This window comes from Canis lupus, chromosome 16, assembly GCF_003254725.2.
Source record: "Canis lupus dingo isolate Sandy chromosome 16, ASM325472v2, whole genome shotgun sequence".
NCBI classification, from domain to species: Eukaryota; Metazoa; Chordata; class Mammalia; order Carnivora; family Canidae; genus Canis; species Canis lupus.
In genome coordinates, this window is record NC_064258.1 from 15,860,260 (window position 1) to 15,929,897 (window position 69,638).

Genomic DNA, 69,638 nt, shown 5'->3' on the forward strand with positions numbered 1-69,638 from the left:
AGGCAATTACCTAACACAGGTGGTCACCCCAATTAGCAGGTGAATTTAGGACGAATTGTGTGTAACAAATAGTATTGTCAAGTCCTCTTACTTGGAGACTAATTGTAAATAATGCTGCAAATACAGTAGTTCATCTTTTAGTTTTGTTGATTGTTTCCTTAGCTGCGCAGAAGCTTTGTATTTTGGTGTGGTCCCAACGGTTTCCTGAGGCATGAGAAACAAATGCAGAGTAATTGTTTTACATTCACTACCTTAGCCTTAAATGTGAATCAGTTGACAAATACAAGAACCACAGCCTCCCCCCAGCCCCACTCCCAATAAATGGACACAGAAGCTTCAGGCCCCTAAAGCCTCTTAGGGCTGGTTTGTCAGAGGACAGAGAAGGGGCAGCCAGCCAGGAGGTCTGGAGAGTCCTTCAGATCTCGTCCTTAGAGCTGTTCTTTCAGCCCCTCCGTCTACCAGTTCAGCCTTGTGTCCCTGGTAAGCAGGAGCATTCTAGAAGCAGAGCCTGGAACAAGGGTCTGAGGAGTCCGGCGGAGCAGGTGCTCCTGCCATAGACGCGGAGGGGAGTGCCTGGTGCCCCACTAGGGTTTTCCTGGGTCACTGGGGGCGTCCGGGGGTCCGTCACTGCCCTCAGAGCCTCTACCTCCAAATTCTGCTCGTTTTAAAGAGTCAAAAGAAGGACATGGGAGAGGGCATGGCAACCCCGGTAGGCTCCGGCAGGAACCGTCCCCTTAGGGGAGCCACACGCTGCTCTCCGGCCGCTGCGGGCAGGTTTGGCCACGGACCCCGAGGGACCAGGGACCGTCCGCCTCGGCGCGGAGCGGGGGGTCGTGCTCCCTAAACCAGTTTGCCTTCCGGTGGCGCCGAGGCCCAGCCCTGGAACCTACCGCCTCCCGCGCGGCTCCTCCCCAGCTGCACCCCACCTCTGCTTCCTGCTGCGCCCTCGCCCCCCGCCCCCGCTGCGCCCAGAGCTCGCGTGTCCCTGCCGCCCGCTCCCCGAGCCGCCCCAGGAGCCGCCCGCGGTCCCTCCCCGGAGAGCCGCGCCCCCTCCAGCGGCCCCGAGAGCTCCCGCGTCCCCGCTGCCCGGAGAGCCTGACCCCCCGCCCCCAGAGCTGCCTGTGCCGCGAGAGCCGCCCGCCTCCAGGCCCCAAGCCGCCCGGAGAGCCGCGGTCGAGCACCGAGCCCGCAGCGCCGCGCCTGGTAAGGGGAACCCGGTGCCGGTCCCAGCGTCTTTGGGGGTCTGAGGGCCCACGATTTGGTTCCAGCCGGTGACTCTGGTGTGATCTCGCCCAGGTTACCGTCCTTGTGGGTTCGCGCCTCGGTGGACCGGGTTGGTGATGGTCAGAGCCCCGGGCACAGCCGCCCTGGGGTGGCCGCGGAAACAGGCTGGGACCCCCTGACCCTGCGCTCGCAACCCAGCGCATTCCACGGCGCGACGGTCTTCTCCGTCGGGTTGCCTCCTTCTTAGCTCCTACGATCTCCGAGGCCCCGCAGGGTTTCATAAAGCTGGACTGATAATGTCCTCCCATTCGACAGATGAGAAAACAAACTCCAGAGGTGCCCTGGCTGGGAGGGGACACACTTCTCATTCTCAACTCTCCTAACTTCTCTCAGCCCTCCCACCACTCCCAAGCCCTGACTTGTGCCAAATCCCAGAAAGGTCTGGTAGAGAAGGATGGATTCTCAGGGTTGTAAAGGGCAAATACGGATCATTATCCCCCTCCCCACCCCACCTCCAGGAGCCCAGCATTTCAAAGGACATTGTGGACATTGTCTCATGACTTTGATCTGAAAGCCATTCTATTCTCCCCATTTCCTGTGACATGATGTAAGACTCTATCCTGTGACAAACAGACTATGCTCAGGGCACATGGAAACAATCCTTTTGTCCACTAATTCTTAGTGAGACACAGATCACAACATCACAATGACTAAAGTACCCAACAAGTGACTTATACCAGGAAATACAGGGACTGGGCAGATGAGTGAAGGGATACTTATGAATAAGGTAGATAAATACTTTTATCTATCCTAGAACAGCATTAGAGAGCCTGCTTTTTCATAGTTTGATAAAATAAAGTATCATCATGATAAAATCTGGCTCATATAATTTTAAAATCAAAGTGCACTTTATGTTCCTTTGCTTGAAACTCCTACCTAAGCGAGATCCTCCCACAATCCCTGTCTGATATTGTCATAATCTCTGCTTGCATGCTGCCTGCCACTCTCTCGTGATAGCTGGCCCCATTTTGGAGAAGATTAGTAGAATTTTACTTTTGGAGAAGAAATCTGCCTCCATTCCCTGTTTCCACTTTTGCCTACTCTGAGACTGACGCCACATTCCTTTGGGTGTATGTACAGTCCTTCCCCCGTTCTTTTCTGACACTTTATTCTATCCTGTTAATATTTTGTCTATGACTCATTTTAGCATTTCTGTCAATATCCTTCCAGACTCGCCTCTGGACACTTAAAAAAATATTTTATTTATTTATTTTATTTTAGAAAGAGAGAGTAGGGGGATGGGCAGAAAGAGAGAATCTCAAGCAGACTCCGGGCAGAGCATGAAGCCAAGCAGTGGGCTCAATCTCAGGACCCTGAGATCATGACTTGAGATCATGATCAAGAGTCTGATGCTTAACCGACTGAGCCACCCCTGGACACTTTCTTATTTGTCGATATCTGCCTAAAAATCTATCCCTCAGGGAGACGTATGTCTCTACCTGCAGCCTGACCTCTCAGAAGATGGTTCAGGAGAACGACCCGGCTGCATCTCAACCTGAGTTTGATTGGCTTTTGTGTCAGCCCCATTGGTCACACTTAAATCAAAACACCAGATTGTTTTAAATGGAAATACTTCAATTTGGAGTGACTCCTGCACTTTTATTTTTGAATAATCTTTTTAAAAAGACACATGCTATCATAATTTTGCAATACAATTCTCTGTGTTGATTTTAAGGCAAGCTTTCAGTCGGTCAACATCAGTTTATGTCCTGACCGTGGGATGGTAATGTTGTATGTGGTGTCCCAAGAGGCTTGTGAACTTGTTTGGAATCTTCTCTCCTCCCCCCTGTGGAATCAAGAGAATATGCAGGTAAAGGAGCCTTTTTTTTAATCCTTTTTTTTTTTTAAGATTTTATTTATTTACTCATGAGAGACACAGAGAGAGAAGAGAGGCAGAGACACAGGCAGAGGGAAAAGTAGACTCCATGCAGGGAGCCCAACGTGGGACTCAATCCCGGGACTCCAGGATCATGTCCTGGGCTGAAGGCAGGCGCCTAACTGCTGTGCCACCCAGGGATTCCCCCCCCCCTTTTTTTTTACTCTTAGCTCCACAGCAATCTGATGACCTTGGGCAAGTCATTTGATGTTTAATTTCCTAGTATTCTAAAAGAAATTTCAACACCTATCTTGATCACATCACAAGGAATTTAGAAGAACAATTAGAATCACAGATATGAAGGAATTCAGGTTAGGGATGGCTACACAAGGATGCTTCCAATGATGAAGCCCATTGTCAACATCCTCACCACTGTTATCATCGGCTTTTTGAATAGATTGATTCCAGAATATTTTCTGAAGTTCCCAAACCTCAGAAAATGTCATCTAAAATACAAAAGATGCCAGAGAATTTGAGCAGTTTTAGCAAAAGTTGAAGTATAATTTACCAGAGACTAGGATAGCCCATGGTAGTCTGGTGAGGAAAACGCTCTTCTCTGGGCTTAAGGAAAGGAAGAAGAGGAGGAAAAGGAAGGAGAAGGAAAAGAAGAACGGAAATGAATGAAGTAAGTTGTCTCAATATACTCTGATAACGTGGAAGTAGAGAGTTTCTCCCAAAGAGGACCCCAAAAGATCCACCGTGTGAATAGAAGAATGTGCAAAATTTATTTCTATATGACGGGAGCAACCTGAATAGCAAATAAACTATGAAAATAATTTTTGATTCAGTGGAAATTAGCAAAATGCAAGTTTAAGCTAATTAAGATGTCCTTACTTATTATACCCATAAGAGTGACAAAAAAAAAGTAAGTCTAATTAGGTTTAGGAATTCTCATATGTGGCTGGTGCCAGTGTGGGAGTTCACCCAACCATCCTGGGGTCCTAGTTGGTAGTACCTAGTCATCTGGCAACTGTCTGTCCCAGGTAACTTGTTGCACATGTGACGAAGAGACATATACGGGATCATTCTACAGCATTGTTTGTAGTAGCAAGCATGTAGTTTGAAACAGCTTAAACGTTTGTGAGTGAAGGGGTGCCTAGGTGGCTCAGTTGGTCAGACTCTTGATTTTGGCTCAGGTCATGATCTCAGGGTCATGAGATTAAGCCCACGTCCGACTCCATACTCTTTGCAGAGTCTGCTTGAGATTCTCTCTCTCCCTCTCTCTCTGCCTTTCCCACCTGCTCATACTCAAATAAATAAATAAATAAATAAATAAATAAATAAATAAATCTTTTAAAAATTATTGATAAAATACTACATAAATAGCATCATTTATATAAAAAGTTTCAAATACAAAAACAATACAATATCTATAGAGACACTGTATGTAGAAGTATAAATACACAAATGAGAATGAGCCATAAAATCCTCAGAATATTGGTTGCCTTAGAAGGACAGAGGGAGGGGGACTAAGATTGGAAGCCGAAAAATGTGAATGGAGCCATATGTGTAATGTTTCCACTTCTCGATCAAACAGAACAGCTGCAGCCAAGATGCTGAAATATTTACATTTTTCATGGCAAACGATGTCATTTGTTTTATAACTCTGTGTATTCCTCCACTTAAGAAGTTTGTTTCATAACTGCATCACTTTTCAGACTGAAAAGGGACACATAATAGAGCCTCAGAGTTCCTCTTAATGATAGTTGCATGTCTCGTGCACACTTAACTTTTTTTTTTTTTAAAGATTTTATTTATTTATTCATGATAGTCACACAGAGAGAGACAGAGAGGCAGAGACACAGGCAGAGGGAGAAGCAGGCTCCATGCACCGGGAGCCCGATGTGGGATTCGATCCTGGGTCTCCAGGATCACGCCCCGGGCCAAAGGCAGGCGCCAAACCGCTGCGCCACCCAGGGATCCCACACTTAACTTTTAACATCAAGGAAGAGGACCCAGTACTCTGCCTCATTTGAATGAAACTTTTATGCTAATGGTTGTGTCAATTTCCAGTTAAATCTGCTGAGATACAAAAAATGGTGATTTGGAGGAGACCAGAACCTCAGAGCCCACCAGGAAAGAAGTTGTATTAAAATCTGAGCAGGTGGGGCATGGGCTAAGTGGTTGAGTGGCTGCCTTCGGCTCAAGTCATGATCCCAGGATCCTGGGATTGAGTCCCGCATTGGGATCCCCACAGAGAGCCTGCTTCTCCCTCTGCCTGTGTCTCTGCCCCCCTCTCTCTGTCTCTCATGAATAAATAAATAAAATCTTTTTTTTAATTTTAAAATAAAATAAAATCTGAGCAGGCTATGAGGTTATCTTCAATTTGTCTTGAATGTCGATTCTTTCCCTTCAACTATGGCACCATCTTTTCTCTACCCACGACTTGGAGGGTGGGCAGGGCTGGGGGTGGAAGGGGTAAGGAAGATGTCAGTGCTCACCTCCCTACCACTCTTTCCTCTCCTGTCAGTCCCTGAAGGAGTCCTGTCCCCTTTCCGCCCTACCACTGGAAGGAACCTTGTACTTTCCTCTTTGCCCCTGGAATATCCATCTACCACAGCTTCTGGGACTGGAAATTCTCAGGACTTCTGACAAATCAATGTCATTTACAGAAAGGCAGTTTTTCCCCCTGTATTCTAGCAAGTTCATCTACTTTGATTCCAAACAATAATAGTAATGTCCCACTCCTGCTTCCATAGAAGAATGCACTCTTCATTTTATGCCTTTAAAAGTTGGAGAGAGATAACTGATTTGTTTTAAAATATTTCCTAATTTCCTGTAAGTTGAAAAAAATTTTTTTTCAACAGTGCATTGCGTTAACATAACCTAGCTTTGCCTGATTTGCCTAAAGTTAGTCATAGATGTTTGAAAGTATAATATGAGTTAGAAAATTAGCAATGGAAATGGCTTATCCTAGGATAATTATTCTTAGACGTCTGAATTGAAAGTGTTTCAGGCCTTAGCAACTCCCATATGGACACTTGCTTTTATTCCTTTTCTGTTTTCTATTCCAGAAGAGCATGGAAGGGCTTCAGAGGAGCAGATACGGAACGATGGCTGAAGGTAAGAAAGCCTGGATGTTCTCAGGAGCTCCAGGCACCTGGGAGAGTTGTTGCTCTCCCTCCACCCACCTCCATCTCAAACACAGGGACAGAAACCCCGCTATTCTAAAGTAAATAAGAGGGCAGTCCCGGTGGCTCAGCAGTTTAGCACCACCTTTGACCCAGGGCCTGATCCTGGAAACCCGGGATCGAGTCTCATGTCGGACTCCCTGCATGGAGCCTGCTTCTCCCTCTGCCTGTGTCTCTGCCTCTCTCTCTCTTTCTCTGTGTGTGTCTCTCATTAATACATAAAATTTTAAAAATAATAATAAAAAAAATAAAGTGAGGAAGAGGGACTCCTGAGTGGCTCAGTGGCTGAGCATCTGCCTTTGGCTCAGGGCGTGATCCCAGGGTCCTGGGATCAAGTTCTACATCAGGCCCCTTGCAGGGAGCCTACTTCTCCTTCTGCCTGTGTCTCTCATGAATAAATAAATAATCTTTAAAATAAAAATAAATAAATACATAAATAAAATGAAGAAGGAGGCAATTATCACTTGTTCCTTACCTTCCCTATTATCATCACACCCCGCACACTGTCATGCCACCTGACCTGTGGGAAACGTGGAAGTGAAACTCCACGTCAGTTTGGAGGATTTGGAACATGATTGTGAAAAACAATCTCTCTTTCCTGGTCTGCTCTGAACTGGAAAGAGGCTAAGTTCCCGTAGAGATTGAGTAATGGTGCTTGCTGCAAATACTTAAGGAGAGGAAGAACCAACACAAAGTAGAAGGAATAAAGCAAGAGATTTTAGGAGACCGAAATGAATTTAATTCATTTGGACTCATAAGAAGTCTAAAAGTCCTGGGGTTCTCACCCGCCTTCATCCCTTGAAGATTTTTTTTTTAAGGTTTGATTTATTTATTCATGAGAGACACAGAGAGAGGCAGAGGGAGAAGCAGGCTCCATATAGGAGCCCGATAGTCACCCTCCCCAACACCACTTCTGTGATCATTTCCGGTAACTCAATCAGACAGATCTCTCCAACACACGTGCTTCTACTGCTCTTCCTCTCTTCTTCAGCCTCCCGTCCAGGGGCATCTCCCAGACTTTGTCCTTGACATAAACAAGTCTTTTGTCATCTCAGTTGCAAATGCCCAACTGCCCACCAAGAGAGTAGAGACCTAGGGCCATTCAGCTGGTCGTTGGCGGAAGGGTACTGTAGCTGGCATCTGAGACGCCCTTTACCCCTGAGGTTTAGATGCAAATGTTGGGTACTGCTGTGCGGGCATGCCTGGGGATATGTGGGTGGAGAAGAGGTGATAATATTTTCTCATTTGTAGCTTCTCATCCTCTGCCTCCTTCTAATCTTATATTTATTTAGCATGAAAATGGCCAAAGCACCATCTGTGAAAAAGCACGGGGACACATTCTTTTTCTGGAAAAAAAAAAAAAAAAAAAGCCACGTTTTCCCTGCTTTAGATGAAGTGCTTAGAGCATCCTTGGGGCAGTGCCTCACTTGGCCGTGGGTCTAAGCATGAGCTTCTAATGTCAGCTTTTTGGGATCCATGAACATCTTCAAGTGGTATACAAACTTTTGTGATTCTTCAGATATGATTGTTTTGGGGGAGGGAGGTTCACCAGCTTTCGTGAGATACTATGAAGGCCCATAACCTAAAAATACTAAGAATCACTAACTTAGGGGTGCCTGGGTGACTCTGTCGTTGATGTGTCTGCCTTCGTCTCAGGTCATGATCCTGGGGTCTTGGGATCAAGCCCCATATTGGGCTCCCTACTTATGAGGAGCCTGATTCTCCCTCTCCCTCTGCCTGCCGCTCACCCTGCTTATACTCACTCTCTCTTTCTGTCAAATAAATAAATAAAATCTTTAGAAAAATAATCACTAACTTAATAGACACAACAAATTGGTTTTTTATAGGCAGAGACGAAGATAACTGGTTTGCAACACCACCCTCCCTGAGGATCATCCTGGTGGGCAAGACAGGCAGCGGGAGAAGTGCCACAGGGAACAGCATCCTCTGCCAGCCCATGTTCGAGTCCAGGCTGGGGAACCAGCCTGTGACCAAAACGTGCCAGGGGGAGACAGGGACCTGGAACGGAAGGAGCATCCTGGTGGTCGACACGCCCTCCCTCTTCGAGGCAGAGGCTCAGACCCAAGAGCTGTACAAGGCCATCGGGGACTGCTACCTGCTGTCCGCCCCGGGGCCCCACGTGCTGCTGCTGGTGACCCCGCTGGGGCGCTTCACCGCCCAGGACGCGGTGGCCGTCAGGAGGGTGAAGGAGGTCTTCGGGGCGGGGGCCATGAGGCACGCGGTGGTCCTGTTCACCCACAAGGAGGACTTGGCGGGCGAGTCCCTGGACGATTACCTGGCGGACACGGACAACCACAGCCTGAGGAGCCTGGTGCAGGAGTGCGGGAGGAGGTACTGCGCCTTCAACAACAGGGCCACCGGGGAGGAGCAGAGGGAGCAGCTGGCCAGGCTGATGGCCGTGGTGGAGAGGCTGGAGAGGGAGACGGGCGGCGCCTTCTACAGCAACGACCTCTTCTTCCAAGCCCAGCTGCTGCAGCGAGGCGGGGGCGGCACCTGCGGGGCGGAGCTGGGGGGCTACCTGGCCAATGTGCGGGTGCAGGTGGAAAAGCAGAAGCGAGACCTGCGAGGTCCCGGGAGTACCTGGGCCTGCCCGGCGCTCCTTAAAATCACAAAGTGGATGCTTTCTCATATCGGGATTTCTGTGGTCCTTATTATATGCCTTTTGATTTTCCTTGCCACTTTAATTAACCTGTGTATTACTCATGGGCACTGAGCCTTTTCAGGTGATTGCTGCAGTCAGCTGGTTTGTGTGTTCAGAGTCACCATCTCTGGGCCAGAGCCTTTGATTTTTTTACCTAATGTCACGTTCCATTTCTCTCCATCACATCTGGACACGCTGTCCATTTTCTTCAAGCCTTTTAGGTAAATAAAACCCAAAGGAAAAAAAATATTTTTCTTTTTTGTTTTGTTAAGAATTGTGATGGTACAAGAGAAACTGTCACGAAGTGGTTGGGACGTGCAGGGAGGCAGGTGGCGGGGGGCGAAGCCATGGGGATGTGCCACCTCTGGGCCCTGCTTTAAGCCGTTGTGCTGTTGAGGGGAGACACGTGTGTTATATTAAAAGCTGGTGACAGAATGCCTTATTTTATTCAGAAACATGCTCTGATTTCATCAGAGTTAGTCATAAAAGCTGGCACCCACCCCCACCCCCTGGGAGAAAGAATGATGAGGAGGGGTAAGGGCCAGTTCCTGAGACCAGAGAGGCCCTGGAACAGGTACAGGAGGGGGTCATAACAGCACGATAGGGGCTGAGCCTCAGGAAAAGCAGTCACTAGGAAATTATCAGTGGCTGAGAAAACAAAGGAACTGTAATTTCTTAGAGTAGGGGTGGTAGGGCTGGATAGTGAATAAAATTTTAGGCTTAAAAATGGTCTATAGTTGGGTGCCTGGGTGGCTCAGTGGGTTAAGCATCTGCCTTTGGCTCAGGTCATGAGCCTGGGGTTCTGGGATCAAGCCCCACGTCGGGCTCCCTGCTCCTCAGGAGGTCTGCTTCTCCCTCTCCCACACCCCCTGACTTGTGCTCTCACTCCCTCTCTCTCTCTCTCAAATGAATAAATAAAATATCTTTTTAAGAAATGGTCTATAGTCTACTCAATTCTGTCCTGGTAATGCAAAAGCCTCCACAGGCTCCAGGAGGCTGCATTCCCATAAAGCTTGACAAACTGTGACCTTTGAATTTGCTGTAACTTTCACATGTGGCCATGAAAACATTATTCTTCCTCTGATGTCCTCAACCATTTTAAACTGTGAAGGTCTTTCGCACCTCACAGGCTGCATAAAACACCTCGCAGTTCAGACTGGGTCCATCTCACAGTGTGTTTCCTGTTGCTGGTCGAGCTACATCGCATGCAACATCTTAACCTCAAACCCAGTACAGTCCAGTTCAATCAGATGTGCTCTCTGTGGGAATTTGAGGAAAGTGTCGTACCCAACATTTCAATGGTAGTAAAGAGAAGAGGGCAGACCTTGGGGTGGACTCTAAGCCGAGGTCATGAATTCAGTGGAAACAGACAAATCAGATGACGGGGATCTTTGGTAGCCACCCCCTGCCCTCCTTCTCTGCTCCTTTGTATTCTGGGAGGGAGACCTGCAGTCATCCCAGGCAGCCTGTGGCTGGATGGGTAAATAGCTAATTCTGAGGTGAGTCTTAGGGACTCAATGTGACACCCAGGTGTAATCTCCAAACCTCTATGGGTGACAAAGGTACCACATTGACCTCTACAGCTGCATTGAGTAATTGACTCCAGATATGTCAAGAGACGTTATATTCAAGTCCTCAAACCCGGGACATGCCAAGGAACCAAGTTTTCAGACCAAGGACCACCCCCTGAAGGCAGCATTCTCAATTTGTGCCACCTTACCGGATCTCTCCTTGCTTGAGTCAATCCAGTGCAGCTCCATTTACTACGGGAGTGCTGAGAGCTGGGTTCTATGCCGGGCACCAGGAATATGAGATGAATGGTACACGGCTCCTGCTCTACATAAGGGATCACATGATAGAGGGATGAAGGGCACACAGACATGGATGTAAGAGTAATTTGTTCAGAGGTAAGATGTTGGCCAAAAGGAGAGCACACAGGCTCCCTAGACAGGGTAGTGTTTGTGTCTGTCTAGGAACACGCTGGCTGGCCTCTCTGGGCATTCCCTGCTTGGGGAGGCCACTATCCAGGAGGGGAAGGGAATCAGCACTTGAGAGGTGCAGGGAGAGACAGGGCTGGGCGGGGATCTCAGTAGGTCCCTTAGGGTTCCACTGCTGTCTTCTAGAAAAAGGGAGTCATTGGGACGCCTGGGTGGCTCAGTGGTTGAATGTCTACCTTAGGCTCAGGTCGTGATCCCGGGATCCTGGGATGGAGTCCCGTGTCAGGCTCCCCACAGTGAGCCTGCATCTCCTTCTGCCTATGTCTCTGCCTCTCTCTGTGTGTCTCTCATGAATAAATAAATAAAATCTTAAAAAAAAAAGAAAGAAAAGAAAAAAAGGGAGCCACTGGAGGTTTTTAAGGAGATTCGCATATTTTAGGAAGATTCCGCGGCAGCAATGTGGTGGTTGGATTATATAAATGTAAGCCTGGGGGCAGGGATAACATTTAGAAAAGAAGATTTCCATCTGAGCCATCAGGGGTTGAGCTGCAGCAGAGGGAATGGGATGGAGAGGAGAGGACACCCATGGGCCACCCTGACAAAGGGTGGAATTTACACCAGGTGGTTCTGGACAGCAATGCAGACCCTTCCCAATTTCCGATTTCTGAAGGCAGGGCATTCCTAGGAAACCTTTTGAAAGCCAACACGGCGGCGTAAAGCAAAGAAACAATTACCGTTAATTTATATGGAACATTTTTGAACATTCCCAGACACCCCCACCACCCCACCACTCCCGCCAAATGATCTTTCTTTGGCTTTTCCAATACCCTCAGACACATTTTGCTAATGGATGCATGAAATCAGTTGAGAATGAAGCCCAGAGCTGTGGCGGCGGACACCAAGATGCTGTGTGGGGCTCCCGGAGAAGCACCGGCCAAGCCACTCTGGCTGCCCTAGATGCACGCTGCCCCTCCCATCGGCTCATTGCAAAACCAGCTGAATGTTATTTTCACTTTTTGCCACTTGTCGTAAAAATGAAAATCCTCTTCGAGTTTTCTTTCACTAAGGGAAAACAGGCACTAATGTAAATGGTTGTATAAAAGCGAAGTGGAAATGACATGACACGCACTTTCAAAAGCAGGGGATTCCTGGATCAGGGAGGGAACCAGGTTTCAGCCTTGGGGCCCTGGGCCTTCAGAGGGTGAGTGGGTTGAGCAAAAGAAGGTGATCCAACAAGGTTGGGTCTGAATGTGCCAAACTTGAGGCCATCGGAGGCACAAGTCCAGATCCAGGAGACAGTGGGTGACCTTGCCTCCCACCAGGAAGTCACCTGGATGAAGCAAAAACTTGGCCCAAGAAAGCATGGGGGAGCAGGGCTGCAAGAGGAGGGCCTCCCCCCCCCAGGTGTGTGGCTAGTCCATACCCAGCAAGGGGCCTGTTTCCCCACCACCAGCAGCAGTGATGTGCAATAATCCGCATCCCTTCTTTGTTGCTCTCCTAGCCCAAAGAGATTTTATAGCAGAGATGGAGAAAGGGTTTTGTTAAACCTTTACTCATTCGTATTCGAATGTTTGCCAAAGTAATTCCTTGACCACAAATGTTGGAGAGGATGCGGAAAAAAGGGAACCCTCTTACACTGTTGGTGGGAATGTGAACTGGTGCAGCCACTCTGGAAAACTGTGTGGAGGTTCCTCAAAGAGTTAAAAATAGACCTGCCCTATGACCCAGCAATTGCACTGTTGGGGATTTACCCCAAAGATTCAGATGCAATGAAACCCCGGGACACCTGCACCCCGATGTTTCTAGCAGCAATGTCCACAATAGCCACACTGTGGAAGGAGCCTCGATGTCCATCGAAAGATGAATGGATAAAGAAGATGTGGTTTATGTATACAATGGAATATTCCTCAGCCATTAGGAATGACAAATACCCACCATTTGCTTCAACGTGGATGGACCTGGAGGGTATGATGCTGAGTGAAGTAAGTCAATTGGAGAAGGATAAACAGTGTATGTTCTCATTCATTTGGGGAATATAAATAATAGTGAAAGGGAATATAAGGGAAGGGAGAAGAAATGTGTGGGAAATATCAGAAAGGGAGACAGAACATGAAGACTCCTAACTCTGGGAAACGAACTAGGCGTGATGGAAGGGGAGGAGGGCAGGGGGTGGGGGTGACTGGGTGACGGGCACTGAGGGGGGCACTTGACGGAATGAGCACTGGGTGTTATTCTGTATGTTGGTAAATTGAACACCAATAAAAAATAAATTTATTATTTAAAAAAAAAAACAAAGTAATTCCTTGGAAAGTGTTCAAGAGTGAGCTCTGTCTCTCCCCCAGACTGTGAAGGAAGTACAGAGGAGACCTACCCAGAGGTGCTCACATTCCCCTACCCTCTCTGATTTTTTTCAAAATAATCCAACGAGATGGAGTTTTCACTTTACTCATGATTCACTGAGTGTCTACAACGGAGCAGGCACTTTAGTAGTAGAGGTGGGCCCTTCCTAATTCTAGGAACAAGTTCATTTTTCTTCAGTGCACCTTCCTGGAAAGAAGCATGAGAACAAGAAGGCTCTGATAGGATGAAAGATGTTTAAAAAGGAATATGGAGAATTCTTCATTACTTCACATGTTTTCAGATGCAGGTAGAAGCAATTAGGAAATGTGTTGGCAGACACTTCTGAAATCCAGAGATAGAGTGGGCTTCCGGACTGGCTAATTCAGGGCTCAGGTTCATTTCATTTCTCTATCTGCTTTGAAGCATTGGCTTCAAGCTCAGGCTGGCTGCGAGATGGCTGCTGGGGTTCCAAGCATCACGCCCCCACCCAACAAGGCCAGAGGGAGAAGACTGTCTCTCTCTGTGGGTCTCTCCTGAGAAAGGAGAGACCTTTTGTCTCCACCTCTACAGACTTTTACTTACTTCTCCTTGGCCTGAATTGGGTCTCAGGCCCATTCTTGAACTAGTCACTGCCCCAGAGAATGGGGTCATATATAGACCAGCAAGGCATTCCCAGAGCTGAACTGTTGTCCTCTTCTTCTGAGGCACTTGGCTCCGTTCAGGAGAGGTGGGGACCTGAACCAAACCCTAAGTCCGTAAGGAAGAAGGAGAATGGGAGCTGTAGAGACAACAAGCCGTGTCATCTGTGGAAGATGAGAATTTCAGAACTGGGGACACACAGGACAACGAACCATGAGGAGATACTTCAGGAAGTGCTGTGACATACAGATGACAGAATGTTTTTTAAAACTCTCTGCCCAGGGACACCTGGGTGTTTCAGTGGTTGAGCGTCTGCCTTTGGCTCAGGTCATGATCCCAGGGTCCTGGGATCAAGTCCTGCACCAGGTTCCCTGCAGGGAGCCTGCTTCTCCCTCTACCTATGTCTCTGCCAAATAAATAAATAAATAAATAAATATCTTTAAACTCTATGCCCAATATGGGGCTTGAACTCACGACCCCAAAATCAAAAGTCACATGCTCTACAGACTGAGCCAGCCAGACATCCCAGATGACACAAAATTAAAGATGATACAGGATGATCAGCAGAAGTAAGCTGCACAGGATGAGACAAACTCAAAATTCATAAGGAGAAATGAGCCAGCTTTTGATGTGAGGAGCGCGGGCAGGCCCAGGTACTCCCGGGACCTCGCAGGTCTCGCTTCTGCTTTTCCACCTGCACCCGCACACTGGCCAGGTAGCCCCCCAGCTCCGCCCCACGGGTGCCGCCCCCGCCTCGCTGCAGCAGCTGGGCTTGGAAGAAGAGGTCATTGCTGTAGAAGGCGCCGCCCGTCTCCCTCTCCAGCCTCTCCACCACGGCCATCAGCCTGGCCAGCTGCTCCCTCTGCTCCTCCCCGGTGGCCCTGTTGTTGAAGGCGCAGTACCTCCTCCCGCACTCCTGCACCAGGCTCCTCAGGCTGTGGTTGTCCGTGTCCGCCAGGTAATCGTCCAGGGACTCGCCCGCCAAGTCCTCCTTGTGGGTGAACAGGACCACCGCGTGCCTCATGGCCCCCGCCCCGAAGACCTCCTTCACCCTCCTGACGGCCACCGCGTCCTGGGCGGTGAAGCGCCCCAGCGGGGTCACCAGCAGCAGCACGTGGGGCCCCGGGGCGGACAGCAGGTAGCAGTCCCCGATGGCCTTGTACAGCTCTTGGGTCTGAGCGTGTCGACCACCAGGGTGCTCCTTCCGTTCCAGGTCCCTGTCTCCCCCTGGCACGTTTTGGTCACAGGCTGGTTCCCCAGCCTGGACTCGAACATGGGCTGGCAGAGGATGCTGTTCCCTGTGTCATACATGCATACATGAACACGGTTTTGCACAAACATGGGAAAGAAGTTTGGTAGTATCACCAAAGGGTTTTTCTACTCTGAGCTCATTCTGTTCAAAATTTTAGGTTCTGAAAAAGGTAGTATCAGTAATATTTTCAGCTTGCACTTTTGGGGACCTTGGGGTGGATAATTGTTAACCTTAATTATTTAAGAATAAAGATGAGGCTTAGGAAGTTCAAATGTCCAGATTGGCATGGCAATTACTGGTAAACCTGGGATGAAAGGGACAGAGAGACAGAGATAGAGAGAGGCAGAGAGAGAGAGAGAGAGAGAGCAAGCCTTGTGGCTTAGTGGATCCTGGAAAATCTTGTAAGTTTTGCAGAATCTTCCTTCCTCTCCTATACGGCCTCTCTCATTGGCTTCTGGTCTCTTCACACACACACACACACACACACACACACACACACAGATAAAATTTTTTTAAAACTAGCCACAAATTCTACGGAAGGAGGAGGTGTTAGACTATGTACCTGGGAACACGAAAAGAACAGATTGTTTCCTCAAAAAGCCATCCTTGGGGTGATCCATCAGAGATGACAGAAGAGAAGGGATTTTTGTCTTGTTCTGCTTTTTGTAATCACTGTTTCTTTTCTCCCCACCACATCTTTGCAATAGTTTTGTGCAAAACAAATTCTCTACCCAAGATAGTTGGGAGAATGGAGATCCAGAGAAGCCAATGAACATCTGGGGCATCCCAAACCAAGCTATCCATGGCCTTTCACTGGACCCAAATCTGGTGGTTCTGGAAGAAATAAAGATTTCAAAACTGGACATGCATCTCCTCATCCCCACCATGAACCTCTCTGGCATAAGGATAGTTTCTTTTGCATAATTCCTGATGGCAGTGAAGGCTGAGTTCAAGGCAAGTGTCTCACTGAGATGGTCTCTGGCTCTGCTCTCCCTCTTATTTCTCTGCCAAATGCCCTGCCCTTGGATTGCCCATGCTCTGACCTGAGGGTAGAAACAAGGTTTAGTAGGTGTCTTCCCCAAGTGGACTTGCACTTCCACCGAACCTGGGGAGCATCCATCCCCACCCACAATGTGAATTAGGCAAACTAACAGGCAATGCAGGGGGTGGGGGTGCTCTGGGCCCCTCTCGCTGCCCTGGTTAACGTTTCGCCTCTGCCTGCACTGCACTGGCCCTTGCACTGGCCCTTGCTGCAGAGCCCCTGACTCCTCCCGGGGAGTTGAAATGCCTCTCTGGAGACATCCTTAGGGTGAGTGGGGTAGAGTCCCATGGATGGCTTGCATGTTTGTATTCAGATTGATTATTGAAGAACAGCTCTAGCAGGAAAGTGAGATACAGGTAACTCTCGGTTCCTTGCTTAGTTTATAGAGGAGAGCAATTATAATGCAGATAACACAATTAACATTTTGCAATGAAACCCATGATTGACTTACAAAATATCCTCCTATATTAATACTATAATTTTCACTTTTCAAATAATAATGCCTATTACACTGAATGAGGTAGATGTCTGCCCTCTTGCTGTGGAGGATAGAAAGGCATGCGTCTAATATGTAGAAGACGTTTTCCCTCACGAGCTAGAAACACGTTTTCCTTCACCAGCTAGAAACACCTCTTATATCTCGTTTTTGCCAGGAAAAAAAAAAAGAGGAGGGGAGCTAAAGATCTGCTCTTCCAAAACAAAAATAATTGTTTTTAATAGAGATTTATCAGCTCAAAACTATCATAAATTTTATTTTATTTTTACTCCTAAAGTCTAGTCATTTAACTGTCTCAGTTTATATTTTTAAAATAGTTGATACACAAGGAAGGAACATTGCTTAAAGGTTTCAAACCCACACAAGCCTTATGAGTTTTTCGTGGTTGAGATGAACATGTAGTTTTATGTACTGTAAGCTACCCAGGCTAACACTCTTGTGTCCCCACCATAGAGAAAAAACTGAATCTTGACCAGCTACTTTCTGTGCATTAGAGAAAACACAAATTAATCATTGGAAACAAGAACCTTGATTCTGTCTTTAGGCATTTCTTCAGTTGCTCTTGTTGACCAAGATGGGATGACTTTCTATTTGGGACAGTTTCCTCTTTCTCTAAACTATCTCTTCATTGAATGGTTGACTTTTTTTCCTATTAAATTATATGTATTTTTCTTGTGCAAGAAAGGCTTTTATTTATGATTCAAGAAATTAAAATATCACTCACTCTCTGTTACACCTGCTAAAAATTCTTTTCTGCCCTTTTCTTTTTTCACTCAGAGTTTGTAATCATTTGGTCTCCTTTTTTCTCTCAGCATTAACTCACGGAAATCCAGTGATAGCATTTCAAAACACAGGTGCTTCCAACCGTTGGTGAAAGAAATATGAGCAATAAAGATGGGAGAAAATCATTCCTTTTCTCCTACAACTGCAGGTAAAAAGAGCAATTGTTGGTCCTACAAAGGAGTCAGTGAGTTAGTGTTTGAAAATTGGAGCTCTGTCCTGTTTCATCTCTGAATGTCTGTAGAATTATATTTGTCTTTCTTAATAATGTGTTTCTCTATTAGTGAGATGTACATTGAAATCTAGTAATTCCTAGCAGATTTAAATATGTACAAGACTTCTTAGACAAATCCAGAGGTCACTGATACTTCCCTCTTATACTACAGGCATGCAAGTAATAAGATAAAACAAAATATCGTATCAAAGAGTTTGGGAATCTTGTCTGGTTTGAATCACAGTATGCTAAGTCAAATAGAACTGTCAAATGTCAGATAGGTTGCAAATACCACCCCCCTGCTGTTTGTCTTAAGTTACTTATGGTACATTTTTAGCTAAGCCTGGAAATTTCAACAAATGTTTTCTTTATGGCTTCTGTCATTCTTAGAAAGCCCCCTATTTTCCCTTTAGTTAAAAATATATTACTTGGGGCACCTGGGTGGCTCAGTGGTTGGGAATCTGCCTTCGATTCAGGTTGTGATCCCGGGGTCCTGGGATTGAGTCCCACATGGGCCTCCCTGCAGGAAGCCTGCTTCTCCCTCTGCCTAGATCTCTGTCAGTCTCTCTGTGTCTCTCATGAATAAATAAATAAAATTATTTATATATATATATGTACATATTACTTATGTCCACAAGAAAATCTGCACACAAATATTTATAGCAGCTTTATTCATAATCGGCAAAATGTGGAAACAGCCAAGATACCTTTAAGAAGTGAATGGATAAATAAACAGTGGTACATCAGATAATGGAATGTTATTATTATTTTTTAAAAGATTTTATTTATTTATTCATGAGAGACAGAGAGAGAGAGAGAGAGAGAGACACAAGCAGAGGGAGAAGCAGGCTCCATGTAGGGAGCCCGACGTGGGACTTGCTCCCTGGTCTGCAGGATCACGCCCTGGGCCGAAGGTGGCGCTAAACCGCTGAGCCACCCGGGCCGCCCAGATAATGGAATATTATTTTTAAGATTTTTAAAAATTTATTTATTCATAGAGACAGAGAGAGGAGAGAGGGAGAGAGAGAGAGAGAGAGAGAGAGAGAAACAGAGGCAGAGACACAAGCAGAAGGAGAAGCAGGCTCCATGCAGGGAGCCCGATGTGGGACTCGATTCAGGGTCTCCAGGATCACACCCCGGGCTGCAGGCGGCGCTAAACCGCTGCGCCACCGGGGCTGCCCAGCCCAGATGATGGAATATTATTGAGTATTAAAAAGAAACGAGCTATCAAGCCATAAAAAGACATGGAGGAAACTTAAATGCACATCACTAAGTGAAATAAGCCCATCTGAAATGACTACATACTGTATTATTCCAGCGCTATGACATTTTGGAAAAAGCAAAACTATCGATCAGTGGGTTGCCAGGGTTTGGGGGGAATGGGGTAACAGGTGGAACCAAGTGGATTTTCAAGGTAGTGAAACTACTCTGTGTGATATAACGGTGGATACATGTCATTATATCTTTGTCCAAACTTATAAAATGTACAAGAGGGAAGAGGGAATAACCCTCATGTAAACTATGGACTTTCATTATTAATAATGTATCAATACTGGTTCATCAATCATGATAAATGTCCACACTAATGGTAAACAAGTGAATATGAGGACACAAACATTCAGATCACAGCAAGCATTAAATGCTTCTGTCAGAAAAGAAGAAAGTTTTCAGAAAAGTAATTTCGCATGCACCTCAAGAAACTAGAGAAATAACAACAAAGCAAACCCAAAGCCACCCAAAAGTCCAAAAAGTGATAAGGATGAGAGCACAAGTCATAAAATTAAAAAAAGAAGGAACAATAGAGAAAAATAAACAAACCCAAAAGATCATTCTTTGAAAAGACTATTAAATTAACAAAGCTCTAAAAAATATTTACCAAGTAAAAGAAGGAACAATATATAAACTACCAATATCCCCAGGAAAACTGGGGAGACCAGTACTGATCTCACAGAAAGAAATGCTTATGAACGACCCCCTCTGTCCATAGATTTGACATATTAAGTGAAATAGACTTTGAACAGTCTCTCACTTCTTTGAAAGACACAGATCATAACCTAAATAGTCCTATATCTCTTAAGGAAATTAAATCCATACTTTAAAACATTCAAGAAAAAAAAAAAGAAAAGAAACTCCAGGCTCAGATTATTTTACCATCTACTTCTATCAGATATTTAAGGAAAAAAATATCAACTCTACACAACCCCTTCTGGAAGTAGAAAAGAGAGGAACACTCTCCAACTCATTTGGGAGGCCAGCATTATCTTAATACCACAATCAGAGAAAGACATTACAAGAAAATTCTCATTTATCTCTCATAAACATAGATGCAAAAATCCTCAACAAAACGTCATGAGATGGAATCCAGCAATATGTAAAAAGGATGAAAATGTGTTTCATTGCAGAAATGCCAGGCTGAAGCCGCATTCAAAAATCAATTAATGCAATTCACCGTGTGTATAAGCTAATGAAGAAAGACCATGTAATCGTTTCATTAGATGCAGAAAATGACAAAATTCAAGAACGATAGTAAAACTCTCTGAGGCTAAGAATAGAAAAGAATTTCTACAATCTGGAAAAGGGCATCTGCCAAATTATTATATTATATTATATTATATTATATTATATATTATTATATTAATAATATACAGTGGTGCAACACTGAATGATTTCACCCTAAGATGGGAAACTTAGCAATTTTGAAACTATAGTTTATTATGGTCCAACCAATCAGTAAATATATTGTAGCTAATGAGAACCAGGTTTCTCACTCTCAAAGAAAGAAATTACAAATGAACAAAGGAAGAATATATATACAAGATGAGCCTGGAGTATCTCATAGTGCCAAAAAGTAAGGAAGTACACTATTTTCAGAAGAGGTTTGTATAGTTGACATTATTTCTTCCTTAAATATCTTTTTTAGAGAGAGAGAGAGTGCATGCAAGGGAAGGGGAGGGGCAGAAGGAGGGAGAGAGAATCTCAAGCAGACTGCATGCTAAGCACAGAGCCCCTCACGGGGCTCAATCTCACGACCCTGAAATCATGACCTGAGCCATAATCAATAGTCAGACGCTTCACCGACTGAGTCACCCAGGTATCCCTGGAGTTTCCTTTTTGTTTTTTTGTTTTTGTGTTTGTTTTTGTTTTTGGAGTGTTTTAAAGTATGGATTTAATTTCCTTGAGAGATATAGGATTATATGGGAGCATATCAAAAGGACCGAAGCAGCAACCTGAAAAAGTTCCCACTGGCCAAAGCCTTCTTTTTTTTTTTTTTTTTTTTAACCCCCACCCCCGGGCCTGTGCGCGACGGCTTGCACACACCCACCCACCCACCCAAAGCCTTCTTTTTATAGAAATATTCCCGCTAATAGACACAGGAATGATAAAAGTATTATCATTTTGCAACCCCTAATAAATGAATGGACCTAGGCAAGGATCATCAATGATTACTAGATATCACTAAAAAAGACACAGCTGGATATCATATGCCTCCAAAAGGAAGTATACACTAGTTGCAAGTTACAATGTGTGGACCTTACGTAGATCTATATTCAAATAAAATGTTTTTAAAAAAGTGCATGACAATTGAGGAGTATTGAACACTAGGTATTTCATATTAAGTATTCATCTCCTAGATGTGATATTAATAAAAAGAGTCCTATTGCTTTAGAATTATGTGCTGAAATGTTCACAGATGGAATGATAATATCTAGGATTAGCTTTTGAATAATCAGGAGAGAAAGGGATGGGCTTAGATGAAACAAAATTGCCACATATGATGACACTTGACACCTAATGATGAATACATCGTTTAGTACTATTTTTTCAGCTTCCTTTCTGTATAGAATTTTCCACTCAAAATATATTGACAAAAGTTTGTCAAAGTTCACAATATTTCCATTTTCTAAAGCACTTTAGATATATTGTGTTAAAAAGGATAGCTTCCAGCCTCTCAGGGAAAGAGTAAGAGATATAATACAGTCATTTGATAGGTCTTGGTAAAGCCTTTTTGATATACTTCCCAGAGATTGCAAAATCTAATGTCTCCAATGACTGGCTAATAAATCTTTTGCAAGTTAAGCAGTTTAGACTATTTTGACTTCAACAAAAACGAAGGCAGATGTATCCATTAACAGACAATTAAAAATTAATGATAGATCACTATTGTGGTTATGAGACATTTATCTTGGAAGGAGAACTAAGAACTGAGTGGCATTGTCATGACAAAATTGTTTCCATTCCTATTTATTTATTTATGTGAATGGGGCTTCTCAGTGTCTGCACCAATTAAAACAAAATATAGGAATAGAATTAATCTGAACATTATCTCATTCTAGCAAAGAATAATAGTGACACATGTATATATGAAATAAACAGGAAAAAGTCTCATTCATCTCATTAAGAGATGTATTTCCAAAATAAAAAAATACTGTTTTTTCTCTAAATGTGATATTCTGTGTTGCTTTGATCAATTGCGTACTAATAACATTTGGTAATAACCAAATGCAGAAAAGATTATTCAAACTTAAAGCTTTATGGTCACATTGTTTTTCTTTTCACAGATATTTTTATAGCAGAGATGTATGCAGCTAGGGCGATAAGAATTTCCTGGAATAGAAATCCATTATAATAAAATACAATTCTGCAGGGGAAGTAAATGGACAGTGAAGGAGAAAAAGGAACAGACTATTAGGAAAGAGCTTGTTCATGCATTTTTTAAATAACCTCTGGTTGGTATCAATTTCTGTTTTTTTTAATTTTTTTATTTATTTATGATAGTCACAGAGAGAGAGAGAGAGAGAGAGGCAGAGACACAGGCAGAGGGAGAAGCAGGCTCCATGCACTGGGAGCCCGCCGTGGGATTCGATCCCGGGTCTCGAGGATCGCGCCCTGGGCCAAAGGCAAGCGTCAAACCGCTGCACCACCCAGGGATCCCTCAATTTCTGTTTTTTTTTTTAAATTTTTATTTATTTATTTATGATAGTCACAGAGAGAGAGAGGCAGAGACACAGGCAGAGGGAGAAGCAGGCTCCATGCACCGGGAGCCCGATGTGGGATTTGATCCCGGGTCTCCAGGATCGCGCCCTGGGCCAAAGGCAGGCGCTAAACCTTTGCGCCACCCAGGGATCCCTCAATTTCTGTTTTTATATTATTTTTTAATATCTACAATGTGCTAAAAATTGCATTCTTTGCAAGTATTCATGATGAAAAAATTTTATAAGTTCAATTTAAAATGCTCGAGAGAGCACTTAGATTTTTTAAAGTTCTTTTAGTGAATACAAAAGCAAAAAGGTTGGAAGATCATTGCCCTAGATAACCTCTTACATAAACACTTGATGATATTTTTATATGAAAGCTCATCAAGGTTAAAACCTATAACCAAGGCAAATATCCATCAACAGGAGATTGGGTAAACAAATTGCAGAATACTCAAACAATGGAAAAATACACAGCAGTAAAAATGGACAAAGTACAGGTACCAGCATCAACATGGACAGATCTCATATACACTATGAACAAAAGAAGCAATTCCCAGGAGAACATGGAATCTGATTCAATTTTTGTCAACGTTAATAATGGACAAAACAAAAATATATATTATTTAGGGCAACAGACATAACTTTTACAGTAAAACTATAAAGAAAAGCAAGGAATGATGGTCATAAAGAACAGGCGAGTGATTACACCACGATGAGAGGGAGGAAGAGCAATGTGGTCAAGAAGGAAGTGATGGGGATAGAGTGGAGAGGCTCAAAGTCAATACTCTACTTCTTTTTTTTTAATATTATTATTTTTTTTAAGATTTCACCTATTCATTCATGAAAGACACAGAGGAGAGAGAGAGGCAGAGACACAGGCAGAGGGAGAAGCAGGCTCCATGCAGGGAGCCCAACGTGGGACTTGATCCGGGACTCCAGGATCATGCCCTGGGCCAAAGGCAGGCGCCGAGCCACTGAGCCCCTCAGGGATTCCCCAATCTCTACTTCTTAAACTGGATATTTACTTGTTTGATCTTCTTTACATTGGCCATACACTCATTTATATGATATACTTAATTATAAAAAATTTAACCACATTGAAAAGCATGAAACAAGATCTGAATAGAAAAATATGCTGTATTCTTGCATGAAAATACTATACTATAAAAGTATACATTCTTCCAAAATTGATAGACATTTAATCCCAATTGAAACCCCAACTTCCCATGTGCAGAATTAGATAACACTTTCTCCTTTTTAAAAGACTTACTTATTTGAGAGAGAACATGTGCCCCCACTCACACAGAGGGAGAGGAAGAAGGAGAAAGAATCCTGAAGCAGTCTCCTCACTGAGCAGGGAGCTCCACAAGGGGCTGGGTCCCAGGACCCTGAGATCATGATGTGAGCCAAAATCAAGAGTTGACCACTTAACCAACTAAGCCACGCAGGTGCCCCAGTTAACAGTTTCTTAAGGTTCTCATGGGATGAAAAATGCCCGAGCATAATCAAATCAGTCTTATACTGACTTAAGAACAGACAAATCAATAGAATAATACATAGTACATAACGAATCCCAGGTAAAATGGAATTTAACATATGACAAAGGTCAGGAAAAGAACAGTTTATTTAGTCAATGTTGCCGACCTGAATAATTTTCTAACTAGAAGACAATAAAGCTGAGCTCCTACCTCACACGATATACGAATCTAAGAAGAAGCAAATTCTTTTCTATAAAAAATAGAACAAAAATATTAAAATAAAATATAGGAAACTATACAATCTAAGAGTTGAGTATACTTTCTTAGCCAAAACATGAAGACAGAAGTTATCAAAGAAAAGATGGTTTTAAATGCTTTATAATGACAAAGATGCCATGAAGTTAAAAGAGGAAAAAAAAAAACCAACAGATTTGAAAAAAAGATGAAAATTTAAAATCTGTTCTAAAAAGAGCTCACAACAATCCAGAAGTGTGCAGCATATGTGTAGACTGTTCAAAGGTGTGTAATAAGCAGCCAATATACATATGAAAAGATATTCAACTTCACAAACAGCAAAGGAGGTAAAAATTAAAATAACTTGCAAAAATTGGAAAGAGTTATAATATCCACCACAGACAAGAAAACTAGTGATGAGGTTAGGGAGACATACTAAGGATGTGTCGTTCATGTACTGCCAGTGAAATGTACATTATTGCAGCCTTTTTGGAAAGCTCTCTGATGACATTTATTGCCTTTTAAAATATTTATACCCTTCAATGAGCAATCCTCTCCAAAGACTTCTTCTCATAGCAATAAAAGCTCCTGTCAGTGCAGTCCAGCAGCTCAGTACCATTTCCAGGCACAAAAATACAAAAAGTGAAGTCAATGCTCTGCATTGACTCAGCAGGGAGACCAGGGTGGGGGTTGCGGGGTGGGGGGAATACTGTGCAGCCATTAAAAAGGATGCTAAATATGCTATTTGGATGTTCTTAATTTCCCTTCTGCTTCTCTTAGGGCCTGTTTTTCTCTCAGCTCATTGAGCCTCTACTTCCCCCCCATGTACCTCCTTGGCCTTCTGCTCATCCTTGCAAATGAAGGAGGAGCAACCCACTCAGACAGCTGTGCCCAAGCACAGACTCTCCAGGTGCTCCTCCCCACGTGGGCAGTGGGGTCAGGGACTTCCAATCCCTAAAGGAGCCAAGGAGGAGGACCACTTGAAATCTCAGCTCTCCCAAGAGAGACTGCCCAGTCATCCTAGGGAAGGGCTCTTCACGATTTACAACTTTCTGTGCTCCTCTGCCTTGGCCTGACTGCTCTCTGGGCTCCTCTCTGTGTGCGCAGTGTCATCCCATGGATCACAGGATGTCGTGCTGTTGTCTCCCTTCTAAGAAGTAAAATGACACAAGCAGGAGGGTTAGCAATAAAGTCAGATGGCTCAGAGAGGACAAAAAGGATCTACGGGAAGTCTTCCTTCAATTTTTAATAATTTTTTAATGGTTTAATTCAAACTCCTTTTTTGGTTAGGGAATATGCAGAACATAGGAGTGAATATACAATAAAAAAATCTCCCTCCTCCCTCATCTCCTACATGCTCAATTCCACATACATACCACCCCCACCCCTAGGCAGTCAATGTTGCTAGTTTTTGGTGTTTCCTTCCAAAACCACCCTGTGCATATATAAATAAATATCCATACATTTACATATGTATTTGTGTGTATATTTGCCTACATTGCAAAGAATATATACAATCAGTTATGCTACGCATATGTTGTTTTAAAAAGATTTATTTTATTTATTTTTGAGAGAGAGAAGGAGAGAGAGTGGGGGGGAGGGTAGAAAGAGAGGAAGAGAATACTCACTGCTGATTGTAGAACCCCATGTGGGACTTGATGTCACCACCCTGAGATCCTGACCTGAGCTGAAATCAGGGGTCGAGAGCTTGAAGATTGAGCCACCCAGGTGCCCCTACACAGATGTTTTGTAACCCAAATTTGCTTATAAGGGAGCAGTAATTAGGGAAGTGGTGTCAGTATAATGTGAGTCATGTTGGTGCATATGTGATTTTTCTCCCCAGGGTTAGATAATATTCTATCCCACCAAGTCACAACAATCGAGCAAGTACCTGGGTTCACTCCTGGCTCAGGATGCTTTGATAACATGCCAGGATCTGGGATCTAGAGATTCCTGGGCACCAACTCAAATGCCAGTTCAATATCTCGGTCTCTCCATCTATTAATTAGAACTGTTTCAACTGCAAATGGCTTAAGCAAAGGATGACTTACTTGGTCACATACTAAAAATGGTCAAGAGTCACTCTGGCTTCAGACTCAAGCGATATCCCCTAGAGTGGGTTTTTCCCACTTCAGCTCTGATTCCACAGCTTGTCTTTATTCTCGAGTTCCTGGGGTGCTCTTTGGCAGGTCCAAGAGGACCTCTCGCGATGGCAGTAGGGCTGCTACAGCTCTGACTCTACAGTCTTCCAGGTTCAAGTTCAGCGTAAAGAGCAAGAGCCTTTTCAGGTACCCTGAAGACTTATCCTGATGTGACCAACTTAGGTGTGCCCACTCCTAAAACAATCACCAAGGTCTGGGGGAAACGTACTGCTGCTTGATCTAAGTTTGGGTCACATACTTTATCCCTGGAACTGAGGATAAAGCCCCACCATGAACACATAGCCAGACAGTGAGAAAAAGAGATTTCCCAAATGGAAATCCAGGGCTGTTCCTAGAAAAGGGGGAATGAATACCAAGGCCACTTCATTATGAGATTCCATAGTAACATTAGCCCATTGGTTCTCAAAAAGTAATTCCCTCACTTTAATATTTTTCAACCAAGAAAACATAGATAACTTGAGAGAGCTTCCAGATGGTTCCAACGTATCTCCTAGTGGGAATATTCTTCTGATCCCACATTGAATCACAATGCATATAGTGTAACTGGCCCAAACACAGTCTGTGAACAGCTGGAAAAAATAAGTCATGCCATTTATTGATTCGTCCAAAAAATATTTAGAAACTGTCCTCCCAATTCTCTCAGATATCTCTCTTGCATATACAAACAGGAGGGTTTGTTTACCATTACAATTCACTGCTGACTTCCAAATTTACATTTACAAACCATAGGGTCCACCCACGGGAGACTGGCTGAACTAAATGCACTATATGCATAGGATGGAATATCACCCAAGCTTAAACAGGAAGGAACTCTGACACACGCCACAACATAGATGAACCTTGAGATAAGCCAGTCACAAAAGAATAAATATTGTATGGTTCCACTTTTATAAGATAACTAGACCATAACATTCACACAGACAAAAAGGAAAATGGTGGTTACCAGGGGCGAAAGAAGGGGAAAGGGGAAGTTAGCATTTAATGGGGACAGAGTTTCAGCTGGGGAAGATAAAATGTTCTAGAGATAGGCAGAAGTGATGGTTGCACAACAATGTGAATGTACTTAATGTGACCAAACTGTACATTTAAACATGGTAAAAATGGCAATAAATAAATAAATAAATAAATAATGCCTGGGGGCTCAGTGGTGAGTGTCTGCCTTCAACTCAGGTCATGATCCTGGGATTCTGGGATCGAGTCCCACATCAGGCTCCTCACAGGGAGCCTGCTTCTCCCTCTGCCTATGTTTCTGTGTCACTCAGTGAATGAATAAATGAAATCTTTAAAAGAATAAAATAATAAAATTGTAAAAAAAAATGTTAAGTAAAAATAAATAAATATCATTAGTGAACGCAGATAGCAGAAAACGGCAAAGACTTCAAACTTTGGTGTTGTTTCCTACAGAAAATAAAACAGATAATGCGATAAGCTTCCAGAAATAAAATAGATCCTCAGTGACGTGACTGACTGACGAACAACAGTGGATCAAAAGAGAATAGAAGAAAATAGAATTTCGGGAGGTGTTAAACAAGAATCTAAAATTTCACAGAACGGTTAAAAACAGATTATAATAACTTAGGCAGTAATGAGTAAACTCAGCAAGTAATTATGAAGAAGTTATCTGGAACCCAACAGGTAGAAACAGAGAGATGGAAAATGAGAAACAGAAAAGGAACAAGGAGATCAGGAGGCTGGAGTGAGAGGGTTGAATGCATGTCTGACAAGAATTCAGAAGGAATTATGGGCGGGGGTGGGGTGGGGTGGTGGTGGTGGCAGGAAAGGGACTGATTACAGACGTAACTCGGAGTTTCTCAGGTCTTAAAAATAAAAATGTGGGGGGGTGGCTGGGTGGGACAGTCAGTTGAGCCCTGACTCTTGATTTTGGGTGGGGGTCCTGACCTCAGGGTCATGAGATCAAGCCCCACCTCAGGCTCCACACTCTGCATGGAGTCTGCTTCAGGCTCAGACTCTCTCTCCCTCTCCCTCTGCCTTTCCCTGCCAGTGTGGTCTCTCTTTCTTTCTATTTATTTAGTAAGTAAATCTTTAAAAACAAAAGTGTGAGTTCTGGGTCTCAGAATGCCTTAAAATAATTCCTCAGGAAGAATTTTTCAAGGGAAAAGAGATCCACACACACCCACACATTCTGAAGTAAATCTTCAGAACACCAAAGAAAGGGAAAAGATCTTAAAAGCCACCAGAATTTGGTTACATTTAGCTCAAGGTAGGATTGTATATCCAGTGAGACTATTTATCTTGAACTGGATATAATAAAGACTATTCTGATCAATACAAAGTGGGAAGGTTTACCTCCCAAGAGACCTCCAACTTTTAAAGACACTCAGAAAGGATATATCTTAAAGAAGAAAACAGTATCAGAAAGGAGCCCTGAATATCAAGAAGAAAAAGCACAGTTTTTGTTCTTAATAAAAACATGAGCAAATCTAAACAAGCATCGAGTTCACACGCAAAAATAAGATAATCTAATTTATGAGCTTAAACTAAGTCGAGATAGAACTTGAAACTCCAGGGTAGCCCAGGTGGCGCAGTGGTTTAGCGCTGCCTGCAGTCTAGGGAGTGATCCTGGAGACCCTGGATTGAGTCTCAGGTCAGGCTCTCTGCATGGTGCCTGCTTCTCCCTCTACCTGTGTCTCTGCCTCTCTCTCTGTGTCTCTATGAATAACTAATAAGAGATCTTAAAAAAAAAAAAAAACAGAACTTGAAATTCCAGACAATATCATCCAGCAAGGAGCATTCTAAAGGTATTTTATTTTTCAGATAGAGGGTAGGATATGGATTAGCTTTGGAATTGTTTGGTTAAGTGTTGGCTAAGTGTACAAGTGGTTTTGGTGTTTGTTTAAGATTCAAGGGAATACACTAAAAAAAATTAGAAATCCTCATGATGGGGGGTGGGGGAGCGGCCTCAAGGAGCAAAGGGCGAGAAATGAACTCAGCCAGTAAATGCTGCAGAAGTTCATAGCAGCACCTAACAGTGAAAACCAACAGCTGTGATGTCTCCTTCCTACTTCAGAAGGAATTTTTAAAATAAAAGTTGACAGTTTTTCCTAAGCCTTCATTGCTCATTTTTTTTGTATGTGTGAACAGTACTTTGGATTGGAGGCTCCAGGGTCTTCTCTGGTTTGAGACACTGGGGATTTTACCCCATTCCCTGAAACATATCTGAAGATTCTGGGCTCTTTGCAGGGGCAAGAAAGAGTAAAGGAACGTTCCCATTTCGCATCTCTCACAGAGGGCAGGGGAATTGCCTGGTGCTTCCCAGATTGAGCAAGGACAGACACTACTCACGTCACTACATTCACTGAGCCAAGGAAGACCCAACCCAGGTCCCCTCTACTGCATCAAGGAGGCCGCCCTGCCTTTCTTCCCCCCCTTCCCTGTCCCAGCCTCTCCCAGTCCAGCAGCCCGGTGTACACTGGAGCGGAGAGCCAAGCTCTGAGCAGTGCAGTTTGAAAAATGAACAGGACTGGGTCTTGAACAACAAATGTGAGGCCATTTCCAGGTCATGGAATCTGGAATCTGCTCCTGATGTTAAAGGACCCCATATCCAAAGGGGAAATGGGGAGTTAAGAAAACAGAGTTCAAAGCAGGGATTAGATTGGTACCTCGGGGGCTCAGGGGGCTAAGCCTCTAGGCTCTTGATCTCAGCTCAGGTCTTGATCTTGAGTTCAAGCTCTGCATTGGGCGCCACAGCAAAATAAGTATGTAGAACAGTGATTAGAAAATAAAACCAATTTCCTGTTTACACTCCAGTTTTTAATCCCTCAGGAAATACACATCCGTCTGGGCTTACTTGCCTGACCCCATGTCAGGGTCATGGGGTTGTCTCCATATGTATATATACAGTTTCTCCTCCAAGGTGGAGCCTGCGGATAAACCAGTAACTACTGGTTTCTCTGAGTAAACAAAAGCAAGGGGAGAAGGGTCCGACATCTGATTTCCTACAGAAAAGGAAAAGATTCAGAACCGTGCAGGGCTAGAGGGAGGGCAGGAGGACCAAGAGTAGAGGAAATTGGGGAGGAGGCAGGGTCAGAGAAAGGGAGCCTCCCGTTCCTACCCTCAGAGACTAAGCAACTTGGTAGGGGAGGAGAGGTTGCCAGACTCCGACATTAAGAGATCATAAAGATCATTTCATGCAACAACATCCAACCCCCCCATAAACCCTCCAAACCCACCAAGTTGACACTGATTTATTAGTATGAAAAATGAAAAACATTTCTATCTGATCTGGCTATAAATGGACCGGTTTTGAAGCACTGACACATAGAAATTAATAGCATCTAACAAGCTCGTCTGAAGAATGAAAACAAAATGATTAAAATCCAGGGGACTTGTTCCATATCTGAATACTCCCAGCAAGCCCCCTGGTATGATCATCCATCCCCATGCTTCCCAACATGTGCTCAGCAGAGGAAGCACCACCTGTGCATCTTGTGAAAACACAAGTTTTGATTCAAGTTTTGTGTCAGGGGTGGGCAGAGTTTGTATCTCTGCCAAGCCCCTGAGTGGCCCGAGTTGCCCATGCCACAGGCCAGCACATCTGGGGCAGATTCACACTTGAGGCAGCAAGGATATAGGCTCCTGTCAATCACCCAATAGAACTTACCATGCCCCCCACTGTGGTGCCCTAAACCAGGGGATGGCAAACTTTTTTCTGTAAAAGGCCTGGTAGTAAATATTTTCAGCCTTGTGTGCCATTCAGTCTCTGTTGAGATTATTCAACTCTGCCCTTGAAGCATCGACAATGTGTAAAAAATTGGGTTTGGTTGTGTTTCAATAAAAATGTATTTACAAAAATGGGGACAGACTGGATTTGACCCTCAGGGTGAAACTTGCCAAACCCTGTCCAATACTCTGAACATATTTTTGTGTCATCTCTGTGACCTTTTCTTATACAGGCTTATTTACAAATCTCTATCTAAGGACTAGGTGGTGAGGGGCCCTAGGGAGACAGACACAGGCCCTCCATTGTGAATCCCCACACACAGGGCCAGGACCCACTCATTTTAGCAACTCTGCACCCGCTCAGCACAGCCCAGTGATGTTAGGTGAAGGTGGGGGCTCTGAGCCAGTCTACCTGGATTTGAAGAACTGTTCTTCCCCTATGGTCTGCTAAGGAGGGATAAATCCTACCTCACAAAGATTTTCATAAAACCACATGGAGATACAAGGCTACTGACTCTGTTTGAATTAGAAAAAAAAAGCCAGAATAATAATCACTTGTTTTTCATTCTATAGACCATAACTTGCTTTCTTACCCTTCAGAAATGCTTACATCTATATTTTATTATTTTATTTTATTTTTTATTTATATTTTATTCTATATATATAGTTTATTCTATATATTTATAGATGTATAAAGAAAATGAAAAAAGTTTTTAAAATTCCTATCATTTATTTATTTATTTTTTTATTTACTTATGATAGGCACACAGTGAGAGAGAGAGAGAGAGAGAGAGAGGCAGAGACACAGGCAGAGGGAGAAGCAGGCTCCATGCACCGGGAGCCTGACGTGGGATTCGATCCCGGGTCTCCAGGATCGCGCCCTGGGCCAAAGGCAGGCGCTAAACCGCTGCGCCACCCAGGGATCCCAAATTCCTATCATTTAAAAAGAAATTGAAGAATAATAGGCGTGTGTGTGTGTGTGTGTGTATGTAGAGAAAGAACTAACTCTAATTACTGTAGAAAGGAAAGAAAGAAAGCAAGCAAGAAAGGAAGGAAGGGGGGGAAGCTTTGTTCCATGCCTCACATAGTTCTATAAATCCCCCAGAAAGTTATCATCAAAATTGTAGATGCTTAAAGACGAATCTCAGCAGGTAAAAAGATTCTAAGTATATGAGAGTTAGTTTCACTTTACATTGAACAGAAGGAAATCATAAAAAGGAAGTTGGCCATTTGGGATGTAGAGTGGAACATAATTAAATTTAGTCTTATTGGGACCTTGTTTGCATGTCACAAACTGGCCCTCATTTGAACCCATCCAGAGAAAGGCATCTTCATAGCACATGATGTGCAGAAGCAAAGAGAGACCACATCTTCTCTGGGCAAAATTATTTTTCCTGTTGTTTCTATTTAATCAGCACTGGAGAAAAGGCTACAGCACCTGTTCCTTGAATTGAGGCCACTGGAGTGGGAATAGCAGAAAAAGAGGAGGCCGGGACACTGGCCAAAGGACAGGCAAGTGTGAGGAGCAGGGGCAGGGAGGGGCCCTAGGGAGTGGATGCTGTATCCTCCAGAGGCCCTGGGCTACTCTGGCTGGGGGCATGCGGAGGACCAGGCAGGGTCTTCAGGAGCTCACAGGATGATGGCAGCTGTTGTCTTCTCCTTGGATGGGGAAGGAGGCACTGAATTCTCCCCCAGTAGCTTTTTCTCTGACCCTTCCTCATCCTGAAAAAAAAAAAAAAAAAAAAAAAAACAGGGAAAATCAATAATTTCTGGAGAAAAGATGGGGCCTAGTTAGCTTCCTGGGACTTGAAATCAGGTACAGGAAAAAAGGTAAGGAAGGAAAAGGTACTGAGGAGGGGTTGCTACCCAGAGACATGGGACAGGAAAGAGTAGAGAAGGACCTGAAAAGGCAGAGGGCAGAAGCTAACCTGAACACGATGCCGGCACACACTCTCCAGCCAAGAAGGAACCGAGCTGAGTACCAGAAAGAAGCTGAGCAAAGCTCCTGGTCCCAGCATTCCTCCCTGTTCCCAGAGCTTCACCAAACAGACCCAGCCTTTCCCCTGTGCCTCCCCAACAGCTCACCAGAGGCCGGGAGCTCTGGCCACGCGAACTTCTAAGAGCCATGCTCAGGGAAGTCAAGGATACGATGACCTGCAGGACACAGATAGCCAGTAGCAGAGCACGGATTCCCAGTAACAAATTCTGGAGATAAAGGAAGGAAAAAGACACAGTCAGGAGCCTACTTCTCTGATTCTTCTCTTATCACCACCTTATCACCCCAGCCACGTATCGAACTGTCCAACTACTTCCCACCGAAGCAGAGTGCATTTTCCAACGATGGGGTAGCCCTAGCTTCCACCCCATTTGCGTGTCTGCAGCGTGATCTTAAAACACCCCGTGAAGAGGTGGGTCGATTTCTTCATCCCTAGAATCTGGAACAGCCTGTAACTGTTTTGGACAACAAAATATAGTGGAGGCGACACTGTGCCAGTTACAGGGGTAGCCTTTCACTGGCCTGGCAGCTTCCATTTCCTACCTCCTGAAATATTCACAGTGGAATACTTCCCGTTGGAACCTAGATGTCATGCCATGAGAAGCCCAAGCCACATCGACGAGCCATCGTAGGCTCTCTGGTTGATAGCCTTAGCTGAGCTCCCAGCCATGTGAGCGCCATCTTGGAGATCCAACCCATTCGAGCTCTCAGATGACTTCACCCCTGACTGACATGTGACTGCAACTGCATGAGAAAACCCAGCTGAAGACTGCCTATCTGAGCCCACCCAGCCCACCGAACATGAGAAGTGATGATAAATTAGTCTTTAGCCACAATATGTTGGGTGTTGTGTTATGCAACAATAGGTAACTAGGACAATGGTACACCAGAAAAGATAGAAGGACACTCCATGATATTCTCTCTTGAATGTCTGCTCTTCGCTCCTCCAACCCTTTGACCCAGGGAATTCCTATGCCATGAACATCTGAGAAATGTGAGAAATGTCTCCAGCTTAAGCTAAAAACCTCCTGAACCACAGACCCAGGAGGACGGTCACACTCAAAGAGTCTACATCTCTGCCCTCCAGTGCCCCAGGTCCTTGAGAACAGACAGATGTGACAGGTTTCTGGAAGACTGGACTTTGTTCTCACCATCAGCATTTGCATGTAGATTCTACACCTATTCTCATTCCACTGTGACCAGCCACTCCTTCGCCACGTCTCTGTGTACCCAGTGGTCGTGTTCGTGACGTTAGATTCTGGGTAAACACACGCAGAGTCGATGTAAACGAAGCCATCAGTTTGCCAGGTTAAGCTATTCACACAGAGGACAAAAGCAGCCACGGCCATGGCAATACCAGCCAGCGTGAGCAGACCTGATGTGCAGCCCTAGAAGGAGAAATGCGGGACGCAAACCCTCCTTATTGAGAGCAGAGTTATGAGGTCCCGGCCCCAAACCTGTCTCCTCTTCCTCATTTCCCAGCCCAGGAAACCCTCCCCACCCCTCCCAGGATACAAGGAACCAAAGCAAAGAAGACAGAAAAATCGAGCAGAAAAACAGACATAGGAGGGGACAGAGGACACACAAGACTTACTGAGAGTTTGCCCCCATGCTTCTCATGGACAATGACCCCAGCTCCTGCTACAACAGCCTGCAGAGAGAAGACGCCAGAAAACTCAGCCTCCAGTTTACTCTCCTGAAGTGACCTCCCCACCACACCCCCTTCCCAAGACAGCTGATTCAAAGCAGGATCCAAGGGACTGGTAAAGAAACCAGTCATATGGACAGGACTCCATCACAGCTGCCCCACCTGCCCAACCTGGCCAAGAGCAACAAGATTGGCTTGCCCCTTAAGGCATGGCAAAGGGCATTCAGATCCGGGTCTTTGGCTTCTTCCCCAAATCCCTGACCCAGATCCAAAGGAACTTTCTCCTTGCCCATAACCACTTGCCTGCCACGGAGCTTAGAGCCCCTTCCTTACTTACCACAGACCCTGCCCAGAAGGCACAGCCCGAGGCACGCAGCTCCATCCAGGGCCCCAAGTAGAGCAACACTCCAAGAGCACAGCTCACAGCCCCCAACAATATCTGGGTCATCTGCAAGACAGGGTAAAAAGCCAACTCCCTTCCTGCAAGCCCATGAGTGCCAGGAGAGGCCACTCAGCTCCTACCTAGCTGACTTTCCTCTCCTTTTCCTGTCTTGACCTCTCTGCAGATTCTGGAAGGTTCTGCCCCCTTCAAATCCAGGAAGCAGCATGTCCTGGCTCTCCCCCATCCCTCTGACATGTCAGGCTTTTCGTCATTACTTTTTCCTCAATACCACACTGTTCTCCCACCTGATGATCCCACTTTTTTCCGCCTCATTCCCCCTTAGGAATCCCATCATCCTGTCCAGAATAGGCCAAAAGGATCCCCTTCAAGAAAGGCGTGTGTTAGCTGACAGCCCTCAGTGGTCAGCAGCTTCAGGGTCCCTCACCTCTCAAGCTACAGGCACACTCTTTGGAGATGGCCACCCAGCCATTGGTGAAGCAAGGTGGTGGGTACAAGGGCCACTTCCACTGAATGTGGCTCACCAACAAAGAGGCAGTACTTGCTCCCAAGCTCCCCACTGGACTGCAGAGACCTCGTTGGGCCTGCATTACGATCTGGCAGCTCCCTTTACCCAATCTTGCTCCTTCCTTTTTCATTTCATAGGTGTTACACTCCAATAAACCTTTTGCACATTTAACTGACTCAGCGTCTGGCCTCTGGAGAACCCCACCATCACTGCCTCTTGGCCATCACCACCTGCACAGCCCTCCAGCATTTCAGATTTGTCACACCCGGGCTCCACACCTCACCCCCCAGAGTCTGCCTCTCCTGCCTTCCAGGGCCTCAGGCTCCTGGTCACCAACACGCCAACTTCAGCATGTTCTTGGATTCCTCTCTTCCCTTGTACCCCAAGTCCACTCACTCCCAAGTCTTGGAGATGCCATCCACAGATGACGGAGATGCCTCTCTTTCCTTGTCATTTTTGCTGGGCCCGCCCAGGTAGACACAGACCCTTCGCCCTTCTTCCCTGGACACTTCCTGGTTGGGAGGCAGCCTAGAGCCCGGGTTCCTGCCCGGAAGCCACTCGCAGCCTCCCCATTACTAAAGCTGATTCAGGACAACTTCTCATCCTGTCAGTCAAGGCTCTCCACAGTTGGGCCCCAGGCTGCATTTCCAGTCTGATCTGCCATGAGTCCTACTCCCTTTACTCTGACAAAACTTGCCCAGTGCTTTCTGACTTCTTCACCCTTGCTTTTGCTGTTCCTTTGACCGGGACATCCTTTTTTCCATCCTTCACCTCTATCTGTCTATACGTAGTCTTCCTCCATGCAAGGTTTGGCTCAGATGCCAACTCCTGAAGGTTGATCCCCGATGATGTCACCCACTCTACCTTTCATTCTAGACATGCGTGTAATGGTCTGGTCCCTTCTGATAGATGCTGAGCACCTTTAGGGTATGGCCTAGGGACTCTCTCTCTAGTTTTCCCCAAAGTGCCTACCAGGATGCCTCACATCTGTAAGCCCTCAGTCCATACGGGCTCCATTAAACTCAGCTAACAGCCACCTGTCCCCCACCTCCGGCTGGGACCACACCCACTATATCAAAGAAGCCCATCATTCTTTTCCACCTAAATGTATGGGGAACCTGCCAAAACTTTGTTTCCCAAAAAAAGATGGCATACAAACAGGAAGTTCTCATGAAGAGTCAACCCACTTTTTCCCCATCCTGTTCAAGGAGAGCTACCATCCTCAGCAGCACCTGGTCCGCTTACCCCCAGTGCCAGCTGCCCATAGCTCATCTTGGTCTTGGAAGGGCCAGCGTCCTGAGGGTGAGAAAAGAACTCCTTCAGGGAAGCCCCAGCTTTTAACAGTTGTGCCAAAGCCGATTCCTGGTGGATGTGGATGTTGATGTGGGTGGGCTGGGACAGTGTAGAGGCCACATCGACTCCATTCACGGTCACCGTGTTTCGGGTCATCCTGCCTGCTGGGAAGAAGATATACAAAAGTGAGGTCTGGGAATCAGCTAAGGGAAAAAAGAATATGTTGCATTAGTAAAGGGAGAGAAAACAGTCCCTTATCAAGATCCAAAGGATCTTCCCAGGACAGGTGGCAGTGTCACAGTGGTCTTAATCTGGGAAGCAAACCCAAATCACCTCTAGAGTTTTTCACCACTTATATTCTTGGGCTTATCCCCAGAATGGTCTGACACTGACACAGTATGTCTGGGTCTTGGGTTGGGCAAGAAAAGGAATCTGAATTAGTTCAGGGACTTAGTATATATATTTATACGTAGTACTTTCATATGGTTAAGAAAATTCAAAAGATACAAAAGGATATACCTTTAAAACTTCCCATCTTTCTCTCCCAGCCATCTAGTTGCCTTCTAGTTGGGAACAAATATTGCCATTTTTAAATATATCCTACGATGACACTTTTTGCATAGAAAAGCATATAAAAATATTTTTTGCATATAAAAAGCATTTTAAAAAGCATATAAAAAATCCCCCTCTTCCCACAAATGGCAGGATTCTGCATACACTGTGTACAATGATTTGTTCACCCAACTGTGTTTTGAAGATAATTGTACATCAATCCATAAAATGCTTTCTTACTCATTTGTCTGGCTTCTCAGTGTTCCATTGTCTGAATGCTTCACAATTGTTTTCAGCAGGCTCCTATTTTTTTTTTAAGATTTTATTTGGCAGAGACAGAGGAGAGAGAAAGCAAGAGAGCACAAGCAGGGGGAGGGGCAGAGAGAGAGGGAGAAGCAGGCTCCCCACTGAGCAGGGAGCCTGACCCAGGGCTCCATCCTGGGACCCCGAGATCATGACCTGAGCCAAAGGCAGACACTTACATGACTGAGCCACCCAGGCACCCCTCAGTGGGCTCCTATTGATAGACATGGATTTCCTCTTGCAAACAGTGGGAAATGGCAGGTCAATGGGAATAGGCATGTATCCTTTCAATAGATAGGCCTTGGGCAAGGCTACCCCATGCCATAAGTAGGAGCAAGTTCGAAGAATGTCCACTACCCCTCTCCGTGACCAGCAGGAGGTTTCAGCAAATTTTTTAATTGTTTTCAAATATGTATCAGGAAAATTATATCCCATTATAGATTTTAACCAGTTTTATGCAGCAAAATGCCCCCCTTTCGGTGGATATCTCAGTGAGATTTGACAAATTCGTGCATTTGTACAACTCCAACTACAATCAAGGTAGAGAACATACTACATCACACAAAGTTCCCTAATGTTCTCTCCCCAGTAAAACCCTCGGCCCCTGGCCCAAGGCAGCCACTACTCTGCTTTCTGTGACTATTTCAGTATAGTTTCAATCCATAGTTCTCTTATTATGAATAATATTGGTCATCTTTTCATATGTTTGATACATTTTCCCCCTTCTTTTGTGAGCTCTCTGTTCATATCTAATGTCCTTCTTGTTTTACTGTTTTACTTTGTATAAGATCTTGGGTATTCGAAAAACTAATCACGTGACGTGATTTCCAAATATTTCTTTACAATTTGTGATTTATTTTTTTATTAACCACAGTTTCCATCTTTATTCTGACTTCTGGGTTTTATATAATACTTAAAAAAAAAAAAAGACTGTCCCACATCAAGATTATCAAGATTATAAAATAATTCTTCCCTGTTTTCTTCTAAGTGGTGGTAGGCTTTCAGTTTTCACATTTAAATGTTGATCCATCTGGGATTTATCTTGCAAGTTGGAAGGTTCAGATCCAAGTTGTTGTGGGGTTTCTTTCCCCAGATGGTTTACTTCTGAAGGGTATGTTCTGTTTGAGGAATATATTATCTTTCTCCTACTGAATTAAAATGTTCTCCTGAGCAAAAACGAAATTCTTATAGGAATTCAGATCTATTCTAGTCTTTATATTCTGCCCATTGGTGTGTCCAACACATCAGGCACCATTGCTACAATGATAAGTGTGAAGTTTAATATTTAATTGAGCTAAAAAAATAATAATTGAGCTATTTTGTGACCCCTTCATGTTATTTTTTTCTTTCATGGACTTTTGCTAGGTTACTTCTCCATATGCACTTTGAGATCAACTTGCCCTGCTCCAAAAGCAATCCTCCATAGTAGTTCCAATGGGCATCCTACTTCAGCGGCACTGATGGGAATCTCAACAGTATTAATAATTATTCTAACATTAGCAATGGTGGCAATCCTAAAGTCCTCCCTTGAATTCTATGTGCCATCCAAAGCAGTGTCATTCTTGTGCCTACCTGGTCTCCTTGGGGACAGGAGTTTAACAATTCTGCCAACACGCAAGTAGGTTCAGAGACACACACAAGGAAGTCCAGCCTGGATTCCAGCAAGATCTTCCCTCGGGTCCCAGGAGCCAGCAGAGGTGGCTGGGACAGCCCTGAATGTGCCTTGGGATCCAGCTCCCTCTGAGCCCCCTGAGTACCACCACTTCCCCCATCACGCTCCAATGCCAGCTCAGCCAAGCTCCGGGCTCTTCTCCTGGTCCATCCCAGTCCCATGAGGACTCTCCTCCCACTCTACCCTTGCCCTGGTGTGAGGCTCTGCCCCGCTGCCCTGGCTACTCTCTCTGCCTCACTCCTCCCAGCGCTCCTGGAGCTGGGGAGAGAGGATGGGGACCTGTGCTACATCCTGGCCCCTCCAGTTCCGGCATTGCTCTGAAGGACCTCTCACCACCAAAACGCCTGAGCTTTAGCCACCTTACCAGAAACAAAGGAGGGGTGAGGCCTGGTGAAGCTGCTGCAGCCAGACCCATGTCCTTTTCTTTCCCCAGGTCACACCCTGTCTAGAGCATCCTTATCCACCCCCAGCAAGTTCTATGGGAACTGGGAATGGGGAGAGAGCAGTATCCTGTGAGATAGAATGGGGACTTTGGACTGGCCTTGGGGACTCCTCAAGAGAGCAAGGTCATATTTCCCTCCGGGTAAGGGGCCACAGGCCGGTGGGAGCCCTGCTCACCTGCTGTCCTCTGGGAGCCTCAGCAGAGCAGGGCTGGGAGGATCCACCTATAGCTGAGGACCAGCCAGCAGTTGAGAAAGAGAAGAGTGGAAGGAAGGGGTGGAGGGAGGAGGGTCTGACCTTCAGCTTTGCAACTTCCCAGAAGACAGCTGGGACAAAGGGGCCCCTCTAGGGGAATTCCATCTCAAGTAGATAACCGGGCTGCTGAGACGGGCAGAGTGCATACATGTGAGTGTGTGTGCTCACGCGCATGTACACACACACACACACTGCTGACTCACAACACACATGGGGCACACACTCACAGCACCTGAACACTTGTGTTCAAAAAGCACCTGCCCCGGTGGCCGAAGGGGAGAGGACAGCTTCTCGGGGTTCCCCAGGGCTCCTCAGCATCCAGGGCTCTGGGGCCGCCCCCTCACACCCACACCCTGCAGGCCAGAGCCCAGGGAGGGACTGACAGCTGGAAACCCCCCAGGCAGGGGCCCCTCCGCCAGGCTGTCTTCCAGAGAGGCTAATGATCAAGTTCGGCCCCTCCTCCACCCTGCCCTTCTGGTGCTCTATCAGCTTCCTCCTCCATCCTCCTGGTTCCTGGCTCCAGCTCCAGCCCAGCCCAGCCCAGCCAGCAATCCCTGCTGGCACACTCAGCCCCCGGTGGCCCTTAGAAGAGCAGGTGAGGCCGGGGGACAGCCCTTTCCCAGGACCCTGCCCCACTGGACTCCCCACCCAACCCGTCACAGGCCTCTAAAGCCCAGCCCAGAGCTTACTGGGGATGGAGGGAGGAAGAGGACCAACCACCAGTTGCCAATGGACTCCAAGAAGGTGGCAGGAGCAGAGGCCAGCCATGTCCCTGTTTGACACCAAGTCAATCTGGCCTTGACCTTCGCTTTCACCTCAACTTCTTTCTTCATTGTTGGGGGGGGGTGCTCGGCTTGAATAGTCCAGCTGGAACTGTGTGACTGCTGGTGGAGAGGGAGGTACTTAGGGGCTGAAGGTACTTAGGGGTCGTCAGACCTGTCTGCAGAGCATCTGCAGCAACAGGAGCCAGGACTGGGGTTCTGACCTGTCACCCGCGGGCTCAGAGTAGGACTTTTGGTGGCACAGGCAGGCTGGCAGAAGAGGGTGGAGAGGCGAGGCCCTCGGGGCACTGCTGGGTCCAGATCTTGACGCTGTGGGAAGATGGAGGGAGAAGCAGATCTGGGGTGAAGAAGGGGGTTCCAGCAGGTTCGACGGCTGCCACAGCACCAGCAGAGTCAGGCTGTCCTGACACGACACCTGGAGAAAGGACCGGGGATGCTGCTTTGTGACCATGGACCTCCACCAGCCCCAAAGGCCAAGGAAATCCTTGAAAACATTCTTCTAGTTTTTCCTCCCTGACACTCCCTTCCTCTCTCGCAGACAGAGGTCCGCAGGTATGGAGACAGTGGACAGTGGTGAGGTGGCCCCTGGGGCACCCCAGCCCATGCACATTAACGTGCACATCCACCAGGAGTCCGCTCTGGCCAAGCTCCTGACCAGTGGGTGCTCCCTGCTGCGGTCCCACTTCCCTGGGGCCACCTTCCAGACCTGGAGCAGGAGTCGGCTGCTCTTGGCCTCCTGGGTGAGTAGCAGCCCAGAGGATCTCCCAGCCTCCCCATATCAGGAAAAGAAGACCCTCTTTGTGCTGTGCACACCCTTGGCCAGACTCTCTGAACTGGATGCCCGGCAGTTTTGCTCCATTTCTGACTGTTGACTCCCTTACTGGCCTTTGCAATAAAAGCTTTGGGCTAGAAGGGTGCAGGGGAGCCATGGTCATTTAAAGCCGTCGTTGCCGGAGCCTTGAGCCACCCTGTCCCCTCCACCAGATCCCGCTTGGGCTGGCTCCCTCTCCTCCTTTCTCCCTCCTCACATTCTCTTTCATGGGGTTCCACGTATTTATACCTGGAGGGGCAGGACCTGAAAGCTGCCTGAGTCTTGGTGGCAGAGGGTTGCTCCTGGGCCCAGGAATCTGAGAATTCAGTTTCTTAGATTTTTCTTCCTCCTCCAGGTGATACAGATCGTGCTGGGGGTGTCAAGTGGAGTTCTAGGAGGGTTCCTCTACATCTTCTACTGCTCCACCCTGTGTAGCTCAGGAGCTGCCATCTGGACAGGGGCTGTGGTGAGTGGGGTAGGAGGATGGTTGACAGGCCAAGAAGGGGCAGATTCACCTCCTGGCAGGGGTGACAGACCATCACCATCACCGTGGTACTGTAAAATGTCAGTTGTCAAAAAGCCCCAAGGTGGTGGAGGCTGATTCCCTGTTTCTAAAGATGAGAAAATAGCCAAAGGAAGTGGTGCTCTGTCAAAGCTGCCTGGCCCCTGCGGTGGTTTCCCACCAGCCTGGCGGCCTCCTCACCACATTCAGCAGCAAATATCAACCAAAGACCTAGGACCCAGCTCATTTCCAGACACTTGCACTGAGATGGGGAGACAGAACATGGTCATTTTCCATTATCTTCTGCTGGTCCTGCACGCAGTGGGAATCCAGTGGGTGCCACCAAATGACAGTGGTGAATATCCACTGGTGGGGGTGTGCAGTCTGCAATAGGGGCTTGGGGGCAGCTCGTGGTAGTACTGAGGGCCCTTTGGCCTGCCCACATTCACAGAATATTTATTGAGAGAAGGGCCAAAAAATCATCCTCATCCACCCAATGGCAAAACACTCAGATTAGCTACAGCATCGCCAAACAGGATTGGAATCCATCTGTCCACCGGGATATACCACACTTCCTGTTCTGTCAGCCCAGGTGGTGGGACTGCCACCGCTGGGACAGCTGCCCCAACGAGAGGCCACCCACAGACCCATCCTGCGCTGAGAGCTTCTCCAACAGCCTAGGACTTCCACTCCCCCATCTGGAATTTCCACAAAGCACCATTGCTTTAAAAGGAAGATTTTGGAGAAGGGAAGAAGGGCTCTTTGATGTCACTAGAACAGAGGGTCCTGTCCCCTGGGAAGTTTGACCCAGGCCTGACTACAGACAACAAAGCTTAGCTCAAACCTCAGATCCACCTGGAATGTTCCAAGGAAGGACCAGCCGATGACTGGTTCTGTCCATTGGAGCTACAGAGGGGAAGAGAGGCAGCAGCTGGAGGGCTTGTGTCTCCTGTGCTAACTCTGCTCCTGCTTCCATCTCTCCCCAGGCTTCGCTGGCTGGAGCTGTCGCCTTCATTCACCAGAAACGGGGTGGCATCTGCTGGGTGAGTCTGGGGAAGGACACAGGTGGACACCGGGCCCAGAAGCTGGAGGCCACCCCAACCAGAGCCTGCCCATCTCTCCCCAGCCGGGTCCTGAAGAGACTGAGTCTCCAAGGTCTCCCTCTGCCTCCTTGCCTCACCAGGCCTTGCTGAGGATCCTGCTCGCCCTGGCAGCTTTCTCCACAGCCACCGCTGCCATCGTCATCGGAGCCAGTAATTTCTATAGGCACCGCTTTTATTTGAGAGACTTCATCTGTGATGTCTCCTCGAAGGCCTGGTCCTGGGCCCCCCTGAGCCCTAGCACTCCAAGCCCAGAAGAAGCCACAAGGCTGCACCTGTGTCTCTCCTATCTGAGCATGCTGGAGGTAGGGGGGCCAGAGGAAGGGGCGCAGCGGGCGCTGGGCAAGGAGGGCTGTGTCACCTGTTCCCCACCCAGCTTGACTGTCACCACAGATGTGTCACTGAACAGACTAGAAACAGTCCCTGTAGTTGAGGGTGTTACAGACTAGTGGGAAACCCAAACACTGAAATAATCACAAATGAACCAGCGTTGCAAGTGTGCAAAGCGCTGCAGAGGCTCGATCCCCTCCAGCCTTGGGGCTGCTGGGGCACTACACATCGTAACCTGAGCCCCTCACTGTTCGGGTGAGGACGGGGAGGGAGGCCAGATGAGAGGGGTTTCTGGCTACTCTCTGCTCACTAGACTCGTTAACATCCCCCCCAAAACCAGGTAGGGCTCCTTCCTCAGCCTCTCTAGAAGCTACAGACGTGAGGAAGGGGGAGAGAGACTCTGTGTTGGAAATGAGAGTGAGCACAGAACACAGATGGCAACCATCACTCTGGTGCCCATGGCTTTGGTTCTCTGTTCCCAGGCCCTGTTCATAAGCTTTCAGGTCATGCTGTTGGGTATCTGGGTTCTGCTGCTCCTGGCATCTCTGGTTCCCCTGTGTCTGTTCTGCTGGAGTAGGTCCCGACATAAGGTGAGTCCCTAACATGTGTGTCTGTGTGTTCAGGGGACAGGGGTGTCCAGAGGAGCAGAGATGGGTGGGGCATGGCTTGGGGCAGGAAAGGATCCTTACAGTGAGTCCTGCGCCTGTCTTTCTACCCTAACGGGGGCTTGGCCCAAAGAGCACCTATCCCTGACCGGGTGGCCCCCAAGAAGCCATGAAAGTCTATATCCACGGTGGGATGCTGGGGCTCTTGGCATCGAGTACCATGAGGCTAATGCTGGCTCTGGGTGGCTCCAGAACAAAGCTGCTCTAGAGGAAAAAATGTATGTCTCCTCTCTCCATGTTATGTTGCCCCTCTGCCTCCCTTAGAAAATAGACCAGAAGAAACTGCTGGAAGCAAATGGAATCTAGCCTTGCTTCTCCTAAGTGCTCATGCCTGGACTCTTTCTGGACTGCCTCTGGCTCCTGGGAGAAGGATCAGGCTGGGGAAAAGAGACTCTACGCTAGCTCCAGTTACCTTCCTCCACTGCCAACAGCCACAGCCATGGCCAGAGTCCCCTCCACCAATCATCACACCACTCTTGCCCATTTCTGGCTCACCTTTACCATTCCGCCTTGCCTCATGGCCCCTCATGAGCAATGAAGACAATAAACTGTCTTGTTTCTCCCAACTTCTTGCTTAGTTATTCCAGGGAATTCCTCTTGGCTAAACGAGGCAGAGGAAATGAGCCCAAGCAAACCTCTGATGCTCCTCCCTCTCCCAACCTCCTCTCTAGGTCTGGAGTCACTGGCAAAATGTAGGAAACCAGAGGTGACAGTGCCACACTGGGGTTTGTAACCAAGGGTTGGGGGGTGGGATCAAAGAGGGTGTCATTACCCTTCAGCCCAAAAGATCAGGAAAAGGAGCACTGTGTTTCAGCCAGTGACTACGAAAGCTGATGGAAATGGTGCTTGATTTGAGCTGTCGCCTCCCCAGAGAAATGCCGGCACCCTGAGATGACCTTTCAGAGAGGGATCCTAGGGAATGAACACCCAAACTACCCCACTCTGATCTCTTGCTAGCATTCCTTATTGACCAAATCTGACATCTTAGAACATGAGAGCTTAGATGTGACCAATATAAGAGTCTCCTTGAGGGCACAGAGTAGGCTAGAGGAAGGCAGAAAGACTATCTGGAGAGGCCAATGAAAGCTGTCTACAAGAATGACTTGTGTTTGTGTGAAGAAATAATGTTTGAAAAACCCCCAAGTTTGGTGAAAGCCATAATCCTCAAGATCCAGGAAGTGCAAAGAACCCTACACAGAACAAACTCAAAGAAGTACAAGCATGGACATATGAGGATCTAACTGCTAAAAACTAAAGACAAAGAAAAAAAATCTTGGGATCCCTGGGTGGTGCAGCTGTTTAGTGCCTGCCTTTGGCCCAGGGCGCGATCCTGGAGACCCGGGATCAAATCCCACGTCGGGCTCCCGGTGCATGGAGCCTGCTTCTCCCTCTGCCTGTGTCTCTGCCTCTCTCTCTCTGTGACTATCACAAATAAATTTTTAAAAAATTAAAAAAAAAAAGAAAAAAAATCTTGAGAACAACCAAACAAAATGGCCTGTTACCTCTAGAGAAGAATGATCCAAATTTCTGTGGTTTCTCATCAGAAACAGTGATAGCCAGAAGAAGTGGCACAATATTTTTTGTAATTGTTAAGCACAGGCACAATGTGGTACAAAACAGTGTGACTGAACAAGGTGTAGCATGAGGGGGCTTTGAGGGCGGTGGTACTGTTCTTTATCCTGATCATGGTGTTGGTTACATGAGTCCATCCATGTATTAAAATTCACAGAACTGTTCTCAGAACAAACTAACTAAAAAGTGAGTTTTACTTTAATAATAAAGAGAGGGCAGCCCGGGTGGCTCAGCGGTTTAGCGCCACCTTCGGTCCAGAGCGTGATCCTAGAGACCCAAGATCGAGTCCCATGTGGGCTCCCTGCATGGAGCCTGCTTCTCCCTCTGCCTGTGTCTCTGCCTCTTTCTCTCTCTGTGTCTCTCATGAGTAAATGAATAAAATCTTTTTAAAATTATTTTTTAAAATAATGATAAGGAGATAAATCTGGGATTACTTGCCTATCTCAATCTCAAAATCTCAGAGTCCTATCAGATATATATCTTCATTTTCCCCTTCAGAACACAAACCTCAAGATGGTGATCTTAGCTGTATTTTCAAATAAACAAATTGCTTTTGAGGGGCTTTTTTGTTTGTGTTTTTGTTTTGTTTTATTTTTTAACAAAAAGCAGGGCTGGTGTGACATCGGATTTCCTGCAGAAGAGATAAACCAAAGACCAGGGGCTCTGTGAGGCTTCTGGGAAATAGGGAGGGGAGGGGAGGAGAGATAGGGGGCGGGAGGGGGGAGCTGGGGGCGGGGCTTGTAAGGGGGCCAGGTTTTCTCCAAGACTCAGATCCGCCAGATGCAATAAACAAAGGAGGTTGCCAGATTCTGACAGTAAAACACCACTTCCGAGCAGAAGGGCGAGCTGAGCCGCATTCGTTTATCTGAATGAAGAATGGAAAGAATTTACATCCAGTCGAGCCATAAAAGGACACGTTTAGTAACACTATGGAAGAGAAATCCACACCATCTTTAGCTTGGGGAAGAAGATAATTCACCAGGGTCTTTATTTTAACTTCGCAAATATTTCTTATGACAGTATGTTTTTTAAACTTGATGATTGAGTTCAAAAACAAAATTAAAACAAGATCCCATGTAAATTCAAATCTCCAATTCCAATTTCATAACTAAATTCCGCACCCACCCACCCCAACCCCTGTAGATGTGACTAACAGTCGCCACCTCGTGGATACTAAAAGTTTTTTTCAGGAGAAACTAGAAAACAGTAACTTTTTGGTAACAATTCTTCAAAAATGATTAATGCATTACTGAACAAATATCTCCTAGTATCTCCATGTGGCAGGCACTGTGCTGGAAACGAAACTGTGAACAGGTTGGACAGTCCCCTGCCTCGCCTAACCCAGGTAACAGTGAGGAGTCAGAGCCAATAAATCATGACATTTCCCCCTCCTCCATCAGGCCCGCCCTGAAGCCACCCGCTCTGCTTGAGCCAACTGGTCAGAATCTTATCAGTATATTGAAGCATGTCTTCTCATTAAGAAGACCTTCCACACTCACAAGAATGGTGAGGAAGCAACTTTGGGAAAGCTCTCCTTGGAAAATTGGGATCCATGGTCGAAGGGCCCCAGCAGTGGCCTCTCCCTCCCCCATCTAGCCAAATCTTCAGTAGTAAAGGAATCTGTGCACCCCACAGTGGAATCAGGGTGACCCAGGCTCCAGAGCAGAAGGCTCTGAGAACATAGCTCCAAGCCCCCACAATCTGGTCACCATTGCTCCAAAAGATAAGATGGATTTCTTAAACAGGACACACCAAAAAAAAGGATTAGCCATCAAGGAAAAGACTGACAAATCCAACTACACTAAAATTAGAAACTCCTGACCTTCCAAAAATAGAATGAAGAAAACAAAAAGATAAGCAGTGTTAACAGGATAAAATACTTCTCGATATGTACAATGAACAAAGGGCCAGTATCAAGAGTGTGTTAAGTTGAACCACATGCAACTGCCGTATTTTGTAGGTCAAAAATGATTAAACACCAACGATTTCATATGGTTCAACTTAATGTAAAGAATTCTTACTGGGGCAGCCCAGGTGGCTCAGCAGTTTAGTGCCGCCCTCGGCCCAGGGTGTGATCCTGGGGACCCAGGATCGAGTCCCACATTGGGCTCTCTGTATGGAGCCTGCTTCTCCCTCTGCCTGTGTTTCTGCCTCTGTGTGTGTGTGTGTGTGTGTCTCATGAATAAATAAACAAAATCTTTTTTTAAAAAAAGAATTCTTACGAATCAAAAGGCAGACAACTCAATTTTAAAAATAGTCGAAGATTTGAGCAGAGACACTACAGAAGAGGAAATCCAAACAGCCAGTAAGCTTACAAAGTGTGCTGAATTCCATCAACATTCGGGGAAAGGTAAATTAAAGCTACAATAAAATAACATAAGCTAATGAGTTGTATTTAGCAAAAATGTGAAAGTCTGACAATACCAGGCATTGGTGAGGATATGGAGCAGTGGACAGTCTCTTATGCTGCAGGATGGAGATACATATTGTCACAAACTCCCAAAGTAGAAAACTAGATAGGAATGAACAAACAACAACTATATGAAACTGAGCAAAATATTTATGCAAGATACCAAAAAAATGTCTTCAGTAAATATGCAAGATACCAAAAAAAAAAAAAAAAAAATCCCCTTACCTGACTAAGCCACTCAGGTGCCCCCAAAGATCTTTCAACAAGTTTTTTTTTTAAAGATCCTATTTATTTATTCATGAGAGACACAAAGAGAAAGGCAAATCTTAACAGGAATACATATTTTATTGAAGTGGTATAGTGACCTGAGTAGGAATTTATAGATTATAACCTGACTTGAAAATCAGAAATTATGTGACCCAACTCTGAGAAGGAACTCTAAATGACCATTTCCTTTAAGATATAAAATTTCCATTTTGGACTCTGACTAGGGCTCAGGGTGCCCCATTACTGTGACAGACATGGATGCAGACACATCTCAATCAGGAAACCCGGTTGTTAAGAAGTCTTAGCAATCTGGAAACACACTCTCCAAAATTGACAACCACAATCTAAAAGATGAATTCATATGCCGGGTAGCACTTTCACGGAAAAAAAATAAAACCAACCTCAGGGATGCCCCTACTTCCCAAAACGTTTGAAACCAGAAATAGCAGGAAATGCAGTGAAAGACGCTGAGCCTAGACGTAAGAAACGAATGAAGTGAAGAAAAGCTGCCGGAACTAAGAAGAGCCGCGGACAAGATTGCTGAATTCCTAAGGGGCCGCGTGGTTCCAATAAGGTGAGAGGAATTTAGAAGCGCGGGGCTGTCCCCAGGGGCATGCAAGCCTGCACCTGCCGCGCAGGGGAATCAGCCCCGGGCACGGGGCCTGCCCGCGGTGGGCACGCAGGCAACCAGGCAACCGGAGCTGAGCGCGTCCGAAACCAGACCCCAGGGCTTTCCCAACTCCGCGGGGTCGCGCTACCCCGACACCAGGTGGCGCTGTTCGCAAACACGGCGTGGCTGGAAGGCGGGGCTTAGGGTGGGTGTGGCCTATTCCTCGTAGCCAATGGAAAACCTGCCTGCCGCTCACGCTCCGACAGCCAATGAGCAGGGAGCTGTGGTCTGGCGGACGGAGAGGACACGCCCCGGCGCGCGGTGGGCGTTTCTGCGGACCCTGGGAGCGAGGGAGCAGCTGCCCAGGTGGAGGCCGGCGCCCAGCTCTGTGGCCTGGCAGGGCGCCACCCCCCAGCCCCACCGCCAGCCGCGTCCCCCGGGCCCCATTCCCCGCCGCCCGGCCTGACCCGCGGCGCCCTGCTGGACGGAACCTCCCAGGGCTGCCCCGGGAGCACCCCCGTTCCTGGAGGGCCTGGGGTCCGGCGGGAGAAGCGCAGACCCCGCTGCACTGCCCAGGGGTGTCTGCAGTGACGCAGACCCCGTCTCCACGGCCCTGCTCCCATCTGCGGCTACAGCCCTTTCTCAGAGAGGCGACCTCCCCTCGCTCAGAAGCCCCCATCGACACTTCTAGGCTGCGCGTTCTTTGTAGGGCCTCACCTGCCCCACCTGAACCTAAACCCTGAAGGCAGGACGGGCTCAGGCCTGTTTGCATCTCCCCAGGGGCCTTAGCAGAGGATAGCCCAGGGAACAGGGCTCTTTAAACATTACTCAGCGCGGCCTGACTCCTAGGACGAGGCTGCTTCCGTTTGCCTGATGAGAATAAGAATGAGGCTTTCCTGTCCCTCCATTACCTGGGAAAGAAAACTGGGGGGTGGGGGTGACTGGGTGACGGGCACTGAGGGGGGCACTTGATGGGATGAGGACTGGGTGTTATTCTATATGTTGGCAAATAGAACACCAATAAAAAATAAATTAAAAACATAATAAATAAGATTGTTGTAAAAAAATTTAAAAATAAAATTATGTTGTATGTTAAAAAAAAAAAAACAAAAAACTGCGTGGCAGGTGCTACAGAACTACTTTGGGACTCCAAGGACTTCAGGTTGGTCTTGTCCAGGATCCCGAGCATGATGTTCTCTGCCTGGAGGCACATGGATTGAATCTGCCTGAGGCACATAGGTTGAATTTGGGTGCTCAGAATGGAAAATATGGAAGCCAATTAGGTTCTGCCCTAGAGACTTGGTTTAGGGAGACTTGGTTCTCCCTAACAGAGCACGTGGCCAGCCCTGAAGACAAAAATAAAAGTGAGGTACTTTTACCCTGAGTTTGCAGTAGAAGATGGACTCACTCATGACCACGGAGAGCAACAGAGAAACCAGCCCCGGGGTTCTTGTGGTTTCAGAAGAGAACCGTGGCTTGCCTTTGGAAGGCCAACACGGAAAAAGCTGGGACTGTCCAGGAGAGCCTGGATATCAAGTGTCTGTGTCTCAGGGCCCCGGTGACTGCCAGGCCCGGGAACAGGAATGGCTCCAGACTTCCTTACTTGCCACAATGGCATTTCTAGTTGAAAAGGGTGACACCAGAAAAGGAAAGGAAGTGCGGCGTTCCTATGGATGTGAGCATTTTCCTTCCTCCGGCCCCAGACTCGGGGACCCAGAACCAGTCCATGGACAGGAAACCATGGACTGAGTGTGCTGCCCATTCTTCTGGCTCCTCCAGAGGCATTTGCCGCCCTCGCCACCCTGCCCTGTGCCATGGCCAGCTGGCTGGCCTTCATGGACTGCTTTCCTGGGCTCCCTTGTGCCATGGGTTCAGCCCAAGGTGGCCCTGGCAGGTAAATGAGATCACCTTTGAAAACAGTCCCTTCTTTAAACCTTTTTCATTCCACTTGTGAGAATGCCATCTGTTTCCTAACAGGACCCTCATTGGCGTGCTGAATTTTCTTTTACTGGAGCTGACCTCGTGCGCTATACCAATATAAAAGCTCCAATATGCCAGGTCTGAGCTACGAAAGATGGAGGTTACCGTCAATCAACATCGGGATGATGACAACTGCACTGGAGGTTAGTGCCCAGCAGGGGCAGGGCCTGGGAGGAAATGGTCAAGGGGGCACCACGGAGCCAAAGCAGTGAGGCAAAGATGGGGGGACGGGCTGGGCCAGTTCCAAGCAGAGGCAGCATGCAGAGCCCTGCAAGGGAGCTGCAGGCAGCTGGGCGTTGCCAAGGAGCGACTGGAGTCCCAGGTACCACTACAGTCACCGCAGACACAGGTCACAGGAGCCCACCTGTGGGGGCCCCTATGGAGATGACACGACAGCGGATGGTCAGATCTCCATCGTGGAAAAGTCATTCTGGTGGAGACTGACAGATCGGAGGCAAGATTGGGAGCGGGGAGGCCAGAAGGGGTCTTCAGCAGGAATGGGGGTGAGCTGTAATGACCAGATCAGGTGAGAGATGAAGCAGCTGCTCTGGAAGGGGACTCGCTGGTGCAGGAGGCAGGGGGCAGGGCTGCCAGAGAAAGAAGTCTCAGTCTGGGAGGACCCTCGAATGCCAGGCCAGGGCAGCCCAGGTGGCTCAGCGGTTTAGTGCTGCATTCAGCTCAGGACGTGATCCTGGAGTCCCAGGATTGAGTCCCACGTCGGGCTCCCTGCATGGAGCCTGCTTCTCCCTCTGCCTGTGTCTCTGCCTCTCTCTGTGTGTGTGTTTCTCTCATGAATAAATAAATTAAAAATCTTGAAAAAAAAAAAAGCCAGGCCGGACATTTAGGTGGACAGCACTGGCATTCTCATGATAAAGGAGGCAGGACACTCATGTGGACGATATGTTCTGCTCGGAGTTTGTTGAGTTGGAGGTGCCAGTGGGATAAGCAAATGAAAATGCCCACAAGGAAACAAGATATAGGTCTGAAGCTCCGAATAGTCTAGACCACAGTGAGGCACTTCAGAATCATTTTTAAAGACATTGGAGAGGGGCACCTGGGCGGTTCAGTGGGTTCAGCATCTGACTGTTGATTTTGGCTCGGGTCTTGATCTCAGGGTTGTGAATTCAAGCTCCGCGTTGGGCTCCACTTCAGACACAAAACCTACTTTAAAAAGAAAAAGAAAAAAAAAAAAAGACTAGAGAAATGGCAGAGGAAAGCTTCCTGCTTCCGTGCTGTTTATTGAAAAGCAGATCAGTGAACAATAACTACAATGCGGAACGTTTCTCCTACACAGGCTGCATGCCAAGCACTCTACCGAGTACTTTATGGCGAGTACCTTTCCCTTACTTGTGGTAATCCTCCCAGCAACCCCAGGAGGCTCTGACTAAGGTTATTCCCATTTTAGAAATGGGAAACTAACCTCAGAAAAGCCAAGTGACTTGCACAAGGCCACACAGCTAGGAACTGCCATAACTGATGGTTGAATCTGGAGAGTCTGGCTCCTGATCCTGATCTGGCTTTTTGTTTGTTTGTTTGTTTGTTTGTTTGTTTTTTTCATCATTTTACTGAATGATGAAAACACCTCCATTATTCCATCTATCCCAAGTTTTTTTGTTTGTTTGTTTCTTCTTGTTGTTTACCTCCAAGAACAGGTAGGCTATAAAGACAAGGCTAGAATTAACTGCACTCTTTCTGCAGACTGTGGATCCTCAAATCTGGATCCGTCCTCGCTTTGCCACCCCCACTGATGCTGAGGCAAGCACAGGGAAAAGGAGCCTTCTGAGTAGGGCTGACTAATCTCCTACCTCCACTCAGATGATTGGCATTTCAAGTAAACAGATGCTCAGAAACTCCAGTCAGGGTTTCTCACTGACTTGTGCAGTGAGAGGTAAAAAAACAAACCCACTTAGGCTACTTACTCCCTGTTGACATCATTCCATTGGCTTCTCATTGCCTCCAGGATGAAGTCCATGTCCTCTCCACATCTGGCCCCCATCTACCTCTCCAGCTGCACCCACCACTCCCCCGCAAAGCAAACAACCCAGCTGTGCAGAACTGTTCCCCGTTCCCGAACATTCCAGCAAGGGTCAAACTTCTGCCTTTTCCCCTAGTCTTTTGCTATGAAAACTGTCAAACATACAGAACGTTGGAGGGGAATTTACAGTGCAAACTCATATATCAGCCACTTCGACTCGACAATTAATGTTTTACGAGATCTGCCTTATCACATGCCTAGCCATCCCTTTTTCCATTTTTTTTATGCATTTCAAGGTAAGTTGTAGACATCTATATATGTCCCCTAAATACTTCAGCACATATCTTACTTAGTAAGTGGAGTTCCATATTTGTTTTTGGTTCCTTTTTCCCCCTTTGAGGTAGAATTAACATACAACAGGCAGCCCAGGTGGCTCAGCGGTTTAGCGCCGCCTTCAGCACAGGGCGTGATCCTGGAGTCTTGATCCTCGAGTCCCACATTGGGCTCCCTGCATGGAACCTGCTTCTTCCTCTGCCTGTGTCTCTGCCTCTGTGTGTGTGTGTGTGTGTGTGTGTGTGTGTGTGTGTGTGTGTCTCATGAATAAATAAATTAAATATTTTTTTAAAAACATACGACAAAATATACAAATCAGAGGTGTATGTATTGGTTTTCTTGTTTCTGGAGCACATCCTCACATACTTAGTGTCTTACAACAAAACAAATTTATGCTCCGATAGAGAATTCTGGGGGCTGGAAGTCCAAAATCAGACTAGACTGAAGTCAAGGTGTGAATAGTCCGATTCTTCTGTCGAATGTGAGCAGACAATCTACTTCCTTGCCATCATCGTCTTCTAGAGCATTCCTTGGCTCGTGACCCCTTCCTCCAATAGTTCCAACCTCTTGCTCTCAGAGTCCCAGCTCCTCTGACTTCCCACCTCCCTCTTCTGAGGACTCTGTGGTTACACTTGGATGATCCAAGATACCCCCACCCCCATCTCAGTGTCCTTAATTGAATCTATCTCTGCTTTCCTTTCGCTCCATAAAGTTCACCGGTTCTGAGGAGTAGGATGTGGTCATCTTAGAGAGCCATCTTTCAGCCTAGCATATGCACCCTTTAGTGAGTTTTTCCAAACACTTATACCTGTGTAAGCCAAGCCCCTCTCAAGACATGGAACAGTCTCATCATTCCCATCAGAAAGTTCTCTTGTACTCCCTCGTAGCTGGTCCCCTCTCCCATTCCCGCTGCCCAGAGGTAACCACTGTTTAGACTTTTTTGCCCCTTTAAGGACCTCCTATGACTGGAATTGTATGCTATTTTGTCCTTTGAAATTTTTTTTTTAATTTTTATTTATTTATGATAGTCACACACAGAGAGAGAGAGAGAGGCAGAGACACAGGCAGAGGGAGAAGCAGGCTCCATGCACCGAGAGCCCGATGTGGGATTCGATCCCGGGTCTCCAGGATCGCGCCCTGGGCCAAAGGCAGGCGCCAAACCGCTGCGCCACCCAGGGATCCCCTATTTTGTCCTTTGTATCTGGCTCCTTTCACATGAACAATGTTATGGAGATTTACCCACTTCGCAGGCATCAGTACCAGTCTGTTCCTTTTTATAACTGAGCAATTATCTATCATATAAGTCAACTACAATTGGTTTATCCATTCACTTGTTGATGGACTTTGAGCTGTCTCCACTTTTTTTGTCTGCCTGTACTTTTGGACTGGCTGCTGACAGTGCTCGTTCAGCTCGTAGCAACCGCCTGCCCCTGCATCAGCTCCTCTCTCGTGCAATCAGCCCCACATTCATTGGCCTCTCAAAGACTGTCCTCTTTCGAGGCCCAGTACAAAAGGCTAGGGTACCCCCTCGGGAGCACTTGGTAAACCCCTGACCACCCCTGGATGAGTGGACTATCCCTCCTCTGTATCTTGGGCACACTTTGGTATCTGCATCTAACCATGTGTGACCCTTCCTTGTCTACTGGTGTGTCCCCCCTCACTTAGGACCACACCCCCAAGAGCAGGAACCGGGGCTTTCATATCTGGAATGATGCCTTAGGGTCTGCAGGATGGCCTGTAGTCAGTGTTTTCCCTGGCCAGTGACTTTCCAGAGGCTGACTTCCAGGCTGTGGCTGCCTTCTTTGGAAAGCAAAACCCTATAAAGAACACAGACACAGAGAGGGACTGTCAAGGACAGAGCAGGTTGGATCATCTCTCATGAGACCTGGGGGCACCGTGGAGCTTGCGCCCCTGTTGCAGGAAGAGACTCTGAGCATCTTGTGCCCTTGTCAGTGACAGCCCGAGGGCAGACCCAGGAAAAAGCAGAGTCATGGCCCATTTCCTGGGCACAGAAAAATCCAGTGATTAGAGAAACTCAGGGAGATATTCTTGGCATGGGGAACTCATAAAGGGATTAGACAATCTGATAACCAAGCGGCACCACATAGCCAAGACCTTGCTTCTTTGGGCAAGTATCAGAACCCTGTGGCAGAGGAGCCTTTTCTATCAGAGTGCTCGCAAATCTCCAAAGCCAAGGAGGCCTTGGAAAACACTGGCTTATCAGCCCCTACATTTCTAGAAAAGCCTTGAATTGTGTCCAAAGCAAAGGCAGGCTGCTAACAGACATGAACGCCCACACTGGGCAGACCATTCAGCCTGTGCACCTGGAAGTCAGCGCCATTCCTCAGGGGGATGCACTGGAGCTCCAGCCCCTGGCAGGAGTGAGGATGTTTCTCACATGCAGGACCACCAGGAGTTCCTTCTGGAGCATCATTAGACCCCTACCTTTGAAGGCCCCATCCATGGCCTGAACTACCTGGTCCAGAATGGAGACCAGGATCTTGAAAAGGAGGCTTCCCATGTGTGGACTCCGGATTTATCTGGGAATTCCAATGGCTTAAAATCAGAGATGAAGGGGGATCCCTGGGTGGCTCAGCAGTTTGGCGCCTGCCTTTGGCCCAGGGCGCGATCCTGGAGTCCGGGGATCAAGTCCCGCATCGGGATCCAGGCATGGAGCCTGCTTCTCCCTCCTCCTGTGTCTCTGCCTCTCTCTCTCTCTCTCTCTCTCTCTCTCTCTCTGTATCATAAATAAATAAATAAATTTTTTAAAAAAATCAGAGATGAAGCACCTGTTTCGGTGAAGAAAGGTATAATCCTTACCCAAAAGAGCTAATTTTTCAGACTCAGGCCCTGCCTTCTAGGGAAAGTATAATGCCATTGAGATAGCAAAAGATATACTAGAATATATATTTCAAGAATTTTTAAAGCATGCATAAGCAATGGCATGAGCATGGTTAGTAGCACGGTGGGTCTTTTTGCTCACATTCACCCTAACATAGACACAAAAGCTTCTTCCCAGAAGCAAACTTAGAAGGGCTATTCATGCTGTTGAAGTGCACTCAAGACAGGACTCTTGTATAAGATGATGCCCATTTGCTCCTCATATGGCTTGACACCACTTTGTCGTAAGGAAGAAATGCCCTTCAGGGATGACTGCCGGCTCCAGAGATAGAGACCCAAGTGAAAATCTAGCTGTGCTGTGGGATGATGCCTATTTGTGGGATCATCTCTAGGATTAAGTAAGGCCAATGCACATAGAGCCCCTGGCACAGCGGTGCCTGGGCCTCCATGAATTATGGGCATGCAGGTGGCTATTCCCTCTCAGTAGGACACAGAGTTTCCCACACTTTGTGGAAGGGACCCCCCCTAACTATGGGGAAGAGCTGACCAGTGGCCTCTGCCCATCCCCTAAGTGTCACCTCTTTTGGGTTCCCTGCTTGCAAGCCCCACCTTCCTTCATTAACACATGAACCCTTACCTCGCTTCCCCTTCACACAGCTCACTCAGGGAAACTTGTAAAACAAAACTGCGCCAGATCCTAGTGGGAAACAAACCAAAAAGAGGACAAGAACAGAGCCTAGTGTACGGAGTGTGGGCACTGATGCTGCAGAACCAGAGCCCAGGGAGCCCGCTCTCCTTCTGTTCTCTCGGAGCCCAGTGCCTCTCCAGCCCTAAGATGGCCACAGCAGTCTGGCTGTCCATCTGAGCTGCTTGCCTGGACCTCATCCATCCCTGGTCTGCTGTGAAAATTCACAATAATATATCATCTTTTCACCTTTAGCAAAAAAAAAAGCAAATATTAACAATGGCAGTAGTAATAATAATAAAAGAAGAAGTCTCTAAGCTGGAGAGGAAGCACCTAGGCACAAGTTTGGTAGCTGAGGAGCCTGACACGCAGTCCTGCCTTTCACAGTGCTGGTCGCAGACTGGAGTGTGGGGCCCCCATTAACCCCAAAGCCTCCTGCCCAGCCACTGCTGTCTGCTGTGTGGTGGGCTCAGAGCAGCATCTGCAACCTCACTCCTTCAGTCCCCTGTCCCCTCCAGACTCACGTGCCCTAACTCTGCAAGTGGGCATTTGCCAGCCTGGCACCCCTTATTTCAGCAAATGGGGAGTCACGTAGGGGAAATAGTGCAAAAAGAGCAAAGGAGTAAAAGTCATGAACTGGAGCCAGCAAAGGTCAAGCTCAGAAGCAGGCACCTGAGACTTTGGCCTCATTACCTGTTACCTGTTTACGGCTGCCACCCATCTGCCTGGAGCCTCTCTTCCCACCCCCTGACCTGGATCCTTCTGCAATTCAGCCTCACCCCTTAATCTTATCAATCCAGCTCATCTATCTTCATTCTTGCTCTGCACTAGCCTGGCTGCCCTCCACCCTGTCTCCCTGCCCTACCCCTCTTGGGCCTTCTTCCAGGTCTAAACCTTGACCTTGTAAAGCCAGGATCAGCTACATAAATTGCACAACCCAGTATCAAATGAAAATGTGGGGCCCTTGTTCAAAAGGTAAGAATTTCAAGACAGTGATAGTAGAGTGTAAGTTAAGTACAGGACCCCACCCTGAGTGCGGGACCCTGAAGGACCACACAGGTCATGTGTCCTTGAAGCCAGAGCTGACTGGCACCACTCTCAGGTGTCCTCGCCCTAAGGGGAGAGGACACCTGATATCATATAATACTCCTCCCCTCAGGGGACCTAGGTGGCTCAGTGGTTGAACATCTGGCTTTAGCTCTGTTCATGATCCCAGGGTCCTGGGATCAAGTCCCACATTAGGCTCGCCACAGGGAGCCTGCTTCTGCCTCTCTTTGTGTATCTCTCTTGAATAAATAAATAAAATCTTAAAAAAAAAGACCCCTCCCCCTGTTGACTACCCCATTCCCCATCTATGTGGTCATCTTCATAGTAACCTGGATGTGGGACTGCATCAAACTAGAAAAGCCTCTGGAAACCATCAACAAAATGAAAAGGCAATATAAGGAATGAGAGAAATTATTTGCAAATCATACATCTGATAAGGGGTTAATATCCAGAATACAGAGAGAACTTATACAACTTAAGAACAACAACAAGAGCAATAAATCATATTTTAAAGTGAGCAGAGAACTTGAATGGAAATTTTTCTAAAGAAGCGCTCAACATCAGGGAATGCAAATCGAAACCACAATGAGATGTCACCTTATACCTGTTAGAGTGGCTGTCATCAAGAGGACAGAGACAAGCGTTGAGGAGGGACCCTCGTGGGCTGTTGGTGGGGATGGAAGTTGGTGCAGCCATTATGGAAAACAGTGTGGAGGGTCCTCACAAAATTAAAACTACAACTACCATATGATCCAGCAAACCCATTTCTGAGTATACACCCAAAGGAAGTGAGATCAGGATCTTGAAGGTATATCAGCACTCTTTTTTTTTTTTTACCATTATTCAAAATAGCCAAGATGTGGACACAATCCTAAATATCCATAACCAAAAGGATAAAGAAAATGTGGTGTGTGTACATGAGTATTTTTATATTCCAATGTGTGTGTATGTGTGTGTGTGTGTACAATTGAATATTTTTCAGCCACAAGAAAGAAGGAACTCCTACGACTTGTGACAACATGGTTGGACCTTAAGGGCATTATGTTCAGTGAAATAAACAAAACAGAGAAAGACAAATACTGTATGATCTCACTTGTTTGGAATCTAAAAAATCCAAACTTGGGCACCTGGGTGGCTTAGTCAGTTAAGCATCTGCCTTCAGCTCAGGTCACCATCTCAGGGTCCTGGGATTGAGCCCTACATAGGGCTCCCTGCTCAGCTGGAAGCCTGCTTCTCCCTCTCTCTGTGCTTTCGATGTCTCTCTCAAATAGATAGTCTTTTTTAAAAAATAAAAAATAAAAATAAAAAATTCAAACTCAAAGGGAGGGGTATTTTTTTTAAGATTTTGTTTATTTATTCAAACAGAAAGTAGAACGAGGGTTGTCAGAGGTGGGGAGAATAGGGAGATGCTGGTCAGAGGTAAAAATCACCAGTTAAAAGACCAGTAAGTTCTGGAGATCTAATGCACGGCACTGCAATTACAGATGACAATACTGTGCCTCATACCAAAAAGTTGCTAAGAGAGGAGATCTTAAACGTTCTCATCACAAAAAAAGAAATGATGGTGACATGATGAGATGTGGGTGCTAGCGAAGGCTCCAGTGGTCATAGGATTGTAATATTTAACTGTACATAATCAACACATTGTGCATCTTAAACTTACACAGTGTTCTTTTTTTTTTTTTTCTTCAGAGAGAGTGTGAGAGAGAGAAAGAGGGAGATATCATGAGCAGAGGGGAAGGGTAGAGGGAGAAGTAGGCTCCCTTCTCAGGGGACGTGGTACTCGATCTCAGGACCCTGGGATCATGACCTGAGCTGAAGGCAGATGCTCAACTGCCTGAGCCACCCAGGGGCCTTTTACCCAGTGTTCTATGTTAATTAGATCCAATAAAGCTGGTAAAAAACAACAACCTGATTGAAACTTCACCACACAGCATGTGTTTTCTGAGACTGCCAACAGCAATCAATCAAAACTCTTCTGATCTCTGGGTTTCTAACGTCTCTTGCATCCCCCCTTATGCCCATCATCAGTCCATTCATTCACTCCGAAAACAAAACAGCAGTGCCCACTGTATGCCAGGCACTGTACTGGTTTCTGTATATCTGAGGAAATGAAGACACTTAGTTGACCTCAAGGAGGTGGGAGAGGAGGCCAGCTTGTGACCAGAGAGCTGCAAAGCGCCAAGAGCATGCCCTAAGGGAGCCCGACACCTGCCCCGGCTGCAGGCGTGCTCCCAGCTGCCTGGAGAGTGTAAAGCAGCTTGAGGGAGGGGCTGTGGTGCTCAGCCTGGACTGCAGGACCTGGGCAAGTGAAGGAGGAAAAAGAGGCTTTAGGCGAGGGAACAAAGGAGCAGAGGCCAAGGAGCGCCCCCCAGCCTGGCATGGTTCCGTGGCTGGAAGTCAGGACAAGAGGTGCCTGGAAGGTCAGGGGGCTACCACGAATGAGAAGAAGATGATGGAGCTAGGCAGCAGGGGGTGTTTAATGACAATTAAATCATTTAAGTGTTGTCCAATAGGCAGCAGGAACCCAGCAAAGCAGGGAGAAGACCATAATCAGAGTTGTGTTCTCACAAAAGGTGGAAGACAGAGTGAGAAATCCAGGTGAGAGCCGGGGGTTGGAAGCTGTCCCCGCTTCCAGGTACAGTCAGGAGGGTTTCACATGGACAGGTGGTTCTCTGCAGGAGGACATTTTTGTGCTCCCCCAGGAGATACAGGCCCACCTGGGAGATACTGCGGGTTCGGGTCCAGACCACTGCAGTAGAGCTAATGTTGCAATAAAGGGGGTCAAAGGAAAGCTGTGGTTTCCCAGTGCATGTAGGTCACGTGCACACGATGCCGCAGTCTGTGCGGTGTGCGACCGCATTGTGTCTGAAACAACAACCTACACGCCTTCATCGAAAGACACTTTATTGCTGAAACCCGCTGACCGCCATCTGAGCTTTCAGCGAGTCCTGATCTTTCTGCTGGTGGAGGGTCTTGGCGCCGCCGGGGGCTGACCCATCAGGGTGGTGGGCGCTGGAGGCCGGACGGCTGTGTCTCGTTTTATTCCTTAAAACAAGCCAACCGTGCAGTTTGCCGCATCGATGGCTCTCCCGGCACGGACGGTTTCCCTGCAGCCGGCGGTGCTGCTCGGTGGCACTGCACCCCCCGGAGAGCCGCCTTCAGAACAGTCCGTCCTCGGGCCCGGGGGCTGCACCAGCTAAGCTGCTGTCCTGCTCCCAATCCTTGGTTGTCGTTTCAACCGTCTTCACGGTGTGTCCACCAGGAAGAGGCCAACTCGGGAAACCACTTTCTTGGCTCGTCCCTGCACGTTTGGTGCTGAGCTCGTCCCTGCACCTGCTCGTCCGTTCACGTTTGGTGCTGAGCTCACGGCCATTCAGTCCCTCGGCTCCACTCCTCGTCCGGTTCTCTCTCTGTTTCTTCGTTGCTCTATTTCGAGAACACAGGCACAGTAGACTTAGCATCATCCTTAAGGACCCTGAGATTTTCAGAATGGTCACCGAGCACCAGCTTCAGCCTCGTCACCAGCTGCACTAGCCCCTCACGGGAGGGTCAGCCTGGCCTTGGAAGCCTCGGAGCCGGCACTGACCTCTCCTCTCCAGCTGTGAAAGTCCTAGCTGGCAGCTTCTTCCAGTAGAACCTGTTTCATCTACACTGAAGATGTGTTCAGTGCAGCACCCTCATTGGTTATCTTAGCTAGGTCTTCTGGAAAACCTGCTGCTTCACATTGCACTTCCGTGTCGTGGAGGTGGCTGCTTTCCTTACACCTCCCTAACCAGCCTCCCAGCCTCAGACTTTCCTTCTGCAGCTTCCTCCCCTCTCAGCTGTCCTAGAACTGAAGGGAGTCAGGGCCTTGCTCTGGATTAGGCTTTGGCCTAAGGAAACGTGTGTGATCTCCTGCTGTGATCTCCTGTCGGAACCACTGCCACTTTCTCCACACCAGCAGTAAGGCACAGAGCTTAATCATTTCTAGTTTCTCACTTAAAGGGAGAGACATGGGTGCCTGTGTGGCTCAGCCGGTTAAGTGTCGGACCATTTATTTCGGCTCAGGTCATGATCTCAGGGTCATGAGATGGAGCCCCACATCAGGCTCTGCACACAGCGATGAGTCTGCTTGACAGTCTTTCTCCCTCTGCCCCTCCCCTCCTCACTCTCTCTCAAATGAATAGGAAGAGTCACAGGTCTATTTTTCACTTGAACACATAGAGGCCCTTGTAAGGTTATTAACCGGCCTAACTACAGTATTGTTGTGTCTCAGGGACTGAGGGAAGCCTGAGGAGAGAGGGACAGATGGGGGAACAGCCAGTCAGTGCAGCAGTCGGAGCACACATGACATTTATCCATCCGATCCATCATCTCGTGTGGGTGCAGTTCGTGGTGCCCCCAAAAGATCGCTGATCACAGCAAATATAATAATAATGAAAACATTTGAGATACTGTGAGACTTGCCAAAATCTCACGCAGAGACACAAAGTGAGCAAATGCTGTTGGGAAAAACAGCACCCACAGACTCGCTTGAGCCAGGGTTGCTGCAAACCTTCAGCGTGTGAAGCACACAGAGTCTGCAAAGGGCAAGGCCTCGCAGCGCAGTAAAGCAGGTAAGCCCGTATTAGTCAATGTCCGAAGGCATTTTTGGTTGTCACAGCTGGGCAGTGGGGGGGGGGGCGTGCTGCGGTATCCAGGGAGCAGAGGCCGGGGAAGTGCTGAACCTCCCACGGGGCACAGGACAGCCTCATCACAACATTCAGACTCTAAATATCAGTAGTACCAGGGCTGTCCTAACTAGAGACCCTGCATGTGGAAAGTGGTAGAATTTTCTCTTTGCAAACCAGCCTTCACTAACCAGAGATAAAGCTTGTGATGTTGGGGTGCCTGAGAGGCTCAGTGGTTGAGCGTCTGCCTTCGGCTCAGGTCATGATCCTGGAGTCCTAGGATCAAGTCCCACATCAGGCTCCCTGCAGGGGGCCTGCTTCTCCCTCTGCCTGTGTCTCTGCCTCTCTCATGGAAAAATAAATAAAATCGAAAGAAGAAAGAAAGAAAAAGAAAGAAGAAAGAAGAAAGAAAGAAAGAAAAAGAAGAAAGAAAGAAAGAAAGAAAGAAAGAAAGAAAGAAAGAAAGAAAGAAAGAAAGAAAGAGAAAAAGCAAGCTTGTGATGTTGGCTTCAACCTAGTGACCTGGCACCCCTCCCACACCCCCTACACCCCTGTCCCCTGCCCTGCCCTGCATCCCCAAGTGCTGGCCCCCATAGAGCTCTGGCTTTCCTGTGGAAACAATCCCAGTCCCATTCTCTAGATCTTCTCCCATGACCTCTGGTATGTTGTGACTTTCTGGAAACAAAATATCAAGATTTAGCAATGGAGCGTGATCTGTGGCTTTCTAACCTGGGACACTAGATCCAGCTTCACACCTCGTGCTGCCCCTCCCCACAGACAGACTTCCTATCCCCTACGAGATGTCATCTGCAAAGTTCTGCCCCTTTAAGAGAGGCAGGTGGCTGGGAATTTAAGGGACAGTCTTTGCCCAAGTGTTATCTGTAACTGTTACCAATCATTAACTCCAAGAAGAGAGATTTATTTCAGAAATCAAGGTCATGCACCGATAGGGAGGGACCAGCAGCCAGACATGGAGCGCAGGAGAGCTAGGAATAAGGCCCATAGCACAGCAATGAGCCTGAATTGCAAGAACTTCACACCTCAGTTTCCCCACCTGAGTCAAAACCAACAGCTCCCCTCAGCACTCCTGCCCCCAAGGGTTCCCCGCATCTCCGTTTCCTCGGGGTCATTCCTATAGGCTCCTCTTCCCCCCCATGGTGTCCATGGCATTGGCTTAGGCCCCCACCTCACCCCCACATTCCTACAGGGGGGCACAACATGGCCCTGGCCCTGTCCACGCCCTGCACAACATCTCTACTCCTCCTTCTGGCCGCAGCGCCCCATCCCCCCTGGGACTCCCACCAGGTGCTCAGGGTCCCGTCTCCGCCCTGTGGCCCTGCTCCTGCCTGTCCCCTGTCCAGGGCACCCTCCCCTCCTAAGTCCCTCCCATACCTCAGGACCGCACACAGGCTCTGGTCCATGAGCCCGAAGGTCAGCAGCCCTGAGCTCAGGGCTCAGAATTCACTCAGCTGCCATGGACCGGCATCTGCAAGGTGGGGCATGTAAAGAGGCTGCGCTGGATTTCATCATGTCCCCCAAATTTCGTGTCCTTCCTGGAACTTCAGACTGTGACCTTATTTGGAAATACGGTCAGTGCAGATGTAATTAGCTAAGACGAAGTAGGGCAGGCCCTTAATTTGGTAATGGGTGTCTTTCTTTAGTAGACGAGGGACACTCGGAGACGCGGACACACAGAGACCACCACACCACGGTGGAGGCAGGGACGGGGTGACGTGTCTACCAGCCAAGGACCCAAGAGATGCCCAGGATTGACGGCAACACTAGAAGCTGAAAGAGACCAGGACAGACCACCCCCCCCGCCCGCCCCGGGGCCTTCACAGGGAGCCCTGTCCTGCCAACCCCTGGAGTTCAGACTTCCATCCTTCAGACCTGTAAGAAGAGAGGATTCTGTTGCTTTAAGCCCCCCCAGTCCGTGGTACTTGGCTATGGCAGCCGTGGGGACAGGGCCCAGAGGAGACAGGGCCCCACACCTGGAGAGGCTTGCTGTCCTCAGGGACATCTTTCCAGACTCCAGTAGGACTTGCCCTTGGACCCAACTCTTGTCACACTTATTCTGTGCTACCTCGTAATATTATTTATCTTTCAATGTACATTTTAGGTACTTCTTTAAATAAAAAGTGAGATCCGTGCTCGTGTGTCCCACCTCCCTACCTGCGTCCAAAACTACTCCTTGCCCTCCCCACCCACCCTTCCTCTCCCAGGTGGGAGACCTGTAGCGGATCCTGCTCCCAAGCCATCTCCACCCCGGGGTGATGACCTGCAGCCACTCACCTTTCCTCGCAGACCCTTCTTTTATTTATATATTTATAGACATCCATTGCAGAATTAAGCATGTGCCTGGGGGTTCACGGACCTCATCATCGCTGCCCATACAAGGCTCCTCTTGTCTCTCTTACATATGTATGCATACGTGGATGGACACACGAATGGGTCTGTACAAACGTGGGTGTGTGAGCATGTGTGTACATGTGTGCATGTAGGTGTATGCATGCGTGTGCTTGTGGGTATGTGTGTTCCCACTCCCACCCTACCCAGGCAACAATTCTCACGTATTATGTGTATCCTTTTATTGGTATCTGTTCTTGAAAACATGTCAGATTGCTTTGTGTGCTGGTGTTTTGATTTATGTAATAGTATTGTGCTGTATCATTCATCCTGTTTCTTCCTACAATCTTAAGACCCACACCCAAGTGACTTGCTCTGTGGACATCTGGTCCTATGCTGTGCAGTGCCCCATGGTGCACACTGACCACCTCTTGCTGGCTCACCATCTCAGTGACGGACCCCCAGAGGGCTCCCAGCTCCCCATCTCCACCACGGTGCATGTCTGTGTCCCACCTGGTGCAGCTGAGAATCTCTCTGACATATATGCCAGAAGCAGCATTACTCAGTCCTGTGGGGTGTACAGTGAGCTCAGGACCCACGTGGGGCCGGCCCTGCAGATAGCTGGATCATCTGCACACCTTTCTGCAAGCTCCGCTTACGCTTCCTGCTTCGCCACATCACTGCCAACACTTGGTATCAGCTTTCCCATTTCTGCCAACAATGGTTATCAAATGAGAGCTTGTTGAATAATTGCATTGTTCTAGTAGCCACCACATAGGAGCAGCTTCTGGTTTTCTCTTCTGTAAGGGGCCTTGAGATTCTCTGCTCATGTTTCCGGTGGGATTGCTTCCTCTCTCTGGCTGATGCATAGGAGTTCCGTGTGTGTTCTAGATACAGTCCTTCTCACTAAAAACAAAAACAAAAACAGCTCTCTGCAGTTATTCACATGCCACATATAATAGGTAATCTTTTCTAACCAGCTTCTTTCATTTAGTGGAATTTTCTTAAGATTTTATTTATTTATTTTATTTTTTATTTGTGGTACGGTATGTGAATAATAATAATAATTGTTCCCTCTCACACAAATAAAAAATAAAAGCTTAAAAAAAGAAACTCCATATCCATTAGCTATCATTCCCACTAGGCCCCCCAGCCCTAGGCAACCACTAATCTACTTTCTGCCTCTGTAGATTAGCCTATTTTGGACATTTAATTTAAGTGAGATCATAAAATATGTAGTCTTTTCTAACTGACTTCTTTCATTTGGCAGAATTTTTTTTAATTTTTATTTATTTTTATTTGAGAGTGAACATGATGCGGGAGGGGGCAGAGGTGGAAGGAGAAGCAGACACCTCGCTGAGCAGGGAGCCTGATGCGGGGCTCCATCCCAGTGCTCTGAATCATGACCTGAACTGAAAGCAGATGCTTAACCAACTGAGCCACCCAGGCGCCCCTGTAGGGTGCATCCACACTGTAGGGTAAAACAGTACTTCAGTCTTTTTTAATGCCAAATAACATTCCATTGTGTATCCATTTATCAGGTGATAAACCTTTGGGTTGTTTCCACTTTCTGGCTACTACGAGTAAGTGTGTTCTGAACATTTGTCCCAAGTGTCTGTGCGGGGGCATGTTTTCATTTCTCTTTGGGTATTTATCTAGCAGCAGAGTTGCTGGATCAGATGGCAGCTCTGTGTTGAATTATTGGAGGAAGTGCCAGACTGTTTTCCACAGCAGCTGCTCCTGAGTAAGGAAAGGGTTAAGGTACAGGCAGGGAGAGACAGGCTGCCCCTGATAGCAGAAGCCCTGAGAACAAGAGATAAGGAATAAATCAGAACACCCAGCCCAGATGTTCAGGACTATTTTTCTTTGGTGGCTGCACTGTAATCACAGAAAAATGACCAGACTTCAAAGAACTAAGTCATTAAGGATATTATCGATAGTCCTGGCTCAAACCAAGATGACACAAGAATCTCAAGCCCACAAGCTTCTTGGTCAAGTTTTCAATAAAAGACCGGCCCTATAAACCCTCAATGGCAACCCTGTTGGGACAGGTTCACTCTAGAGAGCTTTTTCTTTCCTTTCCAATCTCACTTTCACTTCATAAACTTTCACTTTACTTCACCTTTTCCTGTAGGCAAGATTCATTCTTCGAGTCCATGAGATAAGAACCCTGCAATCCTGCAACACTCCGTTTATATTCCCATTAGCAGCATCTGAGCTTTCTGATTCCTCTACAGCCTCACCAACACTTGTCTGACTTGTTGATTCTAGCCACCCTGGTGGGTGTGGGTGTGATGCAATACCCCTTTGTGATTTTGATTCACATTTCCTTGGTAACTCATGATGTTGAGCATCTTTTTCAAGTGACCATTTGTGTACCTTCTTTGGAGAAACATATATTCAGATATTTTGCCCATTTTTTCATTGAGTTGTCTTTTTATTATTGAGTTATTATTATTCTACAGACAAGTCCTTTATCAGATACATGATTTGCAAATAGTTTCTCATATTCTGTGGGGTGTCTTCACTTTCTGATGGTGTTGTTTGAAATATGAAAGTTTAAAAAAAAGAAATATGAAAGTTTAAATTTGGTGAGGTCCAATTTATCTGTTTTTTCTTCGGTTGTTTGTGATTTTGAGTCATGGCTAAGAATCCTTTTTAAACCCAAGGCCAGGATCCCTGGGTGGCGCAGCGGTTTGGCGCCTGCCTTTGGCCCAGGGCGCGATCCTGGAGACCCGGAATCGAATCCCATGTCGGGCTCCAGGTGCATGGAGCCTGCTTCTCCCTCTGCCTATGTCTCTGCCTCTCTCTCTCTCTGTGACTATCATAAAAAAAAAAATTAAACCCAAGGCCAAGAAGATTTATTCCTGTTTCCCTCTAAGAGTTTTACGGCTTGGGCTGTTACACTGAGGTCTCCGATCTATTTTGAGTTAATTTTTGTGTATAGTGTGAGTTAAGAGTCAAACTACATTCCTTTATGTGTGGTTCCTTTCTCTTTTAGTCTTTCTAAGTACCTTCTCCTGATCTGTCCTCGCTCCATTTTTTTGGTTATGATGTCTTTTGTGGAACAGAACAGACCGTAATTCTCAATGTCCAGTTGTTCCTATGACTCTCTTTGGATCCCACATCCTCATGTGTGCGTGAAGTTGGTGAGCTCAGAATGGAGACTAACCAAGTCTCAATCCTCCAGACCAATAAGAGGAAAGGATGTAAAGGAAGTCATTATATAAATCATCATTTTAGCATTTCAAGCTAATGCCCTTCCTTGGACACACCAAAGGCTTTCTGGAACTGCCAACAAGTAGTAGGTTGACTAGCTGTTTTCTCCTTCCTTCATCTAGCTGCCACTAAATACCAAAATGCCTTGCAATGCAAGTAGCAGGGAGATAATGATGTGAGATACAGAAGTCATATAATAACAAAAGAATAAGCCATCAAGACTTGAGGATGGAGAAGGGAATGGGGTGGTGATCTTCTTCCAAGCCTCACACTGTTCCTGATTCTGTCTTTATCCTCTAACCAGAGCTTCCTCCTTTGCCCACATCTACCTCACTGTCTCTCTGAGCCACATCATGCTGCACCTTGCTCCCTTCCTTGGTTCCTTTCCCATTCCCCTCTCTCTGGGCCAGAACCCCAGCCATCCTGACTGGTTTTGTCCCCGGCCAGCTCCAACCTCCTTTCTCCATAGAGATAAGACCTTTTGACTAACTCATTGGCTTCTCTCTCCCTGGCTATTTGGTCTCTGATTCCCTATTCTACACATGAGTCAGATCCTCTGTTATTGATGATGGTGTCCATCTGTGCCAGTCCCTGCCTCTGCCCATAGGTCTGTTTCAGGTGAGGCAACTTTCAAGTAAACTTGCCTTTGTGTTTGTCTCTGACCTCTGAAACTCACCACCTCCTTTAACAGATCATGGCACTTCGCAGCTCGAGAAAGGGAAGATGACACATGACTCATGTGGAAGATGCCATGGTGGCAGGAGAAGTGAGAGGGTAACAGACCTAGGACAGTGTGCTGGAAGTGGATCCTGGTCACTAAAGGCGGTGAAGGACTGGGGAGTTTCCAGACGTGGGTCCTCGAAGGGGTAACAGAAGCCCCCCAGGCGTCAGCAGCCTAGAGCCCCATGCACTTCCCCATGCCACTGCCCATGCCCACCGTGGAACCCCTGAGCTGTAGGTCTCCTCCTTGGTCAGCCCATGCCTCACCCTGTCCCTCCCTCCAGGGCGGGGTCAAAAGAACCATAAAGCTCAAGGGGTCAGAGACGAAGGCTGGCAGCAGAGACAAGCCCAGAGCAGAACACACAGGTGCGTTCCGGTGGGGCATAGAGGGGGCAGCGGGCAGGGGAGCTGCGGGAAGGGAAGAAAGGGAAGAAGGAAACGGAGAGAGAGACAAGAGAGACACAGACACAGAGGGTGGGTGAGCCAGAATGCAAGGGGCAAGAACCCAGAGGATATGACTCCAGGGGCACAATGTGCTGG

At 47.0% G+C, this 69,638-nt stretch overlaps 4 protein-coding genes and 1 pseudogene across 12 annotated transcripts in view; 3 read left to right on the plus strand and 2 right to left on the minus strand.

The window, feature by feature from the left end:
• Window positions 1-974: 974 nt before the first annotated feature.
• On the plus strand, window positions 975-9,888 carry GIMAP5 (GTPase, IMAP family member 5). Of its 4 annotated transcripts, none has more exons than XM_025452994.3 (4): window positions 975-1,203; window positions 2,960-3,094; window positions 6,175-6,223; window positions 8,139-9,888. In XM_025452994.3, the coding sequence occupies exons 2-4, from the start codon at window positions 3,005-3,007 to the stop codon at window positions 9,023-9,025; spliced, it is 1,026 nt and encodes a 341-aa protein (XP_025308779.3). In that variant the 5' UTR covers window positions 975-1,203; window positions 2,960-3,004; the 3' UTR covers window positions 9,026-9,888. The 4 variants fall into 4 exon arrangements, with proteins under 4 accessions (XP_025308779.3, XP_035555531.2, XP_035555533.2 ...); XM_035699638.2 differs by having other exon boundaries at window positions 6,178-6,223; XM_035699640.2 differs by lacking the exon at window positions 2,960-3,094 and having other exon boundaries at window positions 976-1,203; window positions 6,178-6,223.
• Window positions 9,889-14,470: 4,582 nt separating this feature from the next.
• Window positions 14,471-15,180, minus strand: LOC112672019 (GTPase IMAP family member 5-like; annotated as a pseudogene).
• A 16,775-nt stretch (window positions 15,181-31,955) lies between these two features.
• TMEM176B (transmembrane protein 176B) lies at window positions 31,956-40,331 on the minus strand. 2 transcript variants are annotated; one of them, XM_025452956.3, is made up of 7 exons: window positions 40,174-40,331; window positions 36,981-37,189; window positions 35,165-35,275; window positions 34,774-34,830; window positions 34,331-34,567; window positions 33,269-33,388; window positions 31,956-32,905 (listed from the first exon to the last, which is right to left on the minus strand). In XM_025452956.3, the coding sequence occupies exons 2-7, from the start codon at window positions 37,182-37,184 to the stop codon at window positions 32,813-32,815; spliced, it is 822 nt and encodes a 273-aa protein (XP_025308741.2). In that variant the 5' UTR covers window positions 37,185-37,189; window positions 40,174-40,331; the 3' UTR covers window positions 31,956-32,812. The 2 variants fall into 2 exon arrangements, with proteins under 2 accessions (XP_025308741.2, XP_025308733.2); XM_025452948.3 differs by having other exon boundaries at window positions 36,981-37,192.
• A 355-nt stretch (window positions 40,332-40,686) lies between these two features.
• Window positions 40,687-45,007, plus strand: TMEM176A (transmembrane protein 176A). 4 transcript variants are annotated; one of them, XM_035699646.2, is made up of 7 exons: window positions 40,687-40,846; window positions 41,572-41,773; window positions 42,200-42,310; window positions 43,333-43,389; window positions 43,473-43,751; window positions 44,259-44,366; window positions 44,706-45,007. In XM_035699646.2, the coding sequence occupies exons 2-7, from the start codon at window positions 41,588-41,590 to the stop codon at window positions 44,745-44,747; spliced, it is 783 nt and encodes a 260-aa protein (XP_035555539.1). In that variant the 5' UTR covers window positions 40,687-40,846; window positions 41,572-41,587; the 3' UTR covers window positions 44,748-45,007. The 4 variants fall into 4 exon arrangements, with proteins under 4 accessions (XP_035555539.1, XP_035555537.1, XP_035555540.1 ...); XM_035699644.2 differs by lacking the exon at window positions 40,687-40,846 and adding an exon at window positions 40,870-40,995; XM_035699647.2 differs by lacking the exon at window positions 40,687-40,846 and adding an exon at window positions 41,015-41,150.
• A 24,318-nt stretch (window positions 45,008-69,325) lies between these two features.
• AOC1 (amine oxidase copper containing 1) overlaps window positions 69,326-69,638 on the plus strand; it is a 7,845-nt gene continuing 7,532 nt past the window's right edge. Inside the window, exon 1 of one of the 2 annotated variants that reach the window (XM_025452926.3) lies at window positions 69,326-69,464. The gene's annotated coding sequence lies outside the window, so the exon portion shown is untranslated. The remainder of the gene's footprint in view (window positions 69,465-69,638) is intronic. The other variant, XM_035699648.2, reaches the window with a different exon arrangement.

Excerpts from the sequence above, each read along its gene's own strand:
- TMEM176A (XM_035699644.2), top strand. The coding sequence starts at position 40,946 with ATGGAGGGAGGAAGAGGACCAACCACCAGTTGCCAATGGACTCCAAGA. Across the intron at positions 43,390-43,472 it reads AACGGGGTGGCATCTGCTGG|CCGGGTCCTGAAGAGACTGA; the intron begins GTGAGTCTGGGG and ends ATCTCTCCCCAG. Across the intron at positions 43,752-44,258 it reads CCTATCTGAGCATGCTGGAG|GCCCTGTTCATAAGCTTTCA; the intron begins GTAGGGGGGCCA and ends CTCTGTTCCCAG.
- TMEM176B (XM_025452956.3), bottom strand. The coding sequence starts at position 37,184 with ATGACCCGAAACACGGTGACCGTGAATGGAGTCGATGTGGCCTCTACA. Across the intron at positions 34,568-34,773 it reads AGCATGGGGGCAAACTCTCA|GGCTGCACATCAGGTCTGCT; the intron begins GTAAGTCTTGTG and ends TTCTCCTTCTAG. Across the intron at positions 32,906-33,268 it reads GCCAGAGCTCCCGGCCTCTG|GATGAGGAAGGGTCAGAGAA; the intron begins GTGAGCTGTTGG and ends TTTTTTTTTCAG.
- GIMAP5 (XM_025452994.3), top strand. The coding sequence starts at position 3,005 with ATGGTAATGTTGTATGTGGTGTCCCAAGAGGCTTGTGAACTTGTTTGG. Across the intron at positions 3,095-6,174 it reads GGAATCAAGAGAATATGCAG|AAGAGCATGGAAGGGCTTCA; the intron begins GTAAAGGAGCCT and ends TTTCTATTCCAG. Across the intron at positions 6,224-8,138 it reads ATACGGAACGATGGCTGAAG|GCAGAGACGAAGATAACTGG; the intron begins GTAAGAAAGCCT and ends GGTTTTTTATAG.